General features: G+C 39.9%; 1 protein-coding gene and 1 long non-coding RNA gene across 7 annotated transcripts in view; one reads left to right on the top strand and one right to left on the bottom strand.

Moving 5' to 3' along the window:
- LOC121288070 overlaps positions 1-775 on the top strand; it is a 3,524-nt gene extending 2,749 nt beyond the window's left edge. The window contains exon 2 of the long non-coding RNA XR_005945301.1: positions 1-775. This exon is cut by the window's left edge and continues 2,493 nt beyond it. This is a non-coding gene — a long non-coding RNA (uncharacterized LOC121288070).
- Positions 776-14,164: 13,389 nt separating this feature from the next.
- Positions 14,165-61,046, bottom strand: pigq (phosphatidylinositol glycan anchor biosynthesis, class Q). 6 transcript variants are annotated; one of them, XM_041206364.1, is made up of 12 exons: positions 56,599-56,825; positions 52,104-52,821; positions 48,712-48,843; positions 42,886-43,006; positions 40,927-41,053; positions 39,629-39,782; positions 27,038-27,149; positions 20,856-20,936; positions 19,190-19,304; positions 17,635-17,696; positions 15,921-16,106; positions 14,165-15,283 (listed from the first exon to the last, which is right to left on the bottom strand). In XM_041206364.1, exons 2-11 carry the CDS (start codon positions 52,790-52,792, stop codon positions 15,954-15,956), a joined length of 1,746 nt encoding a protein of 581 aa, XP_041062298.1. In that variant the 5' UTR covers positions 52,793-52,821; positions 56,599-56,825; the 3' UTR covers positions 14,165-15,283; positions 15,921-15,953. The 6 variants fall into 6 exon arrangements, with proteins under 6 accessions (XP_041062298.1, XP_041062297.1, XP_041062296.1 ...); XM_041206363.1 differs by lacking the exon at positions 56,599-56,825 and adding an exon at positions 60,978-61,046 and having other exon boundaries at positions 14,165-16,106; XM_041206362.1 differs by lacking the exon at positions 56,599-56,825 and adding an exon at positions 60,931-61,021 and having other exon boundaries at positions 14,165-16,106.
- Between the last annotated feature and the right edge of the window lie 11,043 nt (positions 61,047-72,089).

Below are 72,089 nucleotides of genomic sequence, written 5' to 3'. Positions count from 1 at the left end.
GTATCTTTGCTGTCCTGTATGTAGATGTGTGTTGAACTTTTCAGACTATTAACATGGTAAACAAAATCAACATTTACAAGTAGAACTATTGAATTGGTTTCGTACGGTGGATTTATGCAGTCCAGAGGCATTGTTTAGAATCTTCAATTTGGATTTATACTAAGATATCACTAAAATGTTATACACACAAAAATCCCTCTGCAAAACAATTGCTGTATCTATCTTCATAATTTAAGCTCAATGTTATAGCTATGGTAAGGCCTTTATACCCTGAACAATTCCCCGTTGAATCATTTATATACACTAAAAGGGGTTCCTTGAAACTATATGCATTCCTAAATGTAAACAAAGGTGGTGTATCATCGAGGGTCTGAGTTCACGTTCTGTGATATCCAAGTGGCAAGACTGTGGTCTCCATTATCCTATGGGGAGAAATGCTGAGTAGAAGCAAAGCATTTCCTGCAGGGAGGAAAAAGTCAGATTGAATTAGTCTATGCATTCTTCTGTGCAGCTGCCTCAACAATTACTGAAATTGGAAGAGTTCTGGGTGGAGCTTTCTCTCTTGCTGAACAACATGAGGACACTAAATGATCATTTTTTTGAAATAAAAGAACTCCACACATATATGATTAGCTATCCCGCACCTACAAATATTCTTGACAGATATTTTTGAGTATCTTCATATACGCCACATTGATCTAACAACCTTGATCTCCAGTCATAACTGAAAAAAATAAATGCACTCCAAAATAATAAATAATAAAATAATTTAACCAAACACTTTAAAATGTATTATTAAAAAAGTGAAACCTATATATATATTTGGGGATAAGAAAAGAGAACTGTACATTTGTCTGCAATTGTTTTTGGAATACCGTAACATACAACAGGGAAAAGTTTAACATTATTTGATAGCTTCCTTTCCTTATTGCAACAGTGCTGTACGGACAATTTCACAACACACAATTTCTTCCATAGGTTAAAGGTTTAAGTAGACATCAACAGAGATGCTACTGGTTCTAGCACTTTAGAAATGATGGCCGGAACAAAACAATTCTTATTAATTACATTATTCAATACAACATATTCCTAGAGATCGTGACTGGGGATAATTTGACACATTACTATTTGCAGGCTTGTGAAATAACTGAATTGTTAAAAAGCATGCTTTCTATAGAAGGGATGTTTGAATAACAGTTCGTCAAAGCTTTTTGATATTTATTACTTCTTCTTTCAGCTATCGTCAATAAGAAAGCTCATCTAATAAATTTCCTGTGTGTGTGTGTGTGTGTGTGTGTGTGTATTTTTTTAATGCAACATGTATGAATCTGCGTTTATAAACAATGTGTTAAGCTACATTTCCCATCAAGTTGAAACAAAGTGCCTGATCAACACACAATTATCTTTTTGTTGCCTTAAGAGCTTGTTTGGAAAGGAAGGACTACAAGGCATGCTATGTGAAATAATGAACAGATTAAAATGCTAATAGGATGTGAGCAGTCTGTGCAGACACACTCAGATCTGCTGTTAAGGGGCCTGGAGTGACTCTCCTGAGAGATAGCCATCTGCTGTCGATGTGAGGATGGGGCAGTGTTATTCCACAGGGATCCTGGCAAGAGATGAAACCAGAAACGTATCAAGCTTTCCATTTGCTGTGGGTCAGAGTGGTAAGGCCACAAGAGAGAAAACATTTGTTATCACTGAGCACATAAAAGTATGAGCTTCAGTCTTCCAGACAGAATTTAAGGTCAAGTCTACAGACCTGATATGCCACACCCTGTAAAATCATTGGTTTTGAGAAATGCATATGGTGCTGCAGAGTAAGAGCACACAATAGAATAATGAATAGAACTAATCAAACAAAGGTTAAAATACTACTGATCTTCAGAATGTATTTTAAATATTGTACCGTGACAGTTAGGAACACATTTCCCGATGCTGAAGACTATGTAGTAAATTATCAATCTTTCAAAGGTCGTAATATTTTATTAGCTCAATTTTTTTGCTGCTGTACAATTTTGTGTATTTCTAAATTTTTTCGGGCACTACTGACTGCGGGAAATGTTTCCTATGGGATTAAAGATGAATGAATTATATTTTAACTGCAAATGCTTATTTAATTTTGAACACATTGCTAATCCAATTGTGTATAGGTTTCAATATGTATGGTGTGGTGCAAAAATGTGTTAAGAGTTCCAACATACTGCAGCATTAGGCTTATGCCTCACATATTAGAGTTACTCGTCCCACTATTGTTGGAGGGAGATGTTGAGAAAAGGCTAATGAATAAGGAAATTGTGCAACAACATTTGAAAGAAAATGTTTTAATCCTCCTCAGAATGTGAATGTTGCTGGAAAAGTCAGCATTTATGGCCTATCCCCTTGAGTTGATAGTGATGAGACGCCTTCCTGAACTGCTGCAATCCATCTGATGACGGTGTTTCTACAGTGCTGTTAGGGAAGGAGTTCCAGGACTGTGACCCAGCAACATTGATGGAATAGCAATAGATTTCCAACTGTTAGGATCCCAGACGAGATCCTAAAATTTTGTTATGATCTGGTTAGGGACCAGTTTTTTGGTTAAAGTAGTTGAAATTTGTAATCCCACTTACTAAGGGAATGCTACAAGATTGCACAGTTTTAAACAAACATAAGAAATTAAACGAGGTAAGGGTTAACAAAGCAAACGGTCCATATTATCTATCTTATACTCTAAGGGCAGAATTGTCCCAGATTTGCACCAAGTGTGGTAGCAGGTGGATGAATCAACGTTTTACCTGCCGGCTGTAATGGCGGCTTCTCACGCCATATTGTCCCAAATCTCGCCGCATTAATTATGCATTCCTGGGAAATGCACCACTTCCATGCTGGGTGGGCTGTGATTCACCCACTATGCCATGACCTCACTGCTTCATCATGCTGGGTGCCACATTTAAAGTACAGCCACGTGCACACCTCTCCGTGCTTCCAGCTCAGGACTGCTGAAAGGCAGGAAGATTGCAGCCCTCAAGTTTAGTGATGAATCCCTCGAGGGTCTTTTGGGTGCTGTGGAGGCCCGCCATGATGTCCTTTACCCCTGCACTGGCTGTAGGAGGGACAGCAATATTACACTCCAGCTTGGTAGGCGATGGCAGCGGTGATCAGTGCCAATGCTGCACAGAAGAGGTTGGCCATCCAATGCAGATAGAGGATGAATGATCTCATCCTTGCTGCCAGGGTAAGGCAACCATCTTATCACTATAAACTCACAGACTCAAGCCCATCACACATGCACTAGCATCTCACTCACTGCCAGCTTAAGAGATATCACCACTCTCTTTCACACACACCCTCACATCTCCATCTGGCCCCATCTCTTCTGGAGACTGCATCCTCAACCCTCACCATCTTGATGCCACTTGCACAGATCAACTTGTCCTCCCACACAAACCCTGGGATACTCTAACCCTTCCTCAGTCCAGCCCTCGCCCTGCAGCCTCTTCCCTTGCCTGAGGCCACTTCTCCACCTTCCCCAAGCAAACCCTAGCCCTGCAGCCATACAAAGGCACACCAGCCTTTTGGCTGGTCTGGTAGGTACAGACCTGCCAATGAGCCCCCCTAAATGTGGTGTGGTGCTGTCTGTGAAGCCTGGCGCTGATGACTGCGAGTGCTGCCTGAAGCAAGGTAGGCAAACAAACCTTGAAGTCCTGAGCGAAGTGCAGCTTGCCAGGTGCACATCACTTATGTACAGTCGTGAAACACAGTGCGATTGCACACCGACATGGGCGGCTGATCCAATGAAGGGGGATAAATCTGACGGGCTGGCCTTATAATGATATGAAGATGTATTACAATGAGGTTCCCAATGTCTGATGGCAGGAAATGCAGTCCATCATCAACAGGCTGAGTTGATGATTGCAAGCTGGAATCATGACGTCATGAAACCAATTTTTGGCCTTCTCGCCACATTGTCCACTCATGCTGCCAAGCACGCCTGATGCCACCGGGCACGAGCAATTCCGCCATAACATCCAGAATTAACATGAGGTAAATGTGAATTAACAAGCAAACTGTGATTGAACATGCCATAACTGCGCATTAGGGCAGACACAATCAAGATAGGTTCCCCCACATGTTCGCAGTAACCCGCCCAGATGTCTGTGATCACTGAGTTCCAAAAACCTTCAAAACTCTGTCTTCCTCCCGAGGGATTTCAGATTCTCTTTTTCAAAGATCTAGTCTCTGATTACCCTGAAAAGCCGCTCCAATTTAGACTGCCCCAACAACTGCTCACTTCCCAGTTGCTCCATCTCTTCTGAGACAGCGTCCCACTGGATTCATAAGGCTGCACCCCAGCATTTAGTTACTGGCATGGTTCCAGCTCTCTAGCTACTCTGAGCAGAATCCCACTGCTCACAGGCTTTCTTTTTCCCCAGCTACCAGCTTCAGAATGGAGCTATCACTGTCTGCCAGACTTCTCTGAGCTCCAGCTCCACAGAGCTAACAACAGTATTTCAGCTGTATGGAGCGAGCAACTTTCTGCTGCCTCCTCCACTCTGGACTAATCTGAGCAACCACTGTTCACAATGGATTGCTGTTCACTCTGCCTCTTGAACAGCATTAGGGTTAGGGTTAATATGTCCCAACAGGGTTCTATCCCTAATGAGGCTGGGTTTAATGTATCACCTGGGTACATTCTGTACTTTAAATGTTACAATCTACAGTCAACCAAAGGTCAACCCCACAGGCGCTAACTTATATAAAAAAAAGATAAAAATATAGACTCCCTCACACAAGTTAGGATGGCGTATGACTTGGAGGGGAACTTACAGACGATTGTATTCCCATGTGCCTGCTGCCCTCATCCTTGTGGAGGTTACAGGTGAGGACATGCTATTGAAAATTTCTTGGCGAATTGCTGTAGTGCATCTTCTAGATGATACACAATCCACCAAACTCATGCTAGTGATGGAAGAAGTGAATGTTTCAGATGGCAGATACAGGGATGCTAATCAAACCTGGATGATGTTGAACTTCTTGAATAATGTTAGCCTGGCATTCAGCCATAAAGTGGGGGTGGGAATTCTATTGCATTCCTGACTTGTGCTTTGGAAATTGGATGAGTTACTCACCACAAAATACCTCTGACCTGCTCGTATAGCCACAATATTTATGTGGCTGATCCAGTTATGTTTCTGGTCAATGATGATGCATAGGGTGTTGATAGTAGGGAATTTGACAACGGTAGTGCCATTGAATGTCACTGGGAGGTGATTATAGACTCTCTTATTGGGAATGGTCATTGCCTGGCACTTAGGTGGCAAGTAACATTTGAGCCACACATCAGTCAGAGCCTGGACATTGTTGACGTCTTGTTGCATGCAGGCATGAATTATTTTACTATCTGAGGAATTGCAAATGGAACCGAACAGTGCTATTAGTGACCTTATGCAGGAGCGAAGGTTATTATAACATAGGAACATAGGACGAAGGAGCAGGAGTAGGCCATTCGGCCGTTCTAGTCTGCTCTGCCATTCAATAAGATCATCCACTATCCTATCTGCTCCCCCCTAACCCTTGGTTCCCTTGTTTATCAAAAATCTATCTAATCTAACCTTTAATAAATTCAATGACCCAGCCTCTCCTGCTTTCTGGGGAAGAGAATTTCACATGTTCATGACCCTTAGAAAAAAAAATTCTCAACTCTGTCTTAAAAGGGAGGCATCTTATTCTTAAACTGTCTCCCCTAATTCAAGTCTCCCCCACAAGTGGAAACATCTTCCTGGTATCTACTCTTATCAAGTCCCCTCAGGATGTTATATGTTTCTGTAAGATCACCTCTCAATCTTCTAAACTCCAGTGGGTATAGTATCAACCTGTTCAACCTTTCTTCACAAGAAATGCCCCTCATTCCATGAATGAGTCAAGTGAACCTTCTCTGAGTTGCTGCTAATGCAATTATATATTTTTTCAAATAAGGAGACCAAAACTAAACACAGTATTCCAGATGTATTCCATTGATGAGGCAGCTGAAGATGGTGGACCTAGGACACTGCTCTGATGAACTCCTGCAACAACGGCTTGGGACTGAGATGATTGAACTCCAAAAATCACAATCATCTTTCAATGTGAGAGCAGAACTACAGAAAGTAAGGTACTTCCATTAGAAAAAGGGTTAGAAGAATTGAGAGGTGCTCAAAATTATGAGGGATTTTTGATTAGGTCAGAAGAAAAACTGCCTTCACTGGTCAGGAAGTTGGTAACTACAGACCATAAATTTAAGATAATTACCAGAAGAACAAGGAGAGAGGTTAGGGGATTTTTTTTTTGAATGCAGAAGGTTCTTGGTGCACTACCAGAAACAGTGCTTGAAGTAAAATATGTCAGCATTTTCAAAAGGCACGTGGATAAATACTTGAAAATTGAAATTCAAAGAGTGTAAGGAAAGAGTAAAATAAAGGGACTAAATTGAGAAGCTCATTTTGAGAGCTGAGAGAAGTTCAATGGGCTTCTTCTGTGCATGACTTTTTTTGATTCTATATCAAATATTAGATCACAGATAAGATAACAGCAATGCTATGATAGTAAGTATATTAACCAAATAAGTTGTTATAAACATTCAAATCTCATTTGTTTATTAGCTCTTTTCTGCAGCAGCTTATCTTATTATTTTCTATGGGCTGAATTTTGCAGTAGAAATAATGGGGGTGGGGTGAGAAATATAGCTCACTGTTATGCAGAAATTCAACAGCAGGTTCTGGTACTGCACACATGCTCATTAAACATGGAAGTCAGGAAGTTTCTTCTTGAGATACCCCGTGCCTCAAAAAATTGTACAATAACAATATCTAGCCACCTGCAGCATTCAAATATATTGAATGGTGCAAAGTTCTGTTACTTAACTTCACTAGAAATAGGGCTTGTCCATTTCAGCGTATATGCTCATTCAATGGTAAGTCTTCATTACTACCAAACAATCTCTCTGGCACTAAAAAATAACTTTCAAAGTGTGGAGTCTCATTCCCTCAATTTCAATTATTTTTGGAAATTTACAAAAATAAAGTATTTTGTTTTTACTAATTCAATCTCTCATCTCTTTTAATCCAACCTTTCTTTGCCTCTCTATTTCACTTTCTGTACCAGATTTGACATTAAGTGCAATATTCTGCCACTTCCTGGTTCACAGTGTTGCTTAGTAACGATTCTTCAATCTGATTGATTAAGGTGATGCACAGTTTTCCCTGTTCACACAGGTCGTAGATGCTCTGTAGAGCGTGCTGAACTTTTTAGAAAGTTGGTTGAAAGGAAGTTCCAGTGCAAAAGCCGCTATGAAATCTACAAGCAAGTGCAAGTATACTGAACTGCTGGCACTGCCAGTTCACCACTTGCCCATTATGTTTCTTCTTTGAAAGCTAATACATACTCAAATTTTACTGGCAGCAATAGTGTATTACAGTATATATGTTCATCAGGAACTGGTTTAGCATTCAATTCTCATTTCAAATTAATCTTACATTTATTATTCCTGAAAGAAGCACCTGCAATAGCTGAGGTTACATTTCAATTTTGGGGTTCTGAAAATATTTCCACTTGTTGTTGATAGAACCACTCAGGCTATAACATTATAAGTCAATGCTAATTCTGTAGAACCAAATGTTATTTTAATATATCTAACACCATTTCTAATCACCTTTTTAATAAACTATTTTTGAAAACCATTCTGTGTAAGGACAGCAAAAGCTCTCCACATTTCGCAGTATTATGCATGTTCCTTTCCATTGGCCTGCATTTTGTGATGAAATTAATAATTTGGCTATCAGCGCTCAGCATTGTTAAAGTGTAAATTGGACAGCAACTTCCAGCAAGGGTGCATGTGCACAGAAATCAGGAAATTACTGTCAGTGGTTGCCCTGCTCCTCCAGAAGCTTAGCTATAACAGTATCTCTCTGGAACTTGATATTGAAACAGATGGAATGGCATGATGTTGCAGTACGAACGTGATAGAGACACACTAAATTCACCAGAAAAAGTTAAGACTAGTCCATTCCAGTGTAAGTAACTATTTAATGATATGCTAAGTCTTAATTAAGCAATCCCTCTGGCACTAAAAAAATAAGTTATACAAGTATGGAGTCTCATTTCTTCAGAGAATTATCATTGGAAATTTATAAAATATGAATAATTAAAACAAAAGCATTTTGTCTATTTCATCTTTCTTAATCCCATCTTTCTTTCCATCTCTTTATTTCACTTTCTGTAGATTATTTGGCATTGAATTAGATATTCGAATTTGTACTTCCGGATTCAAACTCGGCATTTCCCAGTAACAATTCTTTTATTTGATTGGTAAGGAGATGCACAATTACTTTCCCTGTTTACACAAGTTCCAGATCCCTTGTGGAAGGCAGTGCCCCGAATGGCTTTCTAATCACAGCAAATTTCATTACAAAACCCATACAAAGTCTGTGGTCATGTGGAAGGTAATGAATGGTAGGTGCCAACAGTTTACCATTGACTAATGTTGCAGCTAAGATGCGCTGCAGTGCATCAACCCAAAAGTAGCTGTGCAGGCTGTGCACAAGTCACCCCCATTAAATTACCACGCATTCACCATACAAAAAAACTTGTAAAATGTCTGGGCACTTCAAAAAATCATCAGCTGACTCCAAAATGAGGGTGCATTACCACTGACCATAAAATCCTGTCCAATAATAACATTAGATCTACACACTGTAAATATTTCTGCACGGTTTTTATAACGTAATGAAACTGCTCTTGTTATGTTTTTAAAAAAGCTGATTGTCATAATTTCACTTGATTAATACAGATCGTTACTAAATCATTCATTTGCATTTTCAAAAACAAATCATTTAGAAAGCAGAATATAATTATGCAAATACAAATTAAAATTTACTGCAAACACAGCTTTGTAGATATAAAGAAAAACTATGCTTCTAAATAATTTCAGCATTGTGCATTCTTCAGTGCAAAGGAAACTTCTGCACGATAATCTATAGATCATTCAGGAACAAAAGCTTTACTTGCAAATAATCAAATGAATAATTTGTTTGGCATTTCAGGTTGCACCTTTATAGAATTTACTTTATTAAAAATCTTGAGATGAAATAAAATTACTCCTGAAATATGTCACAGCTACATTCCTGGCACATGAAAGGATGAAATGGTTGAAGCCAGACAGGAAGGAGTAAACAATGCATATATGGAAACTGAATATGATACCATTTTGCATGATTGCTGTGCAAATTTGGAACACGATCCATTTTAATAGCCACATTTAGTAATGAACACTTCAAGGTTGATCTCTCATAGGAATTGAAGTACAATGTCCTGTTCCCTATTCCAGCAGAGTAATGAAGCAATGAATGAAGTTTCTTTGTCCAGACCCAGTTTGAGTACAAAGCATTGTTTCAGGAATAAATTACCATTATCATACTTTTTATAAATACACAAGTTGTTCAAAAACATGAAAATCACATTTTGCGTTTGTTCAGAAGTGATGTATAATAATAGAAGCAAGAGAGAGTGCAGCATACATTGCAGAACCATGAAAATTTGTATCTTCAATTTATCCATTTCTAGTTAGTGAAAGGAAGATTCTGAGAAGACAGATGTCCTTTTAGATTAGTTATGTCTGCATTCGCCAAATGGAAACTTATTTTCGTTGGACAGGAACAAGGGGAGGCCATTTAGCTCTTGGGCCTGTTCCACCATTCAATGATATCTGGCTGATCTGCACCCTAACTCCATATGTTTGCCTTTACCCATATTCTTTGATATTTTGGGTTAACAAAAATCTATCAATTTCAGTTTTAAAATTAATAATTGATCTTGAAGAGTTGATGTTTGCAGAAGAGTTCCAAACTTCTATCACCCTTTCTGTGTAGAAGTATTTCCTAACTCTGCTCCTGAAAAGTCTGGCACTAATTTTTTTGTAAAAAAGATCTAAGGAATGTTTACTTACTGAAAAAGAACAGCAAAAAAACCTGATAATTATTGTGGGCTTATGCTTCTGCTTAACAACTCTGCTACAGACTGAGACACAAAGGTCTACTCCTCTCTCCCTTCAACTGCAAGTATGAGTTGTTAAGCAAAAGAGCCTTGACCTGATTATATCATAGGCCAGTTTCACAATCTTTTCATTAAAACAAAAGTAAAACTACCGTGAATGCTGGAAATATGAAATAATGATGGAGTGCTGGAAATAGTCAACAGTTCTGGCAGCATTATGATTGGAATAACCCTCAGCAACTTCCATTTAGGAAAAAGAGTTCAAGCAATTAAAAAAACTCCATTGCCAGAGGTGTTATCTAATTAAGGCACTGCTTAATAAGTGAGGAAACCAATCCAGTGGTATTGAGATTCCATTTGAAATAAGAAAATTGTGGTGAAATAAAAGCAAAGTGCCGGAAATACTCAGTAGGTCTGGCTGTGTCTTGGGGCAGAGAAACAGAGTTAATGCTTTGAATCTCATGGGAAACCACTTCTGGGGAAGTCATATTCTACCTGAAACATTAACTCTGTTCCTCTCTCCAAAGATGCTGCCAGATCTGTTGAGTATTTCCAGTACTTTTGTTTTTATTTCATATTTCCAGCACAGTATTTTAAAAATTCATTCATGGGATTTGGGTGTCACTGGCTAGGCCAGCATTTATTGCCCATCCCTAATTGCCCTTGAGAAGGTGGTGGTGAGCTGCCTTCTTGAACCGCTGCAATCCGTGTGTATAGGTACACCCACAGTGCTATTAAGGAGGGAGTTCCAGGATTTTGACCCAGCGACAGTGGAAGAATGGAGATATATTTCCAAGTCAGAATGGTGTATGGAGAACTTCCAGGTGGTGGTAGTCCCATGTATTTGCTGTCCTTATCCCGGTAATGCTGGGGACCTCTGGAGGAAGCCTAGATGAATCATCCACTCAGCACTTCTAGCTGAAGATTGTTGCAAATGCTTCAGTCTTATCTTTTGTGCTGGGCCCCCCCATCATTGAGGACAGGGATGTTTGTGGAGCCTCTTCCTCCAGTGAGTTGTTTAATTGTCTACTGCCATTCATGACTGGATGTGGCAGGACTGCAGAACTTAGATCTATCCGTTGGCTGTGGAATCGCTTATCTTTGTCTATTGCTTGCTCCACTTTTGCTGTTTGGCATGCAGGTAGCCCTGTGTTGTAGCTTCACCAGGTTGACACCTCATTTTTAGGTATTCCTTGTTGCTGCTCCTGGCATGCCCTCCTGCACTCTTCATCGAACCAGGGTTGATCCCCTGGCATGGTGGTAATGGTAGAGTGGGGGGATATGCCAGGCCATGAAGTTACAGATAGTGGTTGTATACAATTCTGCTGGTGGCCCATAGCGCCTCATGGTTGCTCAGTGTCAAGTTGCTAAGTCTGTTTGAAATCCATCCCATTTAGCAGGGTGGCAGTGGTATACAACACAATGTAGGACATCCTCAATGTGAAGATGGGATTTCACCTCCACAAGTACTGTGTGGTGGTCACTCCTACCGATATTGTCACAGACAGATGCATCTACGGCAGGCAGATTAGTGAGGATGGGGTCAAGTATGTTTTCCCCTCTTGTTGGTTCCCTCACCACTTACTGCACACCCACTCTAGCAGCAATGTCTTTTAGGACTTGGCCAGCTTGGTCTGTAGTGGTGCTACCAAGCCACTTTTGGTGACGGACATTGAAGTCCCCCATCTAGTGTACATTCTTCGCCTTTGCCACCCTCAGTGCTTTCTCCAAGTGGTGTTCAACATGGAGGTGCGCCAATTCATCAGCTGGGAGTGGGCTGGAATGTGGTAATCAGCAGATGGTTTCCTTGCCCATGATTGTCCTGATGCCATGAGACTTCATGAGGTCTGGAGTCAATGTTGAGGACTCCCAGCAACTCCCTCCCAACTGTGCTACCACCTCTGCTGGGTCAGTCCTCCCAGTTGGACAGGACATTCCCAGGAACAGTCATGGTGGTGTCTGGGACATTATCTGTAAGATATGATTATGTCAGGCAGTTGCTTGACTAGTCTGAGAGACAGCTCTCCCAATTTTGGCACAAGCCCCCAGATGTTAGTAAGGAGGACTTTGCAGGGTCAACAGGGCTGTGTTTGCCATTGTTGCTTCCTTTTATTTTATTTTAGTGAGAAAATTGTGAAACTAACCTGTGATGTAATCAGGTCAAGGCTCTTTTGCTTAACAACTCTGCTAAAGACTAACGCACAAAGGTTATTCCTCTCTCCCTTCAGCTGCAAGTGTAAGTATAAGCCCACAACAATCCAGGCTTATAATTTTAATTGTTGGGTAAAGACAGCCTGTTCTTCAAAGTTAAATGTGAGAACCAGGTTCAGCGCATCTGCAAACGCTGGATTGCAGTGAAATCTGGTGCCCAGTGTTGAACATATAAAAAGGGAGATTGTAGTAGGGATTGAGTTTCTTAGGTCAGACAAGGAAGCCTAGTAATACAACAGCACCTTCAGAGTAGTGCTCATGGTGAATGAAAAGCTTCAGAGATGTTAAAGGCACTTTTGCACAATGTAGCTCCTCCCTCCATAATGAACGATAGGATCTAGGAGATGTGAAGCGAAAAGCAAGTAGCACGATATCAACATATAAAAATATAGGAGATTAGATATAATACTCGGTGTTGGGACCCGTGCTGTTTGTGTTATATATTAACTATTTGGATATGAACGTGGGGAGCATGATTGGGAAATTTGCAGATGACACAAAGATTGGCTGAGCAGTGGATAGCCATATTCTCCAAAATGATATAGATGGGTTGGCGGAGTGGGCAGTAAAGTGGCAGTTGGATTTTAACATAGAGAAGTGTGAGGTCTTACATTTAGGGAGATCAAACAATTACAGGGTTTACACAATAAATGGGAATATACTAAGAGGGGTGGATGAAGTGAGAGATCTTGGCGTACAAGTACACAGGTCCCTGAAGGCAGCAGTTAAAGTAGACAAGGTTGCAAAGAAGGCATATGGAATTCTCTCCATTTACAGAGGTATAGAATATAAAAAGATATAATGTTGGAATTGTATAAAACACTGGTGAGGCCACAACTGGAGTATTGTGTGCAGTTCTGGTCACATTACAGGAAGGAGGTAATAGGCCTGGAGAGAGTGCAGAGGAGGTTTACAAGAATGTTGCCAGGGTTCGAAAAGTGTAGCTACAAGAAGAGACTGAATAGGTTGGGGTTATTTTCCTTAGAACAAAGAAGGCTGAGAGGTGACTTGATTGAGGTGTATGAAATTATGAGGGGAACAGATAGAGTGGACAGGATAAAATTGTTTCCCTTGGTGGAGAATTCTAGAACCAGGGGACATAGATTCAATATAAGTGGCAAAAGGTGTAGGGGGGGGAACGTGAGGAAGAACTTTTTTACGCAGAGGGTGGTGGGTATCTGGAATTCGCTGCCCAAGTTGTGGTGGAGGCAGAAAGTCAACTCTTTTAAAAATTACCTGGATCTGCACCTTAAGTGCTATAAGCTGCAGGGCTATGGGCCAGGTACAGGAAGGTGGGATTAGAAAGGGCACCTGGGTGTCCTTGGGCTGGCATGGACAAGATGGGCCAAATGGCCTCATTCTGTGGTGTAACTTTTTTATGGTTCTAAATAAAAATTTAAAGGTACATAACTGATACTAAGAGGGAGAACAGTGTAAAAAGGGGGCGGAATTATTTATTTTAATATTCAAATCCATTTGCATTATCAAAAACATTTCAATGAAAAGAGACACCACAGATCAATTCCAATTAAGCTGAAGATTAAGGTAGTCACAAGGTATTCTTGTGATGAGACGGAAAAAATATATGTACAGCTACACCAATTGATCATTAAAATATACGTAAGTTTAAGATACAAAATATTTTAGGTCACAAATGGAATATAACCACTTAATGGGCAAAAAATGCAGCTAGAAATAAGTTTACAGTATGAAAGTTATGCTGAATGTATAATGCAAAACTGGCTCAACATCAGAATTGTATGGAGTAGTTGACTAGAGTTCTCCAACATGGTAATATTGGCATTGTAATAATCATACTTTGCTGTTGTCTTGGCATTTAAATAATGAGTTAGTATTCAGATGCCAAATTCAGCAACTTTGGATTTCACTTGAAACTTATGAAGTTGTGAATGTGAATGTTTCTGCAGAAAAACAAATATACAAATAGCATCAGATCAGATTTTATTCATTATATTCATAATTTTTCATACATTTGGCCCTCAGTAGCACAATTTCCAAAGTAACAATATTGTGAGAAGAAAGAGGAACTTTTTCAATCACATATAGACTGGAAGTGACACTGATCCTGCTGTGAGTTATGCCAAAGCTTCCCAAGAATCTCATGGAGCATAAAAACCAGCATGTTATAACTAGAAATCAGCATTAACAATTGCAGCCTGTGGCAAATACCAATCTTTTACCATTATTTCCTCTTCAAGTCCCTCTGCATGCATGAAAGTTACAAAGTGTGAAACCACTGTATAGTCTATGCAAATTTGGCACAGAATGCTTAAAAAAAGCAATTACAGAAATTTTTCAATTTATAATACAACTTGTGCTGATATCATGAAGATGCATTCACAGATACAGAAAATATACTGCCGCTCTCAGTGAGGAAAATAAAAATGAAAGTTGCCATTAAACATCAGAAATATGACTCTGGGTCTAATGACCAAAACTTTCATGTAAATTTACAGCCTTTCAGAACTGTTGAAATTCAGGGATTGAGCGACTTACTCTTTGGCAAAGTGGGGCGGAGCCATGTTGATGAATGGCAGAGGGTTACAGGATTGGATTCGCCAAATCAGTGCAAAAGATTAACGAAATTCAGGCGTACATTCTGTGCCAAAACTTGGCATTATGCTGTACTTCTGCTGCTGTTTCAATGCATGTTTTCAGGAAAATCCAGGGCAACATCACTTTTAGAATTACGATTTGTTGGATACCCTACAAGATCCAACGTGGATCTGGCCCTATTCAGAACATTTCAAAGACTAGCTGACGCACACAGCTTTCAGGCAAGTGTGAGAGAAATATGGATACCCGTGGTTCTTCCTGTGTAGAATGTATTCTAGAAGGAATAATATGGTAACAGGCCTATGTTGTACGAATACATTCCTAAAATATGGTGTTTGAAAAGTGACAGAAGCACGGTTTAGGGACATTTGGAAAACAATACTGTCACTATGGCAAATGCTAAATATTTGGCTAGATTGTTCCATTACAGAGGGTTCTGAACATTTGGTAGAAATCAGAAAAGCTGGAGTTTCTTCTTTAAATTTCTCTGCAATTGACACAAAAATAGTATTTCTTCAATTTAGAGTTGATTGCATCAACTTGACCAGATTTGAAAATGATGCAGGTGCAGTTGATCACTGAAAATGGGCATTCCATTAGGAAATTACTATTAAAGTACCACTATACAGGGAAGATATGACCAAATATAAATAGAAAATGTTTGCCTTTAAAGTATAAATAGTGATTTTTCTAAAAACAGTGCAATAATGTTTCAAGCTTACAGCAAATCGAAGTGCATTCTTACAGAATGCATTACCCAAAATATGGGGAAAAGTGCATTTGCTGCAATAAAAGAGGTAAAGTGTGAAATTGTACTTTGAGGCATGGATACTTAATATCCTTAAAGGACACTTTAAGCTCTCATTTTTATTATTGTTTATTTATTATTTTTATTAAAAAAATGAAGTTTTATGTCAATCTAGTGATACTTTTGCAGTGTAATTTTGGCAACAGTAATAATCACTGATTTAAGAAAAAGTTATAATTTTAAAAAGACAAATTAATATTCTAACATTTCACCCCATTAAATCATAGCAACTCAAACCTATTTTAAAAGAAAGACTTCTCATCTTTAAAACAAATAGCAATGCAGACATAATACAGGAAATTAGACGTGGACATACTTATTAAGACTGCTGCTTTCTGGCTGCATCTTCTCAGTCTTGTTTCTCAGTTTTGCGCTTCCAGGGATAAATCAGTTCCCCAAAGAACAGTTTCTGACACAGTGCTGTCCACGAATCCTTTGGATAACAGCTGTAGGTTGGCAGTCTGTAATGTCTGATTATCATCCCGTAGGTCAGGGGATTAATCTGTAATCAGAACAGCACTGATTAACTGAAAACAAAACAGACTTTTCTATTTGGTTATTTTGAAAAGTCTATTTTTCTGACATCTAATACTTCTCCCTCCAATTTAAAGCTTTGGAGAATGCAAAAATTCAAGTATTCAATGATAAAATCAAAAACTCTATCCAATAATTTCATATCTTTAGACATAAATGTCACTGCCTGCTGTGGATGAATAGTATACAAAGAAGCTACCACATACATTGTTCCTGAATTAAAAAACTTATCCAAAGTAGTTTCTTGATGACTAATGAGCTTTCAAGGTTTTAATAAACACTGTCTAAATTCCTAGATAACAGCACTGAAGGTCACCCTAAACTACAATACTTCACATGTCTTGGAAGATTTCATAACATGCATGACAAACTAAAAAAACTACAAGCAAAAAAACACTCACATAATGCCTTTTATGTAATGAAATTTTCTAAAGTGGCTCATAAAGGTAAAACTAACCACACACTGTCCAGAGAAGGGTTAATGATGGTGACTGGAGGCATCATGAAAGAGGCATACTTTGGGTAAAGAATTTGAAGGGAGAAGGAGGGGTAACAAGCCAGACAACTTTGGGGTGAGCACTATGGATGAAGCCTATGCAGCTGAAGGTACAGTTGGAGTACAGGGTTCAAGAAAAGGCCAGACTCCGTGTGTACCATCTACAAGATCTACTCCAGGAACTCCTCAAGCATCCTTAGACAGCACCTTCCAAACTCATGATCATTACCATTTAGAAGGACAAGGGCAACAGGCAGATGGGAACACCACCACCTGGCAGTTCCCCTCCAAACCACTCGCCATCCTAGCTTGGAAATATATTGCCATTCCTTCAATGGTTGCTAAATCAAAATCCTGGAACTCTCTCCCTAACAGCACTGTGGGTGTACCTACACCACATGGACTTCAGCAGTCCAAGAAGGCAGCTCACCACCACCTTCTCAAGGACAATTAGGGATGGGCAATAAATACTGGCCCAGCTAGCAACGCCCGCATCCCATGTTGAAAAAAGAATTAGGACAATGACAGGAATATTGGGCTGAAGCAAATTGCAGAGCCAGGGAAGACAAGATCTTGGAGGAATAAGGAGGTGAGAACAGTGAATGCACTTTAGACCCTGTTCTTATGCTAAAACTGTGCGGAGGTGGGATTTAGTGTGGGTAGTGAAGCTTTCAATGAGTTGATACTGTGAAGAATGAGACTCGAGGAGGCCGTTAAACAATCAAGTTTGGAGGTGACAAAGGATAGGCATTTCAATAGTAATGGGGCTGAGGTACGGGAAGGGGCTGGGGTTGAACTAGGTTACCTTGGTGAAATCAAATTAGAAAAATATGTACAAAACAGATCATTCCTGCGTGTAAACAATTCATGAAACTACATTTAAAAAAAAAAGTGGCCCCACGACAATCCTAAAAAGCTACATCAGCTGCCTTATAGAAAATCAAATTAAATTGGTCATTGCAGATTAAGTCAGTCACAATGAAACTACTGATATCCGTACCTGCATTAACAAGTGAAGAGGTTTGTCAGCAACCTTCTGAAAAACTTTAAACTTCACACCAGCTGTAAAGCACAAAAAGATAAAACCCTACCGAGATCAACTTCTGAAATACATATCTTTCAATTCCAAACAATAAAAAGTGATACAGTAAATAGTTAGATGTGATATTAAGTTTCATAGTAAAATTTAACTACCACACAATTTCTTAGTCAAATTACGAAGGCCATAACAAGTTTCCGAAAAGGAAGAATCCATTAGGTTTCATCAACTATCAATCCAGTCATGTACAGGGTATTAAAAAATAATCAGCATTTCACAATAGACCAGTCCAATGTCCTTGGTTGAACTTTGTGGATGGAGATTTTAACCATCCCCAGCAATAACATTTGACTTCAAAGAAATGATATCTGGACGAGCTAAGTATTAATCAAAGTATCATGCATATAAATTTAGAAATAGAATTTCATTTCTATAAAAAGATCAGACATTGATAGAGGTATGTAAAATTGTGTCTATATATGTACTAATGGACTTATTTACAACATTAGGGATATCTGGTTATTCATGCAAGCATCTAAAATATAAAACCAAATGAACCAATAGCCCACGTTTTGCACCAATGATGGTGAAGGTAACAATCCTCACTGCTATTATGGAGTAAACTGGACAGCAACTTCTGAAGTCTAACGTGCAGTTAGACATGGAAATTTGGAAGTTGATGTATGCTTTGCTTTTCCAGAAGCTACGCTTAGCACTGAAATCACCCAAGGGTGTGAAGCTGCTATACCTTTTAGAATAGAAAAATTCTTTCATGGGCTATGCATTTATTGCCCATCCCTAATTGCCCTCAAGGTGGTGGTGGTGAGCCGCCTTCTTGAACCTCTGCAGTCCATATTGTGTAGATACACCCACAGTACTATGTGGGCAGGAATTCAAGATTTTGACCCAGTGACACTGAAGGAATGGCAATATGGTTACAAGTCAGGGTGGTGTGTGGTTTGGAGGGGAACTTGCAGGTGGTGGTGTTCCTACTTACGTAACAGCTACCCTCTAATGATGTGACATGTTTAAATTATTGCTAAAAAATGTCTGGCATTGAAAACTTAATTTTCCAAATTTGCGGTCTCATTCCTTCAGCATGTAATTAATGTTGGAAATCATAAAAATGGATTATTTTAGTTTTTCTTTCTGTCTCTTTTCTATCTCTCTCAATCCCATTTTTCTTTCCCTCTCTCCATTTGGCTTTTTGCATATGACTTTGCAATGAATTATGTATTTGAATTATAGTTCCTGATTTAGAGTCTACCTACCTCAGTGAGGATTCAAATCATACTGTTGCTTTCCCTACCCACAAACATCACAGATCCCCTTTGGAGGGCACTGCACTGAAAAATCTCTCTAAATACTTTATGTTGCCTCTCAAAAGGCTGTGGAAATTTCATGGGCAGCTGTAAGAGTGATGAATGTGAATGCATTCCACTATCAATAACTGCAAAGTCTGAGCCAATGTTTCCTGGAAAACAAATTCAAATTAATTCTGTTTTTACAGCATTACCTGCAAGGGTATAAGGTCGACACAGTCTAAGTCCTAATGCATATAATGGGAGAGAGTTAATGAAGTCCACGAGCAAGTGAATGAGACCCTGCACGACAACCACCACCATTCTTAACTGTTGAAGAACGAAACAAAAAAGATGAGAGTCTGTGGCTGACTGTGCAATCCAAACAAAAACTACTGTAACACAAAATATATCAATTTACATCACAATATGATTAAAACACATAGGCAACAAAAAAAGCATTGTAATTTAATTTCTAACTATTGTAATGATCCCCAGCTCAGGTTACCACTGGACAAGCCTGATCCCAGGGTGGAGCCCAGCTTGATAGATCCTAACTTTTATTTGTTTGTTTAGATACGTGGAGAGTAGCTGCTGAACTGAGGCATACGAGTCAGCTGATGAACTTTTAACAAAAGAATAAAATATTTACTAAACAAGAAAAGATGAACTATATTACAATACTCCTTCACCCACAACTATATCTTTATAGATATATACAGATTTGTAAGGATAACACAAGCTACAAAAACTCTCCTATACTCTAATGTTCATTGTAAGTACACTGTACTTATACAGTATATACGTAAGACAACCTGTGATCAGACACACCACACTGAAATGAAGGGACAGATGCCACCCCAGACAGATGCTATGGATCTCTTCTCAGCTCCCCGCCAGACACCAGTTACACCATGAGCCAACCAGTCTCAATGAACTCAGTCTTTCACATAAGGGTTTCCAGTCTCCTTTGGAATCTTCTCCTAAACCAATGTTTTCTCTCAGGTGCCTTTTGCAAGGGTTCACCTCCAGGGTTTTAACTCTCCTTCTGATGTTCCTCTCCCCTGCGTCACCACACGCATTCAAGCTGTCTTCCATGCACGCACTCTCAGTGATTCAGCCATCAACAGTACACCACTGCTTGACATCCCCATAGCAAAGAGCTACAGACCTTCAGTCATCTCTTTGGACCTTATTGTCTCTTGTAAGTTGTTCTCGCTTTAAATCTGCTTTCTGCAGCTTTCGTCTCCAAGTCTGAAACTTGGAGCCTTTCTCTTTGCCCCTCACGCTTAACTTCATTATTATCCTTTCTTTGATTAGAAGGTTCTTCTTGGGAATTTCTCCTATTCCACTCCCATGAATTTTGGGGTCTTTTCTTTAGCTTGGGACAGGCCATCTGTTTCCTTTGCTCCAGCCTCTCCTGGCAGCTACTTTTAAAATCAACTGAACTCAAACAGCTTCCAAATCAAAACCGTTTCTAGTTTCTTCTGTGAGTGTGTCTGTGGGAGGGACCTGCCTCTCTGCCTCAGCCCAGTTTCTCTACTCTTGTTTGTTTAACTTAGCTTAGAGTTGTAAAACTCTCATTAGAAATGCAGGCACTTTTTAAAACTAAAACTTTCTTAACACACAGTTATAGAAATACAAATCAAACAAACATTAAAGCTAAAACTCATTCCTAACACCCACAAATACAAATATAGCTTACTTAAACTATCTCTATTTCCTAACACTATGCTCTAATCTACAGAAATATAGTGAAGCATAAACTACAACAATTTAAGAGATCCACTGTGTAAAAACACAGAAGGTGATTTATCATAGATTATGCACTAATGATGTGCACCTCTTCATGATCACTGAAGTACAACCAAAGCTCATTACCAGTGTAAATACAAGGTAGTAGAGTGCTGCAGTTGGCAACAGGAAGAGGAGAATGGTGAACAGCAGTGTTCCAATAAACAGCTGTAAGCAAAAATAGAAGATGTGACTGTTATACAAAAGGCTTATTTAGTTTTAAAAACAAAATGTATTCAAAAATAAACATTAGACAAGTGAATAAGTCTTATACTAGAGAAGTGATTATTGCAGTAATTTACAGTTTTATATTTAAGTTGTTTATAATACATTCTTTTGACAGAAAACAGATAATTAATCATCTGGATGTGCTAAGTATGGAATGAGGAGGCCAGATTACAATTTTCCTGCACTTAACATTATTTAAATTACATGTGAAAGTGTTGGTCTCTTTCTGGCAATGTCTACAGTGCATTTACAGTTAATGATAAAGTTACTGCCAATTTGAAAAATCAATGAATAACCTGCAGTTGATTATTATGGAAAGTTCATGTCCTATATTTAGATATTCTCAAACCTCCAAACTTGCTGCAGTGAATTACTTTTTCAGCTGTCGATGTATTAAAACACATTAACAGGAAAGATAAGGGAGATGGATCTAGTGAACTATAGATCAGCTTAATGTTGATGACAGGAAACATATTGAAATCTTTACTCAAAAGATGCAGTAGGGAAACACCTATAAACAGAATATAATAAAGAATGAATTTCAAAAGGGAAGGTCATGCTTGATCAACATTCTTAAATAGAGGTTAAAGGTAGTTCTGCACAACAAGTGGAAGGTGGGAAGTAGTGTTCCATAGGCATCAGTATCAGGACCAGCATATCTAATTTCTTTCCGGAGCGTGCAGGTGATTTGTTTAAGTGGATGACCCTTTAAATCCTTTTGTGCGGCAATGCACACCCAGTAATTTAAAGGGGCTGAAATGTGCGGGATTTTGAGTTGATGTGCAAACACTGGTTTGCTTAGGAGGAAACACTGGTTTGGCCCATTATTGTTCACCATTTACATAAACGATTTGGAAATTGGAAGCACTATATCAAAATTTTCAGATGACACCAAATTGAGTATAGTTACGATGTAAGGTTGCGACAGAGTACAAGAACATGTTGGTAAACCTACAGAATTGGCATGCAAATGAACTTGAATATAGATAAGTATGAGATAATATATTTTGGTAAGAGGAATGAAGCCATCTACATCTTGGAAAATCAGAGTCTAAATGCGGTAGAGGCACAAAGGTACAGGTTCATGAATCATTAAAAAGGTAGCAACACAGGTTAACAAAGCCATAAAAAAAAGGAAACAAAACATTGGGACCCATTTTTAAAATAAAAGAATTCAAAAGCAGAAGTCATGTTAAACTTATATAGAACCTTTGCTTGATCACAGAGTACTGAACTGTTTGGTCTCTATATTATGAAAAGGATATAGAAGCATTGGAGAAAGTGAAAAAAAAATCACAGATGCTAACAGAACTGAGCAGGTATAGCTATCAGGAAAGTTTGAGCATGTTGGGCCTCTTTACCTTAAAAGGATTAGACTGAGACATAAGCTGTAGAAGTCTAAAATTATGAAAGGGGTTGATAGGGCAGACTAGAGAAGATATTTCTAGTTGTGTGGTGACTCAAAAGCTTGGAGACATATATAGGATATTCATTAGTAAATCCAAGAAATTCAGGAAAAACTTCTTTACTCAAGAGCGGTGGGAATGTGTAACTTGCTACCACATACAGTAGTTGAGGTGAATAGTATAGATTTATTTAAGAGGAAACTAGATAAGCAGGTGAAAGAGAAAGGCACTGGATACAGCAGAGGTCATGGGCCCTCTCATATCCTGGTTATAGTACTGAAAACTTGTGTTCCAGAACTAACTGCTCCTCTTGTTAAGTTGTTCGAGTACAGCTACAAGGCTGGGCAATTGCCCAAGTATGTGTTGTCTGTAAGAAGGACAAATCCAATCTGTTCAATTGGTGACCCGTCAGTCTACTTCCAATCATAAGCAGATGGAAGGTGTTGTTGATAAGTCCTTCAAGTGACACCTACGCATTGGTACTTGGTTTGGGTTCCGCCAGTGTCACTCAGCTCCTGACCTCATTACAGCTTAGATCTAGAAATGGACAAAAGAGCTAAGCTCAAGAGGTGAGGCAAGAATGACTGCCTTTGACAGGCAGCATTTGACTAAGTATGGCATTAAGGAGCCCTAGCAGAACTGGAGTCATTGGGAATCAGGGAAAACTCTCCACTGGTTAGAGTCATATCTAGTACAAAAGGAGGAGGGTTGCAGTTGTTGAAGGCCAATTTGCTCAGTCCCAGGACATCACCACAGGAGTTTCTCAGGGTAGTGTCCCAGGCGCAACCATCTTCAGCTGCTTCATCAATGACCTTGCCTGCTTCATAAGCTCAGAAGTGGGGATGTTCACTGATGATTGCACAATGTTCAATTCCATTCACAACTGCTCAGAGACCGAAGCAGTTTGTGTCTGCATGCAGCAAGACCTGGACAACATTCAGGCTTGGGCTGATAAGTGGCATGTGATATTCATGCCATAGATAATGACCATCTACAACAAGAGAGAATCTAACCACCTGTTCCAGATATTCAATGGCATTACCATTACTTAATTCTCCACCAATATCTTGAGGGTTACCATTGACCAGAAACTGAACTGAATCAGCCATTTAAGTACTGTAGCTATAAGGGCAGGTTAAAGGCTGGGAAATCGACAATGAGTAGCTCACCTCCTCTCTTGCCAAAGTCTGTCCACAAGGCTCAAGTCAGGTGTCTGATGGAATACTCTCCGCTTGCCTGGTTGAGTGCAGCACTCTAGAAGCTCAACACCATCCAGGACAAAGAAGTTTGCTAGTTCAGCCCCATCTAGCACGTTAAACATTTGCTCCCTCCACCATAGTGGCAGTGTATCATCTACAAGATGCACTGCAGCAACTTGACAAGACTCTTTCCAAACACATTTTCTCTGCCAACTAGAAAGACTAAGCAGCATGTCCAATGGGAACACAACCACCTGCAAGCTCCCCTCCAAGATACACACCATCCTGGCTTGGAAATATATCACCATTCCTTCATTGCCATGAACTGTAGCACTTTAGGATGGCGGCTCAACGGCAATTTGGGATAGGCAATAAATTCGGCCTTGCCAATGACACTAACATGCAATGAATGAAATAAAATAAAAATATGGTTATTATAAGTACTCTGGAATAATTTTAAATACATCTATTAAATCTTCCTTTAATTCTCCCTTTTCTTGAAGAAAACCATCCCAGCTTCTCTTGTCTCTCCACGTAACTGAGGTCTCTCATCTCGGTGTTCATTCTAACAAATTTCCTCCTCACCTTCTCCAAGGCCTTGACGTCCTCCCTAAAATGTGGTGCCCAAAATTTGCACAATACTACATGGGGCCTAACCAGTGATTTTATAAAGGCTTGGCTTAACATTCTTGATTTTGTACCTATGCCTCTGCTTATAAACCCAAGGATTCCACATGTTTTTCTGATATTGTTTCTAGATTTGAATGTAGGAGGGTTAATCAGTAAGTTCGCAGATGACACAAAAATTGATGGAGTGGTAAATAGTGAAGAGGATAGCCTTAGATTACAGGAGGATAAAAACAGTCTGGTCAGATGGGCTGATCAGTGGCAAAAGGAATTTAATCCGAATAAGTGTGAGGTGATGCACTTGGGCAGGACAAACAAGGCACGTGAACACATGATGAATGGTGGTACCCTGGGAAGTACTGAGGATGAAAGGGGCCTTGGTGTGCATGTCCTCCGGTCCCTTAAGGTAACAGGACAGATAGATAAGGTGGTTAAGAAGGCATATGGGATACTTGCCTTTATTAGCCGAGGCATAGAATATAAGAGCAAGGAGGTTATGCTGGAACTGTATACAACGCTGGCCACAGCTAGAATACTGCATGCGGGTCCGGAATCTGCATTATAGGAAAGATGTGATTGCACGAGAGAGAGCGAGAGCGAGAGCGCAGGGGAGATTTACCAGGATGTTGCCTGGGCTGGAGGGTTTTAGTTACGCGGGGAGATTGGATAGACTGGGGTTATTTTCCCTGGACCAGAGGAGATTGAAGGGGGACATGATTGAGGTGTATAAAATTATGAGGTGCATAGATAGGGTAGACAGGAAGGAACTTTTCCCCTTAGTGGGGGGGATCAATAACCAGGGGGCATAAATTTAAGGCAAGGGGCAGGAGCTTTAGAAGGGATGTGAGGAAGAATTTTTTTCACCCAGAGGTAGGTGGGAATCTCGAACTCACTGCCTAAAAGGGTGGTAACAATTAAGTAGTATTTGGATGTGCACTTGCGATGCCATGGCATACAAGGCTATGGGCCTAGTGCTGGAAAATGGGATTAAAATAGTTAGGTACTCGTTTGACTGGCACAGACTCGATGGGCCAAAGGACCTTTTTCTGTGCTGTAGACCTCTATGACTCTATAACTTGTCCTGCCATCCTTCAAAGTTTGTGTCTGTAAAACTTCCAGACTTCTCGTGTCAAGTTCAAAATGTAGAGAAATCCTGAGTGGAACAAATTGTTCAATCAACCCCTTCAGAAGCCTATCTTAATATCTATGCATTTTTTTAGTTTAAATTTTTGATAAGTATATTAAAAAAGGAGAACCTGTTTCCAGTTGCTGATGGGTCAATAGCTGGAGGACACAAATTTGAGTTAATTGGCAAAAGAATCAAAGGTGATATGAGGAAAACATGCTTTTTATAGTGTTATGATCTGGAATGCACTGCCTGAAAGGACGATGGATGCAGACTCAAGAATAATTTTCTGAAAGGAATTGGACAAATGCTTGAAGGGAAAAAAATTGCAGGGTTATTTGGGTGGGGGTGAAATTGGACATCTCTTTTAAAAGAACTATCACAAGCAAAAGAAAAAATAGGCAACTTTAGAGGAAGCGTTAATGCCCTTGAAAGTAATTAGTAAAGTATGGGCTTCTTTCCAGACTGGGTTTGACTGGAGACCTACTGATCCTAACCAGAGTTTTGAAAAGGTTTGTAAGGTAGTATTTGCTTTCAGACCCAGCCATAAATTTTTCAGCAGCTAGACAACAGGTTCAACATTTTTAAAATAGAGTTTTTTTTTGCATTCCTTCACGATCCTGCACCCCAATATAGTGGAAAAGTTCATGAGAAGCTGATGATCATACTGCCAAGTCTCAGAGTTTGACGCAACTTTAGATATCTTTTGGTCTTTAATCTATATTGATCTCTATGATAGCAGGTCACAATGAAATGTATGAAGCACAAAGAATCTGCCATCATCCAGCACTCAATGGGAATGGACTGGCAGAAAAAGGATGGTGTTTGACCACACCCTTAACCGTAGTCAAATTAGGTATCTTGGCTCAAAAAAAAAAATCGCTGCAAAAAGAATTTCAACCCATTCATTTTATCAGACCTATGCAGCATCAAAGGTCAACATCACTGCTTCCTGACCTCCTATACAGAGCTCATGACTAGATTAATCTTCCCTCTGGTCCAGTCATACACATAACTGGTTTGTTGCAGGGCATGCAGACTTGTACAGTTCTCATTGTTTAGTGAGAATATGTACACTAGTTATGCAGCAACTTTTCCCACAAATACGGAGACATCTGTGAAGTCATCTTAAAAGTAATACACAGTCCACCTGATACATGGATAACCTGATGATTTGAAAGCACCAAAACGTATAGGTGCCCTTCTTTTAGGCTCAGTTCATCCAACTCTCCCAGTGTTTCACTTCAAACCTATATCCTCCATTTAGCTGCACCTGCTTATACTGCTGTCTAACTGCACAATCACCTGTACAACAGTTCACTTTCCATGTATTTGTGAATGCTCTGACATGTCCCACGAATTAAATACATCTTAATATACCCAAGTAAGGACAGTATCCAATATTTCCTCTAAGCTGTGCATGTGCAACCACACAGCAAACATGAAGGTACCATGCAAGCTGATCACAAACTGTCCTCTAAGATGCCATGTCAGACACGCACAGCTGTTGCAAGATACTATGCACTGAAATAAAGCCATACACAAAGAAAATTTAGAGGCATCATTGGCTATACCATAAATAATCTAGTAGATATATCAACTTTGCAGGTGACAATTGAAAAAAAAATTCTCTAGTGGCACAATCAGTAGACGATGTTAGACAGCGGAAAAAACACACTGCACCTGATCCAAGTCATATGAGCAGGAGTCCACGCGTTGTCTCAGAACATTCCACTTCTTCCCTCTGAATAATCGCCAAAGAGATGATAAACCATAGATCTTCAAACAATAAAGTCTATATAACAAGAAATGTATTAAAATGTTGTGCCTTACAAAAACAGCTTTTACAGCATAATGTAAATATTTTCGTGGAATGCAAGCGGTTTTTAAAATTTACCAACTCTACAAATTTTGCCATTTATTATGCCAAATATCCAGTTTACACACTTTGTACTGTGAAATTGTTGTGAGAAGGAAACACCTGCCTTGTAAAAGTTCTATTCAAAGCTTTTAAATATTCAGCTTCCCTTTCGTTGGACCAGCAGGTTGCAAGATTAAGAAATGAGCTGGAATGTGCCAGTTTGCAGGGAAACCTGTTATTCACTTGAGAAACACAATCATTTAACGTTAACATCTTTTGCATTTGTTTTGCCTTCTCCTTTTCATTATTTTCCCATTATTTTTCCCTTGAGGCTTAACTGAATCTCTCACGCAAAACTTCTTCCCCTTTGAATCAGTTCTAATAAAAGCATGTTGAACTGAAACTTTAAGTCTGTTCCTCTCTCCACAGGTGTTTCCAGCATTATTTTATTTCTCATTTTCTTCCAGTTCTTGCAATTTATTTTAAATCCTTGGAATCCCTAAGAATTTTTTAGTTTCTGGCTTTATTCATATATAGGAACAGGAGTAAGCCATTTACCCCTCGAGTCTGTTCCACCATTCGAAGAGATCATGCCCCCTAGTCATAGACTCCCCAATCAGTGGAAACAGTTTCCCTCTATCTACATTATTTAATTCCCTTAATATCATGAAAACTTCAATAAAGTCACTCCTTAAATATTCTAAATCTCAGGGAATACAGTCCTGGTTTGCATAGTCTCTCCTCATAAATTTAGCCTTGGAATCCAGGTATCATTCTGGTAAACTTATGCTGCATTCCCACCAAAATCTTCTTATGTATCCTTCTTAAGGTATGGTGTCCATAACTGCTCAGTTACTCCAGGTATGGTCTAACCACGGCTTTGTATAGCTGAAGGATGACTCCTATCCCCTTGTATTCGCATCTTTTAGAATTTTATTAGCCTCTTTGATTATTGGAGACTTGGAGATTATAACCAAGCAGGTCCTGTCCTTTAGCTTAGCTTGCATTCCCAGGTAATCTCTAAACAGAACCTATCTATTCCTCCCAATGCTGTTGGTTCTAACATGGACAACTGGATCCTCCCCATCCCTCTCCAATCTCTTTTCAAAGATGTCCTTGGCACTGGCAGACAACATGCTACGAGGAGCTCTCAGACCTGTTTGCAAAGAATGCTACATGTGCCCTAATTATGGAATCCGCTAGAACCATATTGTGTCTCCTTGTCCTCCCCCTCTTTGGTCTTCCTGCTGCGAAGTGTCACGGTCAGTATTCTATCTGCCCATCTGACAGTCTTTATCCTCATTGGTGCAAATACATTTTAACTGTTGAATAGGATCATCATTTTCTGCAGATTTTCATTCCCCATCTCACCTGGGTTTCCCTTATACTGCATACGATCAATCACACCAACCCCCATTCTGAACCTGCACTTCTCTATGAGGTGTGACTGAAGTCTGGAGTAAACTGTCTACATATTGTTCCCCCTCCCTTATGTTAAGGATAGTTTCCAACTCACCCTAGCTGAACAACTCTAAACAGGAGATATCTACAGTAGATGTGTTCACTCTGGTTAGTCTGTCAATAAACTCCCACGTACTGCAGTTTGACGGATTTTTGATCTGCAAGGAAGTCAAAGGTTAAGCAGGCAGACAAGTGGAGTTAAGGCCATAATCAGATCAGCCATGATCTTATTGAATGGCGGAGCAGGCTTGAGGGACTGAATGACCTACTCATGCTATTTCTTATGTGCCAGATACACAACCCGCTCTCCATGTTTTAGACTAGATTATTTATATCTTTTCAGTTTATTGTAACTTTTCCTTTTATTTTCTGCACACTGTCTTGCATTAACCACTAAAACACTGGACATTTTTTTTCAATACTTACAGCCTCAAGGTTATATGAACCACTACAAGTACTGGAGTCAAAGAGCAGCAAGTCTTTCCTCCTCTGCATTGAATTCCTGTTTGTATGAAATTCAACTTTTGCACTCTATAAGCATTACAACAGTTTCTGCTACTTCCAGCTAAAACACTATAATGCTGACAAGTTTATTTTAAAAATAGGGACTTACTTAGCAAGTCTCACACCCTTGACATGCCCCATACAAAGTGTTGCAAGTCAGTTCTTAATTATATGTCATTTGCTTGTAAAGGTTAAGAGTTTGAGACCGCAATACAAAAATTTAAATATTACTCTATTTCAGAAGAGTACCACATGGCCGTTATAACTTTCAAAACGTCTGCAAAACTGAACATGACTATTTGTTTCTTTCAAACAGCAGCTGACAGAAACAGTAAGGTTTTAATTCATAATATTTTCTAAGACTTTATAATGAAATTTATTGTGTCAGCTGTATGCCTGTACTCTGCCTCCTTACTTCAGATATGCTTCAATTGCATGATGCCTGGGGAGGAGGAGAATGTAGGTGAATTGGCTCCATAAAATAGTGAGATATATAATGAAACTTGCACAGAAAGGAGGAAGGAGGCTCGGACAGAGACCAAAATGATGTGAGACACACAAACACGAGCCCCAAAAAGAGAAGCAGACAGGGAGAGCACAAGAGAATGAGTGAATAGAAAAACAACCAGAGGTAGATCATTACAAAAGTTTTATTGTGGAAAAAACACATACACAAGAAATGCCACATGAAATCAATAAAAGGTTGCAACCAATTTTCACGACACCTTCTGAAAATTGAAGTGCTGATCTTACTGGCCTGTAGCTGGCTGCTGCCATTATGTTGTGGGCCCAATAGAGAGGTGATCAAGTGCCCATATGTTTCATATAATACATTTCAAGAAATGTAAATTGGGGTATATAGGATCAATGGGCAAAATGGCACCATATACACTCTTCCCATTGGACAATAGCCCAATCAGTGGTCACTGCACGCCATTCAGAGGCCCAGAAAAGAAGCTATGACATTAATTTCTGAGATGCTTGGGGAGCACAAATATTCCTCATAGCAGCACCCCCCCCCGCCCCAAAAAAAAATCTTCTGGCTTGTTGATAGTCCTTTTGTACTGCCCACCCCACCTCCATGGTTGCTTCCCCACCTCTTTACCGCCAACTTCTGAATTAGCAGAATTTCCTCCATCTTGGTCAAAGAGTCAATGATTCAGCACCTACAGTTTGCCAATCCCATGTAAATGAGGCTCAGTCATTAAAATGGACTGGACATCTGAGCGAGGACACTGGGGTCAATTCTAAATTTGCATAAGCATCAGACAGTTGATGGATGGAGTGCCTGCCCAATGTTTTACTTGGTGCAAAACTTTTATTGTGGCCACAAATGGGTTAAGTAGAGATGATTTACTCAACAGATTTTGTGCAATTCTTCAATGTGTGATAGGAGGTGCTATGGAGTTTTGTCAAGCTGAAAATGATCAATTTTTCAGGCATGTGATCGGAATGTTGCACCTGTCACCCATTTTAAACAATGACAGTTGGATTTGATAATGCATGGGAACAACAAATTCTAAGACGACCTATAGCAGAAAGGATTAAGGAATAAAATGCATTTTTTCTAGATTTGCTTATAAGTACACAAAGTGGGAGAAAATATTTGTATTGATCGCTCTTCGTACTCCCACAGTGGAGGCAGACCGCAGCTATGAGCTGAATCAAGTTCCTTGTAGTCTATTAATCTTCCTGAAATTTTACACTATTTAAAAAAAAAAATGGAAAGCCACAATGACAAAAGAAATGGTCTAAATTTGTACTTGCTTACTTAAATTTCGTAAGATAACAGCCTAGTTGATTTTTTGGGAACTAAAAAAAGGTCTTTTAGTGCTGAATGGATTGATGATTATTCAGGATTAACAAATGATGTATTCTGTTACAATAGTGACTTACACTAAGTATTTCATTAGCTGTAAAAGCACTCAGACGTCTGGTGATTGTGAAAAGTGCTATATAAATGCAAGTCTTTTCTATTATATCTACTTTAATTGCATCATCTACAATATAAAATCAGATATAACCTTTCTCAAGGTAGCAAAAACAAATAAAAATCTAAACAAAGAGCTTTTACTGTTTAGAAGAAAACCTGCAAAACAAATTGTTTTGAAAAATTAGATTTTCTGATTGTATTACTGACACTAACCCTATTCATTTTCAATGGGTTGTCGTTAGTATTATAAATTGGAAGATTTAAGCCAAACTTACATTAAAACACAATGGAAGGAAACAGTCAGAAGAAGCCAAATTTTTGTACACTATTCATCAAGTTAAACAGTGTGACATTTTCACATCCTCAATATTCACACCCACTGCAATTCCATAAGCAAGAGCATCATGGGAAAACAGAATATAAAGTGACAAACAGCACTTTAATATTCAACACACACCAAGTTAATAACACTGCAACAGCTGTCAAACAGGGCCATTCTATGATGAATAGGTTTTCTTCCTGGAAGCAGTGACCTGAAGAGTGCCTTTGTTTAAGAAATAAATGATTTCTAATACTAACTATTAGTAGACACTGGGTGAAACATTGCACAAACAACAATCGCCTTCTGCTCCCCAGAGCAGGCCTCCCAGGTCAGGCTAAAGAAAGACAGCGATTGCTTTCAAAAGAAATGTTAATACTGAAAACAACAACAGTAATATTGTATAAAGCATGATGGCTGATTTTATCACTAATTTGTGGCTGCAATTACAAAAAGCCACATTGTACAAACTACAAATAGCGCATTTGCAACATCCTTACATATGTGAACAAACTGGGTTGGTGATAATGTCAGCACTATGTTAAAAAACATGATACCAAAACAATACAATAGATACAAAGACTTATTGACAATATCACTAACATTCATACTCTCACTATTCATAATAGAAGTCCCTGGATTTTAGCTAACTCTGCTTGGTAGAAATTAGGTAGGTTTTGGGGGGGGGGCAGGGGGTCCAATTAAAATGAGGCCAGCAACTTACCCCCAATGATCCCACTGCCTTTTCACCATGTCCCAATATTAACCTGCTCTTTGGAGAATGGGAGTGGGACACCTACAGGAATTAAGCAGAGTACTTCTTTAAATATGCAGATCGAGTCAGGCGATGGCATCAGAACATAAATCAGCAATTTAAGTCAGAGGACTGAATAGAGGAGCACTTTCTTCATCCGTGCTGGAAACCATTATGGTGGGCAGGACGGGCCCGATAGATGTGTGTCAAAGACAATCAGGTTTTCTTGTGGTAAAAGCAAATTACTGCGGATGCTGGAAATCTAGAACAAAAACAAGAATACTTGGAAAAACTCAGCAGGTCTGACAGCATCTGCGCAGAGGGATACAGTTGACGTTTTGAGTCCATAGTTCGAGTCTTGTGGGCCAGGAGGAGCAAGAATCCTCCTTCAGGCCCGACAAGGAAGCCATGGGCCACCTTTTCATCAGGGTCTCCACTGATAGTAGCCAATTCCACTCTTCCCCAATCCCCAATTGTGGGCAGATTTACACCCCCCGCCAAACTCTGCAACCCCTCTTCGCTGCGAACAGCTTTCTGCAGTTTATTCCTTACTCCAATCCACCAGCCAGACAACGGTCTGACTGGGACTTAGCAAATATTTATTCAAATGAGGCCTCCATTTCCCCAGACCATATCTCCACCTTCAAAATTAAGGCCAACATAGCAAGAACATTTTTAGTTACTGCATTACAGGCATCAACGTGGTAATTGTCAATGCAAAGAGATGTCGCTGCCCAAAAGGAAATCGAACCATCAGTAACTTTTTAAAACCAATTTTGCTTCCTAAAACACTCACTAGAAGTAAATGGGAAATAAAAATCCTCCTGTTGCTAAATCAAGTCAAGGATTATGACAAACCTTTATTGTTTTTGCCATTGTTTTCGTAGCAATATTGATGAGTTATTCATTATTTGAAAGCTCATCACATAAACATGCATACAGAAGTTATAGTTTTAACATTCTTATGCTGTTACCCAGAGCTGTAATTCCAGACTGCTTCACAATCCTCATTTTTTTGCTTTCCATTAAAGTAATGTTAGTCATGTGTAAAAAAACTACGAAAGGCAGAAGTAACAGGGAGCACACTGGATATAGATGCACACTGGGGGCTCATGCATTTTAATTTTGCTTTCTTTTGAGTATGGAGTGGGAAAAATAAAGATGACAGCACATCCTGCATTGTAGTTTATAATGGCTTCAGCATGATCAGCACCAGATCGGAGATAGATGTGTTAAGGTGCACAGAACTGGAAAGAAATTCAAGCAATAGACTATAGCAAATAATGTTCAATTAGAAACATCTAGTTACCAGCTGTTTTGTTGGAGTCAATGGATTTTGTATTTTTACTGTACACCACTTATAAAACTGCTGCAAAGCCCAAGAAAGGCCTTTTAGTTGTTTATGTTTCTGTCTTCTCCACTTCAGAGGGCAGTACCTCTTTCTGACATGTGGCTTCACGAATACCTAATGGCCACTATGCTTCACCCAAATGCCCATTATTCACAGGCGAGTCAAACAGTTGGGGAATGGAAACATAAGAAATGGAGCAGGATTAGATCATATAGCCCCTCAAGCCTTCTCTGCCATTCTATACAATCATGGTTTATCTTCGGCCTCAATGTCACCTTCTTGCCCGCCCCCTCATAGCCCTAGACTCCGTGGGATCAAAAATCTGTCTGAGTCTGAGATATACTCATGATGGCGCATCCATACCCATATGGAATTCCAAAGATTCACAAACTTTTCATTGAAGTTTCCCAGTTCTGTCCAAAATGACCTTCCCCTTATCCTGAGGTTGTGCCCCCTGTGTTCTAGTTCCCCCAGCCAGGGGAAACAACCAGTGTCTAACTGGTCAAGCTCCTTCAGAATCTTGTGTCATCTCTCATTCTTCTAAATCTTGGACAGTACAAGCCCAATTTACTCAGCCTATAATAGGCCAACCCAATGCTTGGTGCATTCAGCTAAAGAGCCTTTACTTATTGTTTTTAAAAATCACTATTCCTTGCATGGAGGCAATGATGAAAAATAAATAACTTGCACAGAGCCTGATGCTGCTCACATGGATGTTCCAACAGCATTTAGTGGATAGCAATTTGTGCAAGAACCTTGGTCAAAATTTTCTAGCTCAGGGATGTTGAGGTCATTTCCAATCCAAAATAGATACCATCAGTTAACTTAGCACAGGCCTAGAATTATATTTGTGACTGACTTTTAAAAAACTATTGAGGGAGCTTGCAAAGGATTTCAAGCTTTCATAGCAGTAATTATTTAACACTAACTATTTATAAAGTTAAATTATCAAAGATGAGAAAGAAAAACAATTCTCTGATACAACTGAATCTTCATTCGTAATCAGTTTTATTGGCAATGTCTAGGGATGTAAACTCTACCAGTAAGCAGTCTGAATATAAAAAGTACTTGTTGTTCAATTAATTCACTGCTGTTTTATTTAATGGAATCAGAAGGTACTTGAAAGGTTCTTGCATGGAGCTTGGAAGACAACCATTCTCCTGAAATGAATTTGACAGCAGACTGGTAACATTAGCAAATGAAGTAAAGGCTGCAAACTATCCTTGATAGGACAATGCTGTTTCAGATTGCCATTATTCAAAAAAACCATGCCATGTTCAAATGTACAGGATAGCTCCTTCTCCCTGATGACCTTGTGGGTAACGGCCATTCATGGTCTGTACTGATGCATTGGATTTCGGATGTGTTAGCAATTATAGTGCTACAACTCCGCCTCAGCCAGGTTCCTGCTGCTTCTGGAAAGTGTGTGTGTGGATATTTGGGGAAAGGGAGGGCGGACAGGATTAGGCTCATCTTGCTCTGTCACTGTGGTCGAGTAGCTTGTCAGTACTCATGGTCTAGACTCTTAACTACAGAATAGCCACTTGGACGAGGCACTTGAGCAGATATTGACACTTGTGATGGCCGCTCGGAGTGGCTGGTTGTTGGGCTGTCGCTTGGTGAGGGGCGCATTGCTGCAGTGTGGCCGAGTCTGCAGAGTTGCTACCAACAGATACGCCAAGAAAACCACTGTCAAAGGGAAAGGTAATATGGGAGCCAAAGAGGCTCTGCAAGTCCAGAAGTTTGTAAGGGTTCTGTCATTCTGACCACACACGCTGTGGGAGTCAATATCTACAAACAAGGCAAAAGACTCATAACTGCGGCCAGATATTGAATACCCTGAACGGTTGTTTACGCTGACCCTTGGACCCCCAAAGAGTCTTGATGAATTGGACCCAGGATCTTGGGAATACTGGAAAAGGATAAGAAAACAGCATATGTGGCAACACAACAAAATTCACAAAGGAAAGAAATTCAAGGAAAAACAAATACAATGCAGCCCCAAGACCCATTTCCCTCAAACAAGGACTGCAGTCTGAGGAGAGAATTTGAATTGCAGCCATCCAGTGCTACTTACATTTTAAAGTAGCAGACAATGCACAGGATAGTGATGTGAAGGAATTGAGCCTGGATTCCTCGGCTGTATGTGATGTGACTCAGACAATGCTACCAGGAAAAGCATGTTTAACATTTTGATTTACTGGCGAATGACACAGAATAAAAGTAGCAATTTCCTAAAAAAACAAACCTCAGCAAGAATCTACCATTTTGATGAGTAACAAGAAAAAAACTGCTTACAAAAACTGAGGCTTTTAAGCAGCTGAACAGGTAGGTGCCAAGGGCCTTTAATAGCGAAATATAAGACAAGGCAGGTTAGTACAAATGTTAATATTTTTAGGAAGGTATATAATTGCATCAAGTGCAGTTTGAAAGAGTTCAAATATGCTCATTCATCAAATATCTTGCAAGTACTGTTGCCAGCTTTTGTGAAGTCAAAAACTGGATAGGGATCAATTCTGTTAAGATGATTATATAAAAAAACAATTGTTTCACATCATAAAATGCAAAAGTTGGAAAAAGCAGCTTTTTAAAAATTAATTCATGGGATGTGGGCCTTGCTGGCTAAAGCCCACATATCCCATGAATGAATTAAAAAAAAGTCTTTTTCTTTTAGATTTCTGGACTCGGAAACCAGATGGAGGCAATCTTCTGTGAAAGTTCTGTCACACTGTACAGATGACGTTGGCAAGAGACAATTTTGGGATTTAGTAGATCTACAAAAGACATTTGAGGAATTACACTGACACTTTAAAAAGCATTGGAAAGACCTTATTAGGGAGCACTGTGTCCTGTTTTTAATCTTAAGTCTAAACCTAAACATGTTGAACTATTCGGGAGGGTCTCATATTCCACCTGACTTGCATTCTTAAGAAATTTTGAAGTCAGTGAAAATTTGTTTTAAAACAACATCCGGTTAATCTGGAATCATGACAATTACAGCACCACTTACTTTGATAAGTAATACAAAGAAAGGAAGAAAAAAAAAGACTTTGTATTTATATAGCACTTTTCATGATGACCCGATATCTCAAAATGCTTTAAAGCCAAAGCAGTGCTTTTGAAGTGAGCAACTGTTAATACACAGGAATGGCAGCAGCCAACTTGCACAGAACAAACAACAATGTGATAATTACAAGATAATCTATTTGTGATGTTACTCAAGGGGTCGATGTTGGCTACAACACCAGGAATAACTCCCCTGCCCTCCTTAAAAATAACATACTCCTGAGAATCATTTTTAATGACACTGCAGTGCAGACTAATTAACTAATGAATAAAATTACCTTTCAACCATTTCTAAGAAAATGCATTAAAAAATGTATGAATCATATCTAAGGCCAAGTAATTTACTAGTGGTCTTCAATGGCACACTATAAATGGAGCTATATACAGATACTCTCTGCTCTTACATTTGCTATAAAACTACTATTTTGAACATATTCCATTGCCAGATAAATGCTGATGCAATGGCAGTTATAGTAATCTTTCATTTTAGTATTTCCTGTTCATAGGAACTTACCAAACCAGATGAATATGGCTTTACAGTGAAATATTTTCATAGTTAGTACTTAATGGCAGCATTAAGCATTCCCTGTCAGTTAAGGTATAGGCCAAATAAAGGACTTATAACTACATTAACTGAAGACTTATTTACACAAGAGAAGTTATTTTGAGGCCCAAACTAGTAATTCTCACCTCCAATTACAGATTTTCAGGCTATTCAAAATATTTCGTCAATTATTCTTTAAACAAATGCTACAAAATGTAGTCAGGGTGTAGAAAACATTACTACAATATTCAAGCGTTTAAGGAAAATTATGCAGAATTTATGTTAGTCCAGTAACCTCACTGACACCCAAAGGATAAAAACAACAATCTGTTTTGTAGTTTATGCAATTTTCCATTCTTTTACTTCAAAATATTGTGCACCAGTTTTTGGATAATTTTTCTGACAGGAAAAACTTTACTGTCATAGGTGCAAAGAAATACACCCCCACTTAGAAGTGATTAACTATTCTTTACTCAACTGTACCTAGTAGTACAAGTGAAAATAAAAAAAAATCACCAGTAACCACTCAGTTATATAGTTTCTAAAAACCCACAAACTGAAGGTAGTAATTTTGAGGAAAATGGCACTTCAGGCTTACTGTGGTGAGGAAAACATTTTAGCGCCACCTGGTGAGCAAGATATCATAAGGAATGCTGATTTTAAGATTTAACAGAAGAAAACAGCAAAGTAATTTGGCTCTCGGAAAGAAAATAACTGGCAGCTCCAATTCCACTGGCTGTGCATATTAAAATAACTAATTATAAATCACTATAAACAATCTATAACCTGCAGTGTTTCCTACGTCAGGATGCTTGTAAATTCTAATTAGAAATATTTGGAATTGTGGTATAGGATTTACATAAATATCTTATTGTTTTTTTAAAAAACTTGTTTGGAGGAATGAGAAGGTTAGAAACAATTTTTTAAAAACAAAATATTGAAAGTGTCCAAGTTATACTAAATACAGTTGTGGGCATAATGCAGAGAAACAGATTTTGCATAAACTACAGGTTTTAAAATTAAAAACCTTCAGGCAAGATGATGCACCAAACATTAATGCGCCATATGTTAAGAGTTTTATGGTATTGATCTCTTCGGGTGCTAAGGAAAGAACTAGCACTTTGCTAACACAAGAGGTTAAAAACAATCAAATCAAGGAGTATTCCCTTATTGCGTTTCTCAGCAGTTTTATAATGATCTTGAGAGGTCTGTGAGAATGTCAGCTATCCACTCAATTATAGATGACAGGTAGCACACAATGATTGGGAAATATGTAAACTATTTTAAAAAACTCGTATAAAGTTTGCTGTTGGGGCACAGGTGATACTAGCAAGATCACTTTATTTCTTATCCCTGGTTAGCCTGAGGTGATGGTGGGAGCAGCAGAGCCAGGCCTCTTCCTTGTGATGAAGGTGCTCCTGAAATGATGTTATGCAGGGAATCCCAGAGGACTGGCACAGTGAAGAAACCTGCTGGCGGGAGAACGTAAAATTCTGCCCCTGATATTGGCAAGAACACTAGTCAAGTGATCTGCCCTGTCCTAGATGACGTTGAGCTTTACGTTGTTCGACCCACACCAGTTCTTACTTAAACCTTATAAGCGATACAAAGGTTTAAGGGGTCCGGAGGTGAGCAATTCATTGTTGAACACTCACATCTGCCATTGTCAGGTATGACACCAGCCACTGGAGTGATTTCCAATAATTCAGTATTCACTTAGTTTGTTTCATGTATATTTTTCCTGAGTTCACTGTAATAGACCATAATACTTGCCATTTGTTTTAACGTACCTATTATGAGGTTTCAGAAAATCTTAACTACTCTAAACATTAAAAAAAATATAGCACCTTTCATGAGCACAGAACATCTCAAAGTGCTTTACAAGCAATAAATGTTTGAAGAGTATTTGCTGCAATGATGAAAACCAGCAGCCAATTTGTGCAAGATCCCACAGATTGCAACATCATGATGACTAGATAATCTGTTTATAAATTGCTAGTTGAGGGATAAATATTGACCATACCACTGGGAAAATCTCCCATGCTCTTCAAAACAATGCCAAGGGATCTTTTACATCCACCACAGAGGACTTACGGGTCTCAGTTTTATGTAGTTTTTTAAATCCAAAAGATGGCACTTCCAACAGTGCAGCATCCCCTCAGTACTGCACCAGAATGTCAGCCTGGATTTTCTGCTCAAGTTCTTGGAGTGGAACTTGAACCCATGACCTTCTGACTCGTCAACCATGGTTCAGTTAGGAGCCATCTTTCAGGTACTATGGGCTATACAGCAATAGCAAGTCTATTGATTCTTGTACTCAAGACTGTCGCCTACCTGAGCTGGAAAAGGCAAGCTATCATCTCTGAACACACCAAAATGCAATCACTTATTCAGTTCAAATTTTCTTGTCCTTAACCATCAATTATTTTGTTACAAGTCAGTAATATTTTTCAAGTCCTTGGTTAAATGTTGAGATCTTACCTGGCCCCATACACATAAAAGCAGTAGATGTGTAAAGTCAGCAGAGCAATGATGTCTGAAACAATGGATAAGGCAACAGTCAAGCCTAGACATGCTGCTAAGCCAACGTACCACAGGATCATCTCAATAAATGGAGACATCAGATGGATATAACCTATGAAATAAATACACATTGAACTAGTGTTGTCACACTGTTATGTGAAGCTTTGGCAAAAGTTCTGAACGAACAACGTTTTACAACCAACCAAACACCGGATGGCATTTGAGAGTCAGAATTTCATCAACATCAAAATTTTTCCTCTAACCATTTTCGATACCTATAGATCCTGATTCGATATCTTGCTTCTCAGCAACTAAAAGTGCCATTTATCACATTTTTCCCAGAAGGAGTTACTTGGGACAAATTCTGTGGTCTTTATTTTCTAGCAGCAACAGTTCCAAGTCAGGAGGCAAAAATTGAGGAGAATGAAGTTTTCAATAAAATGGTGAGCTCAAAGGGAAGCAAACAAAAGTAAAACTAAACAAGCTCCAGTCTCTGAATAGCCTCTTCAGTCTTCCACACATCGTAAGGAACATCAGCTTTTTTGTCCTATGACTATTCAAAACAGTCCTGCACTGTTGACAAAAGTCATTTTAACTTCAAAATGCAACAAATAAAAAATGCCATATGTAAACCTCATGAACAAAAACAGTAATGTTGCAGCTGGTAATGCTATCCCTGATTCCAACTTGGCTTTCAAAATACTGCAGCATTGGTAAATTTGTTATCTTAGTCCAGCAGTGTTTTAAAATTTTTTTTTTGATGGAACAGCTAGTTTTATTACCATAAAAATGAGACATTACAGCTATAAATAAAATTGCCAATACAATAACTAAAATGAGGTGTGGGAAGAAAAACAGCAAATTTACACAGAAAAACACCAGTAACTAAAACCAAAATTATTTTGCGCAACTAAACATTAGTTCCAAAAGGGTTTGGTCAAAGGAAACAGTGCTTCTTTAGAACTTTAAAGCACTAAAAGAATTTCAATTCATATCAAGGAAACAATAATAAAAATGTTTTGACAAAATAAAGCTGCCACAAATGCTGCCTGACCTGTTAAGGGTTTCCAACATTTTTGTCTTTTGCTCAAGAGAGTGTATTCTGTTAGCTAATGACAATGAAAATCTAAATCATCTTTGTCTTCAGACACAAAGAACAACATACCAGCACATCCTAAACCACTTTTCAAGTGCATGTATATTGTTATGTAGACAAGGTGATGGTTTCAGAGGTACTGAAACTTAGAATTACTTACTTATCCAAAGGTGGATGTGATAAAGGAAGAAACGTCCCAGCACTTCATCCAGTGCTTTGTTCATTTTTAAACCAGCAGGAGCTCCCATTAGCCACTCCAGCAGTTCCTGCAACTCCTTGGCAACATGCTATCATATTAAAAAATACATATTATAGTTAATGTTAAATCTGCACAGTATTTTGGCATGGAAAACACTTACCAGACTTAAATTCCACATTTCAGCCTGGTGAAACTATGTTTTAAAAATTCTCAGGCGATCAAGTGTTGTTAAGCATTTAATGTCAAAGCTTTTATTGTTGGCTGGGCAATAACGTTTCAGCCATGCTTTTTAAACATTAAATGTTAACTGGTTGGGGAGTAGTCTGTTGCCATTGAGCTTGATGCACTGCTGTTATTTACACTATTTACTCTACTGATGTTGCCTGAGACTAGTAACTGTAGCTACATTTGTAACACAATTTAGTTTCAAACCACTACTTCAGTTCAAATGTGGTTTAACACACTATTAGATGCTAATCGCAAATTTAATATTCTTCACAAAATTCATATTTTGTTAGTTTTTGTCTAATTTAATGTCTTCTTCTATGTGTATGATCCCTTTAACAGGTTGTCCTTCACTGTCGTATACCACTTGAGTATGTGTAGCAATTCTGCTGCCAAACTTTACTTGCTCTCATCACATGGCTAAAACTGGACACTTGTATGAACAATTAACATGATGTAAGTATATTCTGCACTCCATAACGGTGAGTCAAAGCTGCTCTCTTAAATTCAGCTTTTGGGAACAAATATAGGCTGAACTCAAATCGCAGGATGACTCCTATGTTGTAATTATGAACCAAGATGCTTTTTCCCCCTTATAAATCCCCAAGAGCAATTGCAATGGTCACCTTTTCCAAAGAAATATCCAACTTCTGTGTTTCTTCTTCCCTCTCCCAAGAAACAAGCAAACTCCCCAAATTCAAAATACTTTCCTTGATCAGGAGTGGGAGAAGATAAAGTCTACAAGTATAGTGCCAGGGCGCTCCTTGGCTCAAATGTGTGGTGGCGCTTGGGCAATTCAACCAAGAAAAGTTCACATTCTAAATGAGCCTTTTGGTTACAAGCAATCTGAACATCTTATGTTTACGTACCTGTACTGCCCAATTATCTAAAGATACAATATATAAGATTAGGACCATATTGTAAGTTAGGCTGGATATTTCTTTTGTAAATGGCTCCCTACAATCTTTTTGAAGGTTTCTGGTGCTTTTAAGGGGAAGCTAGATAAATACATGACAGAGAAGGGAATAGAAAGGTATGTTGATTGTATTAGCTGAGGCAGTGTGGGAGGAAGCTCAAACACCAGCCTAGACTATTTGGGCCAAATGACCTGCTCCTGGGCTGTAAATTCTTTGCAAAATCCTGTGTGCAAGTGATTAGAAATTGAGATTTAAACTGATTGTTAGTTGAGATTGTTTTGAGTCATTTCCAACATTTCCTATTTTTAATCCAAATTGTCTAGATCCTTTCCCCCTTTCTCCTTCTAAAAGCAATGACTCTTTGCCGATGCAGTGTTCCAAAGAAACCTGCTACTCACAAGTATGAGGCCACTATTTGTCTGAATTTTTACAGTGAGTGCCTGCAGACTACTTGGCCATAGAAAGGGGTGGATATCATTGTCAAACTAATCCTGTTAAAATGTGTATATCCATATTCTTCAGTTTGTTGGATAGTAATCTGGAGCAGGATTACTATCTTTGATATTTCAAAAGTCATTTTCTGAGGCCAATTAACCCAGCAAAGATCAGAGATTAAACCTGACTCTTTCCTGTATCATTCAGCCACTTACCATTAACCCTAAGCCATTAGAGATCACTCACAAAAACTTTACAAATTAAAATCTGTACAAAAATGGTAACAAAGGTCCTCTCAATAGTTCACATTTTTCAAACCAGTAACAGATACAAAATTTCTTACGTCTGCAACTGGAACGAGGGCATCCGCTAACTGGCCAATTCGATTCTTCTGATAAAGCCAAGAGATGAGCAACAATCCAAGACCCACATCAATTAGGAATGAAACAAAGAGGTTGGCTTTTCTAGAAGAAAATATAAAATATTTCCAACATATAGAAAAAGCTGTCTTATCAAATATAAGATGTAGAGGTTTAGTGAATAGTTGATAATATAATGCCAAATGATGAGGTTACCAGAACGATGAAAATTATCTGAGGTTGTTTGGAGATCATGAAATAGATTCTCAGGCCACTCAAAATACTTTCAAGAACAAAAAATAAAACCCCACAAATGCTAAATATGTTGATAGACACAAGGTTATAATTAAATAGCTTATTCACCATGGTTGGTACTGTATATATATACATACAACTTTTTTCCAAATTTTCTCTCCAATTTTTTTTGCTTTTTAAAATTAATTTTTAATGACAAGGTCAGCATTTGCTACCGATCCCTAACTGCTACAACTGACTGATTTGCTAGACTACTTCAGAGGGCAGTCAAAAATCACATTGCTGTGGGTCTAGAATCACATGTAGGCCAGGGTTCCTTCCCTGAAGGACATTAGTAAACCAGCTGGGTTTTAATGACAATTCATGATTGTCTCATGGTCATCATTACTGAGACTAGCTTTCAATTTCAGATTTTTATTAATTGCATTTAAATTCCACCAGCTGCCATGGTGGGATTTGAACTCTGGATTACTAGTCCAGTGACATTCCTACTACACCACTGTAATGATCACTCAATCTTCAAAAAAAAAAAGACAATTCTATTAGAACCATTATTCCACACAATGACATGGTCACTCAGCTGGTGTGGGAGAGGCAGCCAAGGACCCATCATCGGATTGCCTCAGCTCTTCAGCTGTTGAGGGGCCTGGCCTCCCAAATTCTACCTGTCAACGTGAGCTCATCCAAAGCTCTGCTGTCCACATCCTAACTTGCATCAAATGCCATTCACCCATCATGCCTCTGCTCGCTGACCTACAACAGCTTCCGGTTAAACAACGGCTCTATTTTCAAATTCTCAACCTTGTTTTCAAATCACTCCATCACCTCACTCCTCCTTATCTCTGTAATCACCTGCAACCTTCTGAGATATCTGCATTCCTCTAATTCTGATCACTCCACAATTTGTGGACAATTTTTGCCTAGGCCCTAAGCCTTGAAACTACCTTACAAAACTTCTTTGCCTCTTAACCTCTTTTAAGACACTTAAAACTGACCTCTTTGGCCAAATTTTGGTCATCTGCACTAACAAACCATCAAGTGAATGTCTCTGTGATCTCACACACACACGTTGTTGCTATATACTTTGACTTATGTTGAAAAGTGCTTGCGTGGACATCACGTGAGGGCACGATTGAGCTCGACTGCAGTGGACCCATAGTTCAATAGCTTAACAATCAGGTGTCTAGATTTACACATGAAGAATGGTCACTTGGGAAAGATGTCAGGGGGTGACTGTTAGCTGTGGAAACATACCTCAGCAGGTGTTAACATCTTTGAGGAGAGAATGAGGGCAAAAAAAGGTAAAATAGCATTTATATTATACCAGAACACAGTCTACCCTGTCAAACTACATATCAACTAATAATTTTGAAGATCTTAACTGAAAAGAACTGCAGCCTGTTAAATATTTCTTTCTTGATAATTGGACCCCTCAGATCTGGTATTGTCCTTGCAAATCTTTTGCACTGTCTCTAGTGCTTCTATATCCTTTTTGTAACATGGAGGCCAGCACTCGAAATATGGTCTAGCCAAGGTTCTACACAATTTTAACATAACTTTGCTTTTGAATTCTATTCTTCTAGAAATGAATCCCAGTGTGTTTGCGTATTTAATGGCTTTGTTAACCTGTGCCCCTACATTTTAATTAGTGAATCTGTGCCCGTAAATCCCGTTGTGCTTCTACCCCATTTAGTCTCTTACCTTCCAAGAAGTAGGTGACCTCTTTATTCCTCCTACCAAAATGTACCACCTCACACTTATCCACCTTGAAACTAATTTGCCATTTACATGCCTGTTCTGCAAGCTGATTACATAATGCTGTCTTGTATAGTATCAGTTTTCCTCTGTATTAGCTATTTATAGTGTACTTCTGATTCCAGAGTCCAAATTGTTTAAATGTAAGCAACCCCGGTCCCATTTCCTACCTTCCGCCTGCCAGAGCTGCCACCTTTAGCTCTAGTCTGTTTCCTGTTTTGTAGCCAGTTTGCAATCTATTCCATTACTTCTCCTGACTCCTCAATCTCTGACTGTAGTCATACCAGCCCTCCTTGAAAAAAAATTATGCCAAAAAACCTATTTATTCCCTCACAAAAGTCTTTTTTTCCCATATCTCTGAATTCAAAGTCTTTCTCAGCCAACTGGATGGGGTATAGATCTGTGCCTAGTCATCTAATGTAGTCAAAAACGACCAATTCTGAAAGGCAAATTGTCCTCTAACCAAAAGATGCCAATATATTGGTACAAGTTGACACAGTTTAGAAGGGCAAAATGCAAATATTGTAATTGCTTTAGCATTGCAAACTGGATGCAGCTGATCCCAGTAATTAAGGTTAGTAAAATTATAGCTCAATAGCAAGAAAGCTAGTTGTGGAATTACAAGCTATGCATGCCTTAATAGCCAGGCGAACATCTTCACACATGTGTCTAATAGAAGTTCTAACACTCCACATTGTTTTTTAATTCTTTCATGGGATGTGGGTGTTGCTGGCTAGGCCAACATTTTTATTGCCCATCCCTAATTACCCTCGAGGTGGTGGTGAGCCACCTTCTTGAAACGCTGCAGTACATGTGGATATGTACATCCACAGTGCTGCAGCAGGAAAGGAACAGCTATATAGTTCCAAGTCACGATGCTGTGTGGCTTGGAGGGGAACTTGCAGGTGGTGGTGTTCCCACGTATCTGCTGCCCTGTCCTTCTAGGTGGTAGTGGTCGTGGGTTTGGAAGGTGTTGCCAAAGGAGCCTTGGCGAGTTGCTACAATGCATCTTATAGATGGTACACACTGCTGCCACTGTGTGTTGGTGGTGGAGGGAGTGAATGTTTGTGCATGGGGTGCCAATCATGCGGGCTGCTTTGTCCTGGATGTTGTTGAGCTTCGAGTGTTGTTGGAGCTGCACTCATCCAGGCAAACAGAGTGTATTCCATCACACTCCTGGCCTGTGCCTTGAAGGTGGTGGACAGGCTTTGAGGAGTCAGGAGGTGCACTATAGACTAGAATTCCCAGCCTCTGACCTGCTCATGTAGCCACAGCATTTATAGGTTTTGTCTAGTTCAGTTTCTGGTCAATGGTAATCCTCAGGATGTTGATAGTGGGGGATTCAGCGATGGTAATGCCATTGAATGTCAAGGGGAGATGGTTGGATTCGCTCGTTAGAGATGGTCACTGCCTGGCACTTGTGTGGAGCAAATGTTACATGCCACTTATCAGCCCACACCTGAATGTTGTTCAGGTCTTGCTGCACATGGGCACAGACTGCTTCAGTATGAGGAGTTGCTCATGGTACTGAACATTGCACAATCCTCAGCAAACATCCCCACTTCCTGATCTTATGATGGAAGGAAGGTCATTGATGCAGTGGCTGAAGATGATTGGGCCTAGGACACTATCCTGAGGAACTCCTGCAGTGATGTCTTGGGACTGAGATGCCTAACCTCCAACAACCAAAACCATCTTCCTTTGTGCTAGTATGACCCCAACCTGTGATTTCCCAGATTCCCATTGACTTCAGTTTTGCTAGGGCTCCTTGATGCCAAATTTGGTCAAATTATGCCTTGATGTCAAGGGCAGTCACTCTCACCTCGAGTTCAGCTCTTTTGTCCATGTTTGGACTGAGGCTATAATGAGGTCAGGAACTGAGTGGCTCTAGGCAGAACTCAAATGGAGCATCAGTGAGCAGGTTATTACTGAATAAGTGCTGCTTGATAGCATTGTCGACGACCCCTTCCATCACTTTGCTGATGATTGAGAGTGGACTGATGGGAAGGTAAATGGCCAGTTTGGATTTGTCCTGCTTTTTGTGGACAGAACATACCTGGGCAGTTTTCCAAATTGCCGGGTAGATGCTATTAACATAATTCTAAACAAAAATACCTGGTAAAATTCAGAAGGTCTGACAGAATCTGCGGAGAGGGATACAGTTGACGTTTCGAGTCCGTATGACCCTTCATCAGAACTAAGACATATAGAAATGAGATGAAATATAAACTGGTGGAGGGGAGACAGGGAGGGGGACGGGATAGGTAAAGCTCGATAGGGGACCAGTGATAGGTGGAGGCCAAGAAGAGACTGCCAAAGATGTCATAAACAAAAGGATAAAGGGGTGTTGACGGTGGTGATATTATCTAAAGGATGTGCTAATGGGGACATTAAGGGTAGCAAGCAGGACAAGCTAGTGGCAGATGGCCCTAGTGGGGGTGGGGTGGGTTCCCCCCGTCAACCCCCCATTGTCCTTTTGTCTATTCTTGGCCTCCACCTATCACTGGCCCCCTATCGAGCTCGACCTGTCTCCCCCCCCCCCCCCCAAGCTTATATTTCATCTCATTTCTATATGTCTTAGCTCTGATGAAGGGTCATACGGACTCGAAACGTCAACTGTATCCCTCTCCACAGATGCTGTCAGACCTGCTGAGATTTTCCAGGTATTTTTGTTCTAGATTTCCAGCATCCGCAGTGTTTTGCTTTTAACATAATTATAAATATAATTCAAAATGCAATTTTTTTTTAAGTAGCAGTGATATCATAGAAGTAAAAAAGTGTGGTTTCTTTCCTGTGGAGATGTTAAGTCTCTTCTAAACATCATAAGCAAACTGTTGTAGATATCAGTGCACCTTAACTGATAAAAACTGACTCTTCAATTCTTTTTGTCCTGTGGTTCTTGTGTGCCAATCTAACTGGATATATAGATGGCACCTTGGCTAAATAGATCCAAGTGGCTGTTAAATGGACCCAAGCCAGATGAAATATGAAACTAGACAGATCCTTTTCTTGACAGTAGGTTTATTCATAGAATGGAGCATTACATACCTCGGCCTCTCACCTACCAACACCAGTGTCCCACAGTCCCTATACGTATGTGCCCAAGATACTTTAATCAATCATTACCCTCCACCTGCTTATCCTTTACCTTAACACAATTAACAGAACATAAAGTGACAACTGGTTACTGTTAAAGGTCGAGATTTGTTAATGCGCTGAACATGCATCTGGTTCCAGCTTCTTCCTTTGCCAATCTGTCTTCAATGTAGGTTTATTCACAAAACCCAATATAACATAAACGTAGACTACAGGAAAAAATGATGCTGATTAAGGATTCATTTGCTGCATTTGCGCATTAGTTAGCAATTATACTCACTGCAGAAAGTGCTAGTACTTAACTATAAAAGGATCCTTTTAAGGCCGATATTTGCATTCATTTAAGATCAAAATCCTGGAACTCCCTCTCTAACAGCACTGTGGGTGTACTTACACCACATGGACCCTAGCGGTTCAAGAAGGCAGCTCACCACCACCTTCAAGGGCAATAACGGATGGCAATAAATGCTGGCCTAGCCAACAACACCCACATTCCATGAACAGGTATTAAAAAAAGGCTACTTTTCCCTTCTACACAGTTTTCCCACACAGACGGAAAGTGCTTCTTAAATGTGCGCCCTAACCTTTCCCCAATTCATATCAGCTGCTCTTAATCACAACTTGAGCATGCACTCAATTTTCACAGCGTTTGCAACATTAACAATGTTTATTCTCATTAAGGAAAAAAACCAAACCTCCTGTACCTCATAAACTCTGCGTGATTCTGTGCTTTTGTAGTACTTGTGATTGTCTGCAAGTGATCCAAGCGATGTGCAAGCTGTACACAAGTTGAGAGCTTGCTCCATAAAAAACGCAGAGGCCATATGTTTAATGCTCTACAGCAAAAGGACAGAAAGAACATTCTTTAATCTCTCATGCATAATATAAACACAGTTCAGTAAATTCTAAATTAAGATGTTTACATGTCCTTGAAATGTCAAAAATTGGAAAGATGTTTATTTTATGATTATTGTGGTGAATTTTGTAGCTATATTTTAAAACAGCAATTTAAAAAGCTAGTTGTGCAACTTAAATAGCTTGTGTTCAATAATTCCTTTGCCTACTGAATAAATTACACACGATGCTAAAAGCAGTATAAAGATTAAATTTTTACCTTATCAAGATTGTACAGATAAATGGCCCACATTTTGCTGGAACAGGGTACCTCGCCGCACGCTCCATTAGTTAGACCTACTCAGGTACCTATAGGTTTTACATTTTTTCGTTCACAAATTAGCTGGATGTGTGAAGTTATAACAATGCAGTGAGGACAATAGGGCATCTGGTACCATGGTGAACAATGGGGTGAAGCATGCAACCCCTTAACCAGTAAGACTGAAGGTTAAAAAGTAAAAAGGGTGAGGGACTGAGATCATAGCTGAATTAAGAGTGGGTGAACATGACGTCCAATCACATACAGAAAGAAAAATAAAGAGAAGGAAAGAAAGATTGAATTAAGAGAACTAAAAAGGAGGCAGAAAGGAAAAGTAAGGTTGTTAAAACGTCAAATTTGTTTCTATAAAATCTCCAACCTAAATTACAACCTAAAGGAATGAGGCTCCACCATTACAATGTGTTTCAATAAGATTACCTCTCATTCTTCTAAACTCTAATGAGTTTAGGCCTAACCTTACCTCATAAGACAACCCCTTCATCCCAGGAATCAGCCTAGTGAACCTTGCCTGAATTGCTTCCAAAGCAAGCATATCCCTCCTTAAGCAAGGAGGCCAAATCTATACGGAGTACTCTAGGTGCAGTCTCACCAATGCCCTGTACAGTTGTAGCAAGATTTTCTATTTTTATACTCCTCCCCCTTGCAATAAAGGCCAACATTATTTTCCTTCCTAATTACTTGCTGCACCTGCATGCTAACTTTTTGTGATTCGTGTGCAAGGACATCCAGGTCCCTCTGTACTGCAGCATACTGCAGTCTCTCCATTTAAATAATATACTGCATTTCTATTCTTCTTGTCAAAGTGGAGATCCTCACATTTTCCCACATTATACTCCTTCTCCCCAAAATTTATGATATAATTCTCCTACTTGCTAGCCTTAAGGGTCTGACATGAAATTAGCTGGATCTGTCTCCCTCTTTGTTTGAATGCCATAAAGCTGTTTCCAATTTGACAAACTCATGCAAACTGATTGATGTGGGAAATTTCTGATATTATACAGGTACAGCAGAGGATATTCTTCTAAGGCTATACTTAAGGCACATTTGTGTAGCAAAGAAGAGGAAATTTCACTCTGAATTTAACTTGTGTTGTACTGGAGGTAGACGATATTGACAAAATTGTCCAAAAAGTTAAAAAATATTACATTTATCAGGGCAAACCTATTCCACTGTAATAAACAGAAAACCTTTTTTAAAACCTCAAAAATAGAGGTGATCCAACTTAGAGTGAATTTTAGAAGAGCTATCATTTTGATTACCGTCAAATTTGTGGAGTCATCTCATCTTGAAATGTGAATGACTCTTACATTTCAAGCAGACTGATAAAACAATTGCAGAAATAAATGAGCTTCAAATGTTTCCTGACTATGAGCAGGTTATTTCGTCTGAGTACCATCAGGCAGCCAGCACCAAACAAGGCAGCTTGTTTGGCAATAGCAGGTCTTGTTATGGCACTTTACTTGAGAAGGTAAGAAATGAGGAGGAGGGGGAGACCATGTGGCCCATCAAGCTTGCTCTGTCATTCAATATGACCATGGCTGAATTTCTACATCAACTCCACATATCTCATACCCCTTGCAAAAATCTATCAATCTCAGTCTTGAATATAAACAATTGAATGGCCATAGCCCTCTGGGGTAGAGAATTCTGAAGATTTACACTACTCCAAATGAAGAAATTTCTCCTCACCACTGCTGTGAATGAAAATAATTGGATAATTGCCTGAATCAGTGCAGCTTCAACAACTCTGTAGAAGCTCAGCACCATCCAGGAAAAAGCAGATCGCTTGACTGGCACCCCATCCATCACCTTCAACATCCACTCCCTCCACCACAGTGGCAGCAGTGTGTACCATCTACAAGGTGCACTGCAGCAACTCACCAATGCTCTGTCGATAGTGCCTTCCAAACCCAGAGCCTCTATCTCTTAGGACAAGGGAAGCAGATGCATGAGAGCACCACCACCTGCAAGTTTCCCTCCAAGCCACTCACCATCCTGACTTTGAAATCTATTGCCATTCCTTCATTGCCGCTGGGTCAAAATCCTGGAACTCACTCCACAACAGCACTGTGGGTGTACCTACACCACATGGACCACAGTGGTTCAAGGTGGCAGCTCACCACCACCTTCTCAATGCCAATTAAGAATGGGCTGTAAAAACCCCCATTTCCCATGAAATAATTTAAAAAAGACACTTAATCATGAGACTGCTCCTTATGTCTGGACTGTCCAGCCAGTCAAAACAGCTTCTCAGCCTCTATCCTACGAAACTCTCAGATCAACCCAGTTGCTGGGAAATAGATTGGGACTTCTTGAACTTTTGCTTTTTAAACTTTAGACTTGTTTTAGTAACATTTTTCTAATCTTGTCAACAGCTGCCACTAATTAGGGACAGTACAGGTTAGATGCAAAGTAAAACCTCCTCCACTCTGCCCCAACACTGAACAGTATATTTCACCCTCCAATTTCCTAACTTCTTGTTGTGTAACTTATAAAGTACAGAGTTAAAAAAGTAGTGTTAAAATAATTGCTTTTATAAAGTAGACTGTATTAGCATTTGAGGTTACTTACGATTAAAAATGTGTTTGAAAGATACTTTACGAGGTTCTGCATATTGTGAAATCTTCACGGCCACTATAACCTGCACTGATTATTCCAGTTTCACATACTGAAGGTAATGAATGTAAATTGTAGCTATCTCAAGTTAAAATGGAGTATGAAAGGTGGACTGTGCTAGCACCCTTCACCTCCAGGGGTTTCTTGAAATCAAACCTCAAAAGGTAAACATTGGGTTAGACAGGTGCTTAAAAAAAAGTCATAAGGGCAAGAGTTCAACAGGCGGCACCTGGTTCCCACAAGGTCTGCAATATAAGCTCTCAACATTAGTCTACATAGTTTCATATTTTCTCCAATATCAATTACCTGCTTTTGCAGATACTAGATATAAAAGACAGCAGGAGGGAAAGTACCACACACACAGGTACTGATGCTTGCTTCACAAGTTCCACAACAACACTAGCTTCTCGTCCTTCTGACTGCCAGTGAGTAAACTTAATTGGTGTCTCATCATATTTATCAATCATAAATAATAGCTCGCATTTAGCAACAGTATCAAATATGGTGGCAAAATCTGAGGCAATAGCTTTTGACTTTACTCCGGCGTTACGGTTGTCCTCTGGGGTTTTAGTGTCCAGACAATGTAACTTTGACAGCATAACCTTGCGTTGATCATAGTGGATTAAGATAACATTTTCCTTGTCATTCTTACTGCCTTGTTGAACCAGTTGATAGTCGAAAACGAATTTATTTTCTTTCTCTTGCGTCAACTGGAACCAGAGATCATGTGGAAAGATGGAACTCAGATCTTCCAGGAACTGGCTGAGGTCTTTCTTTGCCTGAGAGTAATAGCTGCTCCAGGACCCAAGCACAGAGACATTTACCTTAGTCACCTCCCTAATCTGCACAAGGTATTGTTTCACTTGGCCAGGGATGAAAGGATAGTGAATAACTGCCAGAACAACTGCAGCATTCTGCTCTGGAATCCAACGACCTATCAGGAGGCCACTTTCTGCTTCGGGGCAGCAACTCGGAAAGAACACTTTGATAACCATGTTATAACTTCACAAATTCCTGGCTTTGTCTGTAAAAAATAAAATCCGAGAAATGGTTACTGAAACGGTTGCATCTGAAAGACTGATCTGTAAGGAAAATTGTCTTTGTTTGTCAAATACATTTCATGCTGCATTATAGATTGCAATCAATACAGTTAAAATGACACTTTCTCCCTAATCTTAATTTGTCAATCCAGAGATTGATCACAGTCAGCATGGCCACAATAGTGTTAAACATTACCCTCAGTGCCCTGGGCAAAATCAACTAGGGTCATTGCTACTCACTGATCCCTGGTTTGCGTACATCTCTGAGCAGAAACAAGATTGGTTGTAAACCTGTGCCCACCAAGGGCATATTAAAATAATCTGCCAATTTAACTCTTACAAATATACACCAAGGTTATCCTAGAGGGCAAGGACAATTCTTTTTTGAATGATCAAGCATCTCACTCTGCCTCTAACCCTCCTGCAATGTCAAATGCAAGGAGCTTGAGGGCTTCTTTGTTTCAAAGGCTATTATCCTGTCTCATTCATGAAAGTCTTCTCCTTCCCAATCCCTTCCACGCTCCAATTTCCCTGCCACGTGCAACTCTGTCCATCACTTTATCACCCCCAACTTTACCTTGGGCGGACTCATTTCCTTCATGAGAATTATCCTTCCCTCCCCTTCACACTCTGATCCTTCCACCCTCCCCAACTACTTTCTATTATCAAGCCTGCTCATCTCCAAGGTGCTTGCAGGAGTCATAGCAATCCAGCTCTGTATTCTCGATGCCCAAAATGACCATTTCAAATGACTGCTTGGAACCAAATACATTTACATAGAGAGAGTGGCTATTACATATTCTTTGCTGGAACAATACAAAACAAATCCCATTGCCCAATTTGCTCCCTGTAGCCCTATATTCTCCTCTGCTTTCAAAACCTTGCGGAAAAGCATTCTATGTCTTAATGTTCTCTTAACCTCTCCTCACTCTCAGTAACAATTTTACACTGATGACACCCTCACCAGTGATCTGCCAAACATAAGAAATAGCCTTTCCTATTCACCCAATTAAACACCAGATAATTTAAAATCCCTTCTTTGACTTTTCTGTTCGAGTGGAAATAGTCCCAACCGTCTATGTACCCTCTAGTTTCTTCCCCTGGTTTCAACCTGCTGTTTCTACACTTTGCAATCTCCTATCCAACCATCCTCTCTGCCACATTCAGACTGCCTCCGTTAAAGTCACCAACGGCATTCCCTGTGAGAACTGAGAGTCATTATTTCCCCCTTGATCTCTCCGTGATATCATTATCCATGTTTTCAATACCTTAAAATGTCTTCCTCAATCCTGAACTCAAAAAATTCCAACCTGTCAAAACTGCAGCAATTACATTGTGTCATTTGCACATCATATCGTTCCTCAAGCCACCCACTACTGGATCTCTTTCCACCAATGCACTGAATTCAAAACCAGAATACCAGTTTGCAAATCCCTTCATAGCTCCAGCTCAGATTAAGTCTGAAATCTCATTCAATCTATCACCTCTGTTGTAAATATTTAATTCACCACTCCATCTGTTGGAGGCTTCAGCTACCTTAGTTCTAGTTAATATGTGCAATAAAACGTATAGAAACATATGGAAATAAAATATAAATGCACACAAGAGTGCCAAACTTGTGTTATTCTAGATTTCTATGAGGGGAAGCAACAATAAAAAAAACGGAGATGTCAGGCAAAAAAATAAAGATTGAATTGGCATAATATGGAATATCATTTCTTTATTTTAGCATGATAGATCTATTGCCATTTATCAGGATTGATATCATGCTTGCTTAAAAAGGAACATGGTCTGTATGATCAACTCTGCACAACTTCTATTAGCAGGCTTGTATCCATTACAAGCCTACCGACTCCCACAGCTACCTCGACTACAGCTCCTCACACCCCGCTTCCTGTAAGGACTCCATCCCATTCTCTCAATTCTTTCGCCTCCGTCTGATGATGTCACTTACAAAAACAGTTCCTCTTACATGTCCTCCTTCTTAACCGAGGTTTTCCACCCACGGTGGTTGACAGGGCCCTCAACCGTGTCTGGCCCATCTCCTGCGCATCCGCCCTCACACCCTCTTCTCCCTCCCAAAAACATGATAGAGTCCCCCTTGTCCGCAATTATCACCCCACCAGCCTCCGCATTCAAAGGATCATCCTCCACCATTTCCGCCAATTCCAGCATGATGCCACCACCAAACACATCTTCCCTTCACCCCCTCTGGCAGCAATCTGCAGGGATCGTTCCCTCTGGGACACCCTGGTCCACTCCTCCATCACCCCCTACACCTCAACCCCCTCCCACAGCACCTTCCCATGCAACCGCAGAAGGTGCAACACCTGCCCCTTTACTTCCCCTCTCCTCACCGTCTAAGGGCCCAAACACTCCTTTCAAGTGAAGCAGCATTTCACTTGCACTTCCCTCAACTTAGTCTACTGCATTCGTTGCTCCCAATGCGGTTTCCTCTACATTGGAGAGACCAAACGCAGTCTGGGTGACCGCTTTGCAGAATACCTTCGGTCTGTCTATGCTATTTCAACACTCCACCCTGCTCTCATGCCCACACATCCATCCTTGGCCTGCTGCATTGTTTCAGTGAAGCTCAACGCAAATTGGAGGAACAGCACCTCATCTTCTGACTAGGCACTTTACAGCCTTCTGGACTGAATATTGTATTCAACAATTTTAGATCATGAACTCTCTCCTCCATCCCCACCCCCTTTCCGATTTTCCCCCTCCTTTTAGTTTTTTCCAATAATTTATATAGATTTTTCTTTTCCCACCTAATCCCATTATTTTTAAGCGTATTTCCATCCATTATTTTTTCTCTACCTTTTAGCCTATTTCGATCCCTTCCCCCCACCCCACCCCCACTAGGGCTATCTGTACCTTGCTTGTCCTGCTTTCTACCCTGAATTAGCACATTCCTTTAGATAATATCACCACCTTCAACACCTCTTTGTCCTTTTGTCTGTGACATCTTTTGGTTATCTCCATCTATCACTGGCCCTCTATCCAGCTCTTCTTGTCCCACCCCCTCCCCTTAAACCAGCTTATATTTCACCTCTTTTCTATTTTTACTTAGTTCTGTTGAAGAGTCATTCGGACTCAAAACGTTAACTGTGCTCCTCTCCGTAGATGCTGCCAGACCTGCTGAGTTTTTCCAGGTATTTTTGTTTTGGATTTCTAGCATCCACAGTTTTTTGCTTTTATCTGCATGACTTCTGTTGATCAATATTCTTGATGTCAACAGCAAATATACACACAGACATAAATCTATATATCCCAGAACCATTCTTGTAAATCTTTCCTACAACCTCTCCACTGTTTTCACATCTAAAGTGTGGAACACAGAATTTAACACAAAACTCCAGTTGAGGCCAAACAGTAGTTTCATAAAAAAATCACCATAACTTCCTTGCATTTATACTTACTCTTGTCTCCAATTATAAAGCTTAGGATCCTGTATGCCTTATTAACTGCTTTCTCAACCTGCCCTGCCACCTTGAATGATTTGTGCACCTAAACCCAAGTTCCCTCTGAACCACTTTTAGAACTGTATTCATTATTTCGTATTTCGCCGCTTCATTCTACCTTCAGGATGATAGGGAAAGACAGGGCAGTGGGATTACTCGAGTTGCTCTAGCAGAAAGCCAGCACAGAGACAACAGGTCAAATGGCTTCCTCCTGTGCTGCAACCATTCCATCTACACAATATATAAACATTCCTTGCAAACACACAGCACAAGTGCACATTGATATCCACTTACAAATAGACTGCTGTTGTTTCACTGCATTGGGGACACATTTCTCTCTCTTTCCATTGGTTTAAACTCCAGCATTAAACACCCTGGTGCAGCAGGATCAGCAGTGATTGCAGGGGCCCGGCGGGTGGAGTACCAGGGCCAAGGGGAAGGTTGCTGGGGGATGGGAATAGGAGGACAGCGGTTATGGCGGCGGCGGGGGGGAGGTTACGGGGACGGGAAAATGAGATGGAGATTACGTGGGGGGGGGGGGGGGGGGAGGGGGCGGTGAAGGCACGGGTTTACAGAGGCAGGGGGTATGTGGGAGGGAATTATGGAGGCAGAGGGTTACCGGAGGGGGAGGGATTACCAGGGATTCTCTCCCTCCGGGTCTGGCTTTACCCCGGGCTCGGGCCGCCGGTTGTTATGGAGGCGGAGCGGCCGGTCTGGATCGCCCTAGAGCCCATGGCGGCCTCTCCTCACAAACATCCCCTCAGCGCCTCAGAGTGAAACCCCCTCCCGACTAAACAACAACAACCCGGCACCGAACACCGCGGGTGCACCGAGAAAACCGCTCCCCCCAAATCCCTGCCCCGCTGGAAGCCGGTGCAACCTCCAAATGACCCCCCCGCAATCCGTCCCCAAACTCGGGGTCCGCGCAGCAGCGGAGAGAGACTCCGGCCGCACTGAGCAGTGGGGGAGGCATCTTGCAGCAAGTCCACGTAACCCCGGAGATGGGATGCAATCAGTCACTCAGTAGTCCAAAGCTTGAATGTTGCTGAAAAGAGAGACATGTTACCAAAGCTTTTTGTCTCACACTCATCAGGACAAATGCAAGAATGCCAAATTTTAAATGATCACAACAATTTATACTACAGGAGAAAAGGGTGCTGATTAAGGATAGTTAACAAGGGATACTGGATACTTGTCCTAAATGATCAAAGACTAGAGTTCAAGAACAGGAAGGTTATGCTATAAAACACCAATCAGACCTCAGCTAGAGTACTGTGTACAGTTTTGTTACAGGAAGGATTATAATCACACTCGAGAGTATAGAGGGGATTTACAAGGATATTAGCAAGAATGGAGAATTTTAGCTGTGAAGGAAGATTAAATAGGCTGTGTGGGAGAGGGGTGGGGCATGGATAGGGTTCACAACAGTGGGAGGCTGAGGGGAATTTAATTGAGGTGTATAAAGTTATGAAGAACCTAGATAGAGTGGATAGGAAGGACCAATTTCCTATTAGCAGATAGGTCAATAACTAGGGTCAATTTAAAATAGCGGGGTGCTTAAAATTGTTTTCACCCAGAAGGTGTTTGGAGTTTTGGAACTTATTGCCTGAGGGTAATAGAGCCAGAAACCCTCATCACATTTAAAAAAAATACTTGGACATGAAGTGCTGTAACCTACAGGGCTACACAGCAAGAGCTGGAAAAATGGGGTAGCTTATTTTTGGCATGGACATGATGGGCTGAATGGCATCCTGTGCTGTAAATTTTCACCATTTTATTACATGCTCTATATTTAAAATGTGCAATATTACTTGGAATTATACAGAATATGCAGCACTGAAATAGGCCATTTGCTCAACCAGTCCATGCTGTCCATTATGGTCTACTTAAACTTCCTCCTTTCTAACACTCAGCATAACTTGCTATTCCTTCTGTCTCATTTGCTCATCTAGCTTCCTCTTAAATGCATCTATGTAACTCATCCCAACTACTATTGTGATGGGGTAACTAATTTTCAATTAGAGAATGTTTTGATTATTATTTAGCATATCCGAGATTGCCTCTTTTTTATCTACATACATATGTTGAATTATTGTGTATTATTAATGTTAATTTTATTGCTTTGAACTACATTTCAATTTGTGTTTTCATTAAAGTCAATCAAATATTTAAAGAAACATGGCAATAGCTCCTAAGATTGTATGTAATAAATGTCCATACTAGACAAATTGACCTAACTTTTATTTAACAGTGATGTGGGTCTCACAATGTTACTTGGAGTGATTGGAGGTTGTTGTGTTTTATCATGCAGACCTATGAAGCCCCTAGAGCAACAATTTCCCTCCCAATCAGCAAAGACAGACATGCCTCCCTCATGCCTTATACAACAGGGCATGTCCATGTCCTCTATTTCCTATACTTACATGTTTGCCTTTCTAGAAGGGTATGTATATCTTCTCACGTCACTCAAAATGATCATGTTCTGCTCCCCTTACCTAAAAAAATCTCTCTTTTCTCCCTTCTGAGGTGCCCAAGATGAATTTTTCCTTTTTCCCAATCATATCTGGTTCACTAATGTCCTTTAGGGAAGGAAATCTGCCATCCTTATCTGGTCTGGCTTACATGTGACTCCAGAGCCACAGCAATGTGGTTGACACTTAAATGCACTCTGAACAAAGGTAATAAATGCTGGCCTAGCCAGCAATGCCTGCATCCCATGAACAAATAAAAGAAAATTTTTTTTTGCATGGAATAATTTGATATTTAAAGCTAAAATGAATTTTCAGTGTAAAATATATAAGAGAGTGTCTGAACTGCATTTGCCATAAATGCTTTGCTGGCAAAATAATGGCAAGTTTAATGAGTTTAGGAAGAAATGTCATTCCACAAATTGCTGGATGATTTGTGCTGCTTCACCATTAGCTTTGTGGAAACAGCAGCATTCGCTCAACCTCCCTATGAATTTGCTGCATTTGCACATTAATTAGTCATTATACTTGCCGCAGAAAGGGCTGGTACTTAACCGTAAGAACCCTTTTAATGCCAAAATTTACATTCACTTAATGCCACTCAACTTCCCTAATCTAAGAAAAGGAGCATTTGAAATTGTGAAGCCTTAATCCTGCAGGTAATAAATTGTTTTTAGGTAAGTTCAAAATTTTTATTTTCTTTCCTTATTTTTACTTTTGGCCTCTTTTTCCTTATCTTAATACAAACTTTCTGTTTCCCTCACTTTGCTTATCCCTCTGTGTCAGGTTTGACTCTAATTACTCTATTTCCATCTCTGTCATTACCCAGTTTCTTTCTCAATCCTTCAATCTCGTGGATTGAGGAGATTGGTCCCACCGTTCACTAAGATCCCAGATGTCCCATTGCCAGTGTTATCAGCTCACACTTTTGTGAAGACTGGGCTGCAGTTCTATTCTTCACTGCTGGGCTATTTGAAGCGTAAGAGCCAATGGCTTTTTCCACAAATCAGGATAAACCAGACTGTGGCAAAAACATTCTTCAAGAACTGGTCAAAACCGTGGAACTCCATCCCTAACAGCACTGTGGGTGTACCTACACCACACGGACTGCAGCAGTTCAGGGTGTTGGCTCACCACCACCTTCTCAAGGACAAATAGGGATGGGCCTGGCCAGCAACATCCACATCCCGTGAACGAATAAATTTAAAAAAGGATAAAGTCTAATGAATGGGGTACTCCACGAGTTGGCCAACTCCAATAATCATGAGATCAGAGAATTAAGGATTAATTAACAGTCCATCAAACATGCATTGGCAGTTAAAGGATTACTTCAGAGAAAGTTCACCAAACTAAATCTAGTTAGTTTAAACTTGTGGCTGTTCATAACTAGACTCTATTCCTGTGCCAGCGACAGTCTGGTTTGTCCTGATTTGCATCTTTGTGGAAAAAGCCATTGGCTCTTACATTTCAAACAGCCCAGCAGTGAAGAGTAGAACTGGAGCCCAGTCTTCACGCAATTATAAGCTTTTATTTAGAGACACACATTACAAACAGGCATCTCCAAACCTCAACAGCCACAATTTCAGTCTGCTGCTATACAGTTAATGCCACTACCTGAATACAACTAAAAACAAATAATATACAATTAATATACAGCGGGCTGAAATATTATGCTGCACAATGCTGGGTATTATATCATCACTTCAGTTTTTCAGTGCAGCCCCCTTGTCTGAGGGAAGGCAATTTAATGTTAAAATGAGATTTAATTTTAATTCGCCAGCTGACACAGTCTGATCATACAGCATTATCGATTTCCCCTTTAACAGATTCTATAAAAGTGAGTGTGAGAAGACTCCAAACTCAGCACAGATCCCACTACATGGAATAGCCGTCAGCTCAAGGAAAATATCTAACTATGAACAGAGGCAACATTAAACTTACATAAGAAATAGGAACAGGAATAGGCCATACAGCTCTGAGAGCTTGCTTCATCATTCGATAGATCATAGCTGATGTTCTATCTGAACTCCACTTCCCCCTCATCCCCCCATATCCTGGATTCCCTTTAATGTTAAAGAACATTTCTGCTACACAAACATTACATTCTAATAGATTTCTAAAAGATTTTGGTACAAAAAAACGTCCAGTGTATAATTACCTTCAGTGAATGAAGAAAGCTCAGCTTGAAAAGGGGGCTGTACTTACCAAACACGGCATCTTCTTGTCAGGAGAGGTTTCTGTATCTGTAAGTAACATTAGAGTTATGATGAATGTGCAGTTAGTGATAGGTGTAGATAGGATGGGTGTGATGCTGTGCCCTGAAACAGCAAATGGTAAAGAGATACAATTGGGAGCGGTAGGATTGTCAAAGTTTATTATCAAATTCTGGAGCTTTTCAAAACTCTACAAATTAAATTAAGTTCTACTGCATTTTACACATTCAGACTTGGTTGTCTATGTACCTGCTCTGACTTAGATGAAAACCAAGTGCAAATGTTTTAGTTGAATGTTTAAGCTGGTTATTAGGTGCTGTATTTAATGTGGGAACTCTTCTGGTGACATGGGTGTGGACAACTAAAAGGTCAGAATGATAATATTACTGTCCAGTGCCACCCACAAATATACACATACATTGCTCTGTTAGCATGAGTCAAGGCAAATCACAAAAGCGTGCTTGAGTTCAATGCAAAAGGACAAAGGGGTTTTGACGGTAGTGATATTATCTAAAGGATGTCCTAATGGGGACATTAAGGGTAGCAAGCAGGACAAGCTAGTGGCAGATGGCCCTAGTGGGTGTGGGGTGGGGAGAAGGAATTGAAATGGGCTAAAAGGTGGAAATGAAACAATAGATCGAAATAAATTTAAAAATAGGTGGGAAAAGAAAAATATATTTGTAAAAAAATTATAAATTATTAGAAAAAGGGGATCGGAAAGGGGGTGGGGATGGAGGAGAGAGTTCACGAACTGAAATTGTTGACCTCAATATCATGGTCTGGGAGGGAGAGGAAGGTGTGAGGGCAGATCACGGGAGATGGGCCGGACTCGGTTGAGGGCCCTGCCAACCACAGTGGGTGGAAAACCTCAGTTAAGGCCGAAGGAAGACATGTCGGAAGAACTGTTTTGGAATCATGATAGGGTCCCCCTTGTCCTCACTTATCACCCCACCAGCCTCCGTGTTCAAAGGATCATCCTCCGCCATTTTTGCCAATTCCAGCATGATGCCACCACCAAACCCATCTTCCCTTCACCCCCCCGGCGGCTTTCTGCAGGGATCGTTCCCTCCGGGATATCCTGGTCCACTCCTCCATCACCCCCTACACCTCAACCACCTCCCTTGGCACCTTCCCATGCAACCGCAGAAGGTGCGACACCTGCCCCTTTACTTCCCCCCTGCTCACCGTCCAAGTGCCCAAACAGTCCTTTCAAATGAAGCGGCGCTTCACTTGCACTTCCCTCAATTTAGTCTCCTGCATTCGCTGCTCCCAATGCGGTCTCCTCTACATTGGAGAGACCAAACACAGACTGGGTGACTGTTTTGCGGAACACCTTCAGTCTGTCCGCAAGCATGACCCAGACCTTCCTGTCGCTTGCCATTTCAACACACCATCCTGCTCCCATGTCCACATGTCTGCCCTTGGCTTGCTGCAATGTTCCAGTGAAGCTCAACGCAAACTGGAGGAACAGCACCTTATCTTCCGACTAGGCACTTTACAGTGTTCCAGACTTAATATTGAGTTCAACAATTTCACATCATGAACTCTCTCCTCCATCCCCACGCCCTTTCCGATCCCCCTTTTTCTAATAACTTATAATTTTTTTACAAATATATTTTGCTTTACCCACCTATTTTTAAGTTTATTTCGATCTATTGTTTCATCTTCACCTTTTAGTCCATTTCGATCCCTTCCCCCAACCCCACCCCCATAAGGGCCATCTGCCACTAGCTTGTCCTGCTTGCTACCCTTAATGTCCTCATTAGCACATCCTTTAGATAATATCACCACCGTCAACACCCCTTTGTCCTTTTGTTTATGACATCTTTGGCAGTCTCTTCTTGGCCTCCACCTATCACTGGCCCCCTATTGAGCTCTACCTGTCCCACCCACCCCCCCTCTACCAGCTTATATTTCATTTCATTTCTATATTTTTTTGTTCTGATGAAGGGTCATGTGGATTCGAAATGTCAACGGTATCCCTCTCCGCAGATGCTGTCAGACCTGCTGAGTTTTTCCAGGTATTTTTGTTTTTGTTCTAGATTTCCAGCACCCGCAGTATTTTGCTTTTATATACAAGAATGATCCCAGACATGTGAGTTTCTAGCTACCAGAACAGGATAACAAGCCAGATCTCTTTTCTCTTGAGGAGCAAAGGTTTGAGCAGTGAAAAGTCGTGAAAATTATTAAAGGTTTTGAAAGAGTAGATAGATTGTTTTCACTTGTTAGTGAAGCCAGGGAAATGTAAGATAGTCACCAAGAAATCAAATAGTGAATTCAGAAGAAACTTCCTTACACCAAAAAGTGGCAAGAATGAGGATCATACTATTAAAGGGAGTGATTGAGACACATGGCATAGATTCATTTAAGGGGAAACTAGATAAGCATTTCAGGGAGAAGTGAATAGACGGTTCTGTTGATGGTTATGTGAGGAAGGATGGGAGAAAGCTTGTGACATGGACTGGACTGGCTAGGTTGAATGGCCTGTTTCTGAGCTGTACTTGGCAATTTTAAGAAAGTTAGAAGTGGATTAGGTGCATTTGTAAATCAATGCTGCCACCTAATGGTATATTTATCACATTGTAGCAGTTAGTCTTTATTGAACACATTTTGGCTGGCTGGCCGCCATCCTGCTGAAATGTTATTGCCCCCATTATGCTTATAGTGTAATTTATTGATTGGAATATTTTTTAATTTGAATATGTCTATTGTTGTGGTGTGTTTTGATCACTACTTATAAATATCAGCTTGTCTCTGAATCAACATAAAGAACCTGGGTTTATATAGTGTATTCTAGGAGATCCCAAAACACTTATTGAAATTACTTTTCAAGTAATATCCCTATTGTAATGTGAGAAAATGTTAATTTGTTCACAGCAAAGCCCCACAAACAGCAATGAAATAAATGGTCAGTAAATCTGCTTTGGCTGTTGTTGGTTGAGGGATATATGTTGGCCAGGACTGCAGGAGGACTTTCTTCTGCTTCTTCATTGCCATGGGATCTTTCATGTCCACATGACCAAGCAGATGAGCCTTTGATTTGGTACTTCATCCAATAGATGAAACCTCCAACAATGTAGAACTTCCTCAGCATCAGCATTGTTTATGTCCTCAAGATATTGGTTTGGGGGGCTTGAACTCTTCAGTTTTTGATCGCAGTTGAGAGTGAGCCACGTTGACAGGTGGTTGCAGAGCCCAATCTGGGTTGACATTTATTGCAGCACCGAGGGAATGTTGAATTTATTGAGCTACCCTCTTTTAGTGAAACGTTAAACTGCATGCCTAGGTGGAGGTAAAAGATACCATGGCACTTTTTCTAAGAAAGGGAATGCATTCTTCCAGTGTCTTGGCCAACACCCACTACTCAATCAACATAACTAAAATGCTGAAAAAAGAGACATGCAGTCGAAGCTATTCTTCTTGCAGTCATCAGGACACATGCAAGAATACCAAATCTCAAAGGGAGCAACAATACATACTGCATGAGACGAGAGTGCTGATTGGTTGGCAAGTGGACTCTCATTGGTAGAGACTTTGCCATGTACCTTGCAAGGTCTCAAGGCCAACTCAGACATACATAGCTGTAAGCCTGACAAAGGGGCTGGAATAGTCATCCTTAACAATCTTGACTATATTGACAAAATGCACGTCATTCTTAATGATGGGTCCAAATTTGTATCCATTGGACCCGTCGCTAAACATGACCACACAGGCTTACTTGTAAAAAAGGTACAAAAACATTTGTTGGACTTGTGTGTAAGAGTAACAAGCTGCCTACTGGTGTACATGATAGGATTTGTCCTCATGGTTCACTGTATGTATGGGCTACTCAAGACACACAAAAGTGATGTCCCTTTACTCTCTATCTTCCCTGTGACTGGTTCTGCACAAGGTGAGTTGGCCAAATGGTTGGGTGAGTTGCTACGTGCACAGTGAAGGATTTCTTCACTTTTGTGAAGACTATACAGGACTTGCATATCAATAGCAATGCTGTGTCCATGTGCTTGTTTGACATTGCTAGCTTATTCACCAATGTACTGCCCAAGGAAGCCATAGACATTTGCACCATGGTGATCTAGACACGCCACCATCATCTGAATCTGTATTCATTGAACTTATGAATTCAGCAATTCATGCAGTTTTGTTCAGTTTTAATGACACCACGTATGCTCAAATAGATGATGTTGCCATGGGATCCCCCTAGGCTTAGCTGTCACAAACACATTTGTCAGTTTCCACAAGAAATGCGTCTTCGCTGGAAATACCCCTAACCTCTTACCTTTGCATATGTCTGATATGTGGATGATATATTTGCTATATTTGAATCTGCAGCTGTATGTAAGAATTTTTTTTACCTTAATGGGCTTTATCCTGCGCACCTTTGAAATGGAGCAGTCAAGCGAGTTCCCTTTCCTCGATGTGCTAGTTGAGAAATCTACCAATGCGTTCTTCACTGCTGTCTACTGCAAGTCTACCTTCACAGGTCAATATACGTGTTGGGATGCCTACAGTTCCACCGCTCTATGATTGGCCTTTCCGGCAGCCTAGTAAATAGGGCCCCAGCCATTTGCTTACCATGCAAATTTGATGCTGAAATAGGGCACATCAAAGTTACCCTGTGGGGCAAAGGCTACCCTGATCAAATCATCGCTAAATGTATATCGTGCAAACTCATGAATGGGCCTGAAAAGTGCCCAGTCTACCTCAGATTATCTTAGAAGAGTAAGGTACCTCAAAAATGTGAGCAATTTGAAGCTAACTGTTTCATGCTACTACAATGCAGCATCAACACAAATGTATTCTCCACTAACAGGATGCTGCCATCAAGCCAAAAAGACATTCTACCTACTACACAAATGAGTAATGTGGTATGTGAATTTCAGTGTTGTTGTGATGCCATGTATGTAGGTCTTATGTCCCAACGACTGGGGGATCATATCAAACAGCACATCTCTTTGGCTGTTCACAACAGGCAAAGTATTGACTGTACCCAAACAGCCCGTGATTGTGATTCTATGATTGGACAACACTTACTAAACAATCTTAATTGTGCTAAAAATTACACTGAAAACCAATTTAAGATTATCAGTCGTGCTCACAGAGTGGCTTACTTACATGTACTAGAAGCCACATAGATTCATACACTGGGCCCTGTCATTTGCAAATGAAATGAACATGTCCATCATTGTGCCCTTTTCAACTAAACAAAAGCTTGGGGGCAGCCATTCTCTGGTACATCCATCATGGCAATGCCTTGACCAATTAGAGTTGACCTACCTGGTTTGAATTTAAACAACAGATTGGCAGTTAACTTTTCTCTGTTGCATTCTCCATGGAAATGCCTCTACCAATCAGAGTCGACTTGCCAACTGATCAGCAGCCTCTTCTCATGCAGCATAAATTGTTGTACCCTTTGAGATTTGGTATTCTTGCATCTGTCCTGATAAGTGCAAGACCAAAGACTTGACAGCATGTCTCTTCTTACAGCAATACTTTAGTTCTGCACTACCAAATGACTACAACTAAATTAGATTAATTTGTAATTTATCTTGTTGTTGTTTGTGGGACATTGTGGTTGCCTGCTGTGTTTGCCTACAAAACAACAGAGACTACTTGTCAGAAAAAGCAACTCATTGTCTGTGAAGCACGTTGGGATGTCCTGAGAATGTGAAACGCATTATTTTCCTGTCCCACTGAAATCAATGGACTTTTGAATGGTTCACCACATTTTACAGCCCCGGTCCCTGCCCCAGCCCTGGCTGCCACCGCCTTAAGTAGTAAAGGATTTCCATTCGAATGTTAAATCTTTCTTTTTTTCTAATGCACACTGACCTGATGTACAGCTCCAGCATTTCATATCTTTGTTCCAGCATTTGTAGTTTGAATTTAATATATTTTCCTCAATAATTGTCTCCCTTTTTCTTCATTCTCGAGAATGGTGACTCATTCCTGGTTATAGGTTACGTGTGAACATTGAGAATGAGTCAGGCTATTTGACTCTGAAGGCATCACAGCTCAGCCTGAACTATGTGGACCAATTTCCACACATACTTCCAGAGGCCAATGGGTAGTGAATACTGGCCAATGTTATACTGCCTCAACCAGGGGCTCTGATGGTAATTGTAGCACCGTTACTGCTGCTTTAGATGATACTAATATAGCAGACTATTATTGAACTTGGGCCATTTTGACCTGTATGTCTTAGCTATCTTAACTAACTGAGGCATCAGAACCAGACCTATGTAGAAATTGCCAGTGTTAAGACATGGCAGATGATGTGTGCCAGGTGGACCAACTCCACAAGGGAAACTTGGTCTCACTATCTCAACAGTTTTGCAATTTTTATTTATTACTAGAAGATGTGTGCACTGAATTCAGAAGTAATAAATCCACCAAGACCTTTAGGCATTTTAAAAATTAAATTAAAATATTTATTAACAAAATAAAAGAATTCAAGCACATACATAAGTCTAGAGTTACTTATTTATATAATAACTTTTAAAATTCCTAATTAACCTGACACCCAGTTACACCCTCTTTAAGGCAACAATCTAAAATAGATTATAGATTTAAAAAAAAGAACCAGCAAGTTAACACAATATCCACTTGACAGTGGAATTCCAAATGGTTTTTCCCCAACTTCAGTTTTGTTACATAGCAGAGTCATGCACACAGGGCTGGAGGCTTCATTAAGTCTATTTCACACACTCCTGTTGGATCTTAAATGGCCTTTTACCACATAGCTTTCCATTCTCCTTTATATATGCTTCTCTCTTTTTAATATGTAAATTCTATTGTTCCATAAATCTTTGAAACTGTATCTTCCTCATAATATAAAAACGTTCATGTTGCCAATATTGTCAGTAACCTTTGGGAAAAATAAACACACTCCTTAGTCCTGCTTATCTGGCTAGTTGTAAACAGACTAAGATTCCTTTGAAATCCAAATCTCTTCATTTAGCAAAAAATGCAAATTCCCTTCACACCTTACATACTAAGCCAGCATCCATGTTTACTCATTAGCATGTCAAGCACCAAGCTTTTTTTGATGATTTCAAGCTTGCACTCCAAATGTAATTAAATCACACACAGACAGACCCAACCATACTTACACCCATAAACCTACTTCACAATAAAAATATTATGAAAATGGTTATGCCTTCATCACACCAGGGAAAAGAATTTGGCGTTCGATTGGCTGTAGGTTGATGAAGATGTAACAGAACTTTGATGATCTTAGGGAGATGATGTTAGTGGAAAAATAATGTCCCTTTGTAGTTAAGGATTCACTGGAAGACCACAAAGTCTGTAAAATAAGGGAGGACTTGGTAATGGCAGGTGATCGTGAGTTAACTCTTAAGGTGGTTAATAACAAGTCCCACTTTGTAACCTTTCAGAGAGGAAGGTTGATGATGAGAAGAGCTAAGGTCCTGTTGAGTAAGTTGGAAAAGGTAAAGGTCCAGGCCCTTCTCGATTTAGTAGAAGTGAAGGTTCAGAGGGCAGGTTCAGTCTGTGGGAGGCTGACTTGCTCCTTTTGCCACAAGAAAGGGCCCATGAAGGATGAATGCTGAAAATTTAAAAAAAACAAGCGAGTGGCCCCTCCAGAAAAAAGATTGTTAACGAGGTAGTCGATGCGCTGGTGTTAATTTTCCAAAATTTGCTAGATTCTTAAAAGGTTCCATAAGACTGGAAAGTAACAAATATAACCTCTCTATTCAAGAAGGGAAGGAAGTAAAAAACTGGAAACTATAGGCCAGTTTGCTTGACATCTGTCGTGGGGAAGGTGTCAGAATCAATCATTAAGTAGGCTATAGCTTAGAGAAACTCAAGATAATCGGGAAGAGTCAGCATGATGTTGTGAAAGGGAAATCACGTTTAACCAATTTATTGGAGTTCTTTGAAGGAGTAACATGCGCTGTGGACAAAGGGGAGCCTGTAGATGTACTCTATTTGGATTTCAAGAAGACATCTGATAAAGTGCCACAACAAAGGTTACTACGGAAAATAAAAGCTCATGGTGTAGGATTAACATATTATTATGGATAGAAGATTGGCTGGGTGGCAGAAATCAGAGTATATGCACCAATGGGTCTTTTTCTGATTGGCAGGACGTGACAAGTGAAGTACACAGGGGTCTGTGCTGGGGCCTCAACCTTTTACAATTTATATCAATAACTTAGATGAGGGAAGTGAAGGCATGATAGCTAAATTTGCAAATGACACAAAGATAGGTAGGAAAGTATGTGGTGAAGAGGATATAAGTGCTTTGCAGAAGGATAATGATAGGTTAAGTGAATAGAGAAAAATCTGGCAGATGGAGTATAATCTAGGAAAATGTGAACTTGTTCACTTTGGCAGGAAGAATGAAGAAGCAGAGTATTACTTAAATGGAGAACAGCTACATAATTCCAATGTGCAGAGGGATCTAAATGTTCTTGTGCATGAGTCCAAAAAAGTTAATATGCAGGTACAGCAAGTAATTAAAGCTAATGGAATGCTATCCTTTATTACAAGAGGGATTGAACATAAAAGTAAGGATGTTATGCTTCAGAGACCACACCTCAAATATTGTGTACAGTTTTGGTCTCCTTATTTAAGGAAGGATGCAAATGTATTGGAGGTGGTTCAGAGGAAATTTACTAGATTGATACCTGGAATGAGTGGATTGTCTTGTGAGGAAAGATTAGACAGACTGGACTTGTTTCCACTGGAGTTTAGAAGAGTGAGGGATGACTTGATTGAAGTATACAAGATCCTGAATGGTATTGACAAGGTGGATGTGGAAAGAATGTTTCCTCTTGTGGGTGAGTCCAGAACTAAGGGGCACTGTTTTAAAATTAGAGGTCCCCCTTTTAGGACAGAGATGAGGAGAATTTTTTTCTCTCAGAGGGTTGTGCGACTTTCGAACTCTCTGCCTCAGGAGGCAGTGGAGGCGGGGTCATTTACTATTTTCAAGGCAGAGGTAGATAGATTCTTGTTTGACAAGGGAATCAAAGGTTATCAGAGGTAGATGAGAATGTGTAATTTAAAACACAAACAGATCTGCCATGATCTTATTCAATAGCAGAGCAGGCTTGAACGGTCAAATGACCTACTTCTGCTATTTTGTATGTTTGTATGTAAAGGACTCTCCTGGTGGTTAAAGCTTATGACAAACATACAGTTTGTCCTATGCTTACCAATAGAATCAGGGTGCAGGAAAGTATAGGAGTTTTCTGTTGAAGGGCAAAGTGTCCCCACTTTTGTCAGTGAGGCAGGCAAGTCAATTATTATTCTTAGGGATACAGGGGCAGCACAGTCATTAATGTTGGCCAGTGACATGATGTTCTCCCCAGATAGCTCGATGAATGAATTAGCTCAGGGGATGGCGAAAACTATTTACCAGTACCTTTGTATAGAGTTAATTTAAAATGTGTCTTAGTAAGTGGTCCTGTAATTTTCCTACTGATGGTGTAGATTTCTTATTAGGAAATGATTTGGCTGTGGATAAGGTATTGCTGTCTCCAGTGATTTTGGGAAAGCCCATTGAGGCTGTTGAAATTGAAATTGTACAGGAGGAGCTGAGTGACTTAAGAGAATCCACAAATTTTTGTAAACCTGCTCTGAGAATTGATGTTTTGACTGAAGGTGTGTCCAAAGGATCAGGCACTCAGCCTATTAATTTTACAAGTCCTTTGGAGCATCCAGATGAAGACGAAAAGTTAATGGCCATTGGAGACGGGATAAAGTCATCCGAATTAAAAATGCAGAAAAGGTAGGAGCAAGATGAGGCAAAGCAGATGGCAACAATGGGAAAATATACTTTGAAAGAGAGTGGAAAAGTTGAGTCCAATGCTGACACTATAGAGCTGTGAGGAATGATACGTATCCTTGAACACAAATTAACATTTTGAAATTAAGTCACTCTTGCTAGAAAGGAATTAAACAAAGCTCAAACACAGTGGGAGGAAGAAAAGCAAACAAAAATCAAGAAAGTTTGCGAATTGAATAGAAAGGAAAAACAAGCTTTCATAGCTGAACATCGACAAAACCTGATCAATGTTCTTAAAGCTGCTAAAGAAGATTTTACTCAACAGAAGTATGGCTACTTGCACAAAAGAGGGCAATGTTAAACCTGTGTTTCCTGAAAAAGAAAACTGAACAGTTGGAATCATGGTGAAGAACTTAAAGTTAAAAATGATCCTGCATTGAAATCTGATGAATTGAATTCACTTGTTTATGAAGGGCAATTTCGTCTGTTCGTCTGGTTTTTCAAAGACTTGGATGTTAACAAATGTGCAGACATGGAGAAAATGGAGATCAGGAGTTAAAAAGTGAACCTTTGACCCATAAGCAGTACAGTCAGGAAAATTTGATTTTGGAATGGGGTGCCTAACCAGCTTGGCTACTTTATTAACCATCAGTTTGCAGTCCCCACAAATTTGGACATTTTGGTTGGGTTTAAGGGTGGGTACTATGGGTGGTGCCCATTCTGAGAATTGAACAGGTTATATAACACCCAGTTTCTCTAGTCTGCTCAGTTCAATGTCGACTTTTTCTCGCAGTGCATATGGCAACGGTCTCTCCTTCATGAAGTGCTTCTGGATCCACACGAACCTTGGCCTGTAGGCCCTGGGTTTTCCCCTGAAAGACGGTGGCGTCTAAGTAGCTCTGGTAACCCACTTGCTCTTTACTGGAAAATTTCAGCCCATTCTAACTTTAACTAATTTCGCCCCTCGAGGCTTGGCCCTTCACCTGCTACCATCATCAAAAGTAGTTTGCCAATTGACTTCCATAATGGACAGTTACTCTGCCTTTTATTTGAATGCTTTCAACTGTATATATTTATAGTTTGGCAGCTGTTTCTTCTAAACTTAATTGATGTTCACCATTATTCAAATATCTGAAGGTATGTTCCCCAATTACTGTAGTGGAAGCTCCTGTGTCCACTTCCATTCTAACAGGCCTGCCATTTACTTTCACTGTGACAAGTATTGGTTCTGTCTTTCCAACTTTCAGATTAAACAATGAGTAAATATCTGGATTTGTTGTTTAAACTCTTCTACCTTGTTGATTTCATTGGGCTTCTTCTTTTGTTTGCAAACCTGCTTGAATCTTTTCTTGT

Source organism: Carcharodon carcharias, chromosome 15 (assembly GCF_017639515.1).
Source record: "Carcharodon carcharias isolate sCarCar2 chromosome 15, sCarCar2.pri, whole genome shotgun sequence".
In the NCBI taxonomy this organism is placed as follows: domain Eukaryota; kingdom Metazoa; phylum Chordata; class Chondrichthyes; order Lamniformes; family Lamnidae; genus Carcharodon; species Carcharodon carcharias.
The sequence above is the reverse complement of the archived record's forward strand: the minus strand, read 5'-3'. Positions and strand labels throughout refer to the sequence as shown.

Excerpts from the sequence above, each read along its gene's own strand:
- pigq (XM_041206363.1), bottom strand. The coding sequence starts at position 52,792 with ATGGTTATCAAAGTGTTCTTTCCGAGTTGCTGCCCCGAAGCAGAAAGT. Across the intron at positions 41,054-42,885 it reads CCCTCGTTCCAGTTGCAGAC|CATGTTGCCAAGGAGTTGCA; the intron begins GTAAGAAATTTT and ends TTAATATGATAG. Across the intron at positions 20,937-27,037 it reads GCTCATATGACTTGGATCAG|CTGTTTATTGGAACACTGCT; the intron begins GTGCAGTGTGTT and ends TTTTGCTTACAG.